This window comes from Protobothrops mucrosquamatus, unplaced genomic scaffold (genome assembly GCF_001527695.2).
Source record: "Protobothrops mucrosquamatus isolate PMUCROS unplaced genomic scaffold, P.Mucros_1.0 scaffold_50, whole genome shotgun sequence".
Lineage (NCBI taxonomy): Eukaryota > Metazoa > Chordata > Lepidosauria > Squamata > Viperidae > Protobothrops > Protobothrops mucrosquamatus.
The window spans coordinates 1,640,370-1,709,352 of NW_015386126.1; the positions used below are offsets into that span (position 1 = coordinate 1,640,370).

Below are 68,983 nucleotides of genomic sequence, written 5' to 3' on the forward strand. Positions count from 1 at the left end.
AGGAAACGGTAAAAGGGAGCAGATCCACGTGGGGGAGGGGGGAGGAAGGAAGGGGGGGGAGAAAGACCTACAAGAGGAGGTTCCAGGAAGAGAAAGGAACGTATTCCCAAGCAATTGTGTGCAGGTTGACTTTGGGGACGGGCTGGAAGAAACCCCCTTTGCCCCAGCCATCGTCCGGGAAAGCGTTACGGCGTGTAAGCCGGAGGTGGCTGGAACTGGTTGATCCCTTCGTACTCGGTGGGGTAAGGTTCGTTCTCCTCCATCTCGGAGAGGAGCTCCAAGGCCTGCTCCTCCTCTTCAGTGGGGTAGTGGCGCAGCAGGTTGGCGGCCGTGGCCAGGATGGAGGCCCCGCCGGCTCCAGCCACCAGGTAAAAGCTGACGGCAAACGTGACGTAGACTTGCGAGCCGTGGTACTTCTTGTGCTGCTGCTGCTGTGCGAGGATCAGCTCCGAAGCCCAGTAGCAAAACCCGATCACGGTGGCACACTGCAGCACTGCGGGCAGAAGGAAAAGACGGATGGAAACATGGGGAAGGAGGGCACGGGCAATGACGCTTTCTCAGGCTGACACAGAGACAGAAAGAGGGAGAGAGAGAGGGAGAGGGAGGGAGAGAGAGAGAGGAAGAGAGAGGGAGAGAGAGGGAGAGAGAGAGAGAGGGAGAGAAAGAGGGAGGGAGGGGGAGGAAGAGAGAGAGAGAGAGAGAGAGAGAGAGAGAGAGGGAGAGGGAGAGAGAGAGAGAGAGAGAGAGAGAGAGAGAGAGAGAGAGAGAGAGAGAGAGAGAGAGAGAGAGAGAGAGGGAGGGAGAGAGAGGGAGAGAGAGAGAGAGGGAGAGAGACCAACTAATTGTGCCTTCAATGCAGATGGGACTCGTAAAGCAATGTGGCGCATAAGCTCAATAATTTCACGAGGGGAAAAATTAACACTGTAGGAACACACCAAAGGGTCTGCTCAAGGCTCAAGATAAAGCATAGATGGGGAGAGATGTAAGTATTTGATGGACCAGTAAGAGAAACGGACGGTTGTGGAAGCCCCACGGGAGCTCCCCAAAGGAACACGAAGCGGAACCCAAAGCCAAGGCTGCCCAGCTACCTGTAAGGATGTGAGCAAAGGCGTAACGCCGAGTAATCTTCAGTGCAGGATGTTTGGGCCCAAAGACGTCGAGAAGGAAAGCTGAAAGGCTGCAGATGATTCCCAAGAAGCAGAAAGCAGCAATCACCCGAAGTAACAACACCGTCTGGGGGTTCATGCAGTAGTCTGGAAGGAGGGAGAGAGAATCAAAGAGTAGTTTGCGTTAGTGGCATTACTTCTGATCAGAAACGCTTCGTCGTTTCACAAATTCAGAAATGTCTGTAGCCCAATGCAATATTATTCGCTGAATATTCTGATTCCGACAAAGCCTTCTGTTACTGGGATATTCTTCAGATATGGATAATTTGTCTCTCGGAATTGCCCAGCGAAGCTGTTAGTCAGGATTCTAAAAAATTCACAAATCTCGAGGAGTCAAAGTTACAGAAGGCTGAGTTTGGGTGGAAGGAAAATATCTCAAACTGCGTGGTTTATATATAAAAAAAGTGTTTAATGGATGAAAATGAACTCCCAGAATTCCTGAGCCAGCCATGCTGAGGGGAAAGGGAGAGGTTTCCAAGGTGAACCATGCTGGCTCAGGAATTCTGGGAGCTGAAGTCCACCTGTCATAAAAGAGCCAAGGTTGCCTACCCCTGGCTTAGAACCTCAGACATCTGCTTGCTGAACTTCAAGACAAAGTACAGATTTAACATTAGGGAGAAGACAGTGAAACTCTATTTAAGATGAGGCAGAAATTTCCTTTCCACCCACAGATCTTCACAAGAAATGGTTTTCCCCTTTGCAAGCAGTTAGTTTAAACCTGCAGCACGTCTACCACCCAGGTCAGTCTTTCTCAGCTTTAGCAACTTGTAAGATGCATGGACTTCAATTCCCCAGAATTCCCCAGCCGGGATGCATAATTCCACCATCTTTAAGTTGCTGAGGTTGAAAAACACTGACCTACTGTAGGTGACCGTGACTCTGGCCAAATAAACAGCAGAGGATCAGACACACAGGCCAATCTACAGTTATCTTTAAGAGCACCAATCCAATCCCTTTTTTCATTTCCTTCTCACCTTTAAGTAGATCCGGGTCAATGTATCCCAGCACATCGGCAACACCCAGCTCCTGGCGAGAACAGGTGCCCCCATGAATCCTTAGCCAGGCAGGCTCTGCCAAGGCAGTGCACAGGGCCGTTATTGAGAGGGCCCCGGGCAAGGCAGATGCCAGGCTCCTTTCAGGCTGCTTTGGCAAGGCACTCCCATCTTGCCCTCTTCGCCTTCGGCCGCTGGGCAACACTGAACCACTTGGGGTATACATGGATCTCCTTTCGGATGTCCGGCCAAATAAATCCAATGCGACAACGAAGACTGAAACACTTGGGATTTTCAGAGGTCAGTACTGCCAGTGCTACTGGATACTAGCCAGGAGACGGCAGATCAACACAAGGCCTGCAGACAGGACATAACATCAGGAGAGGGGTGGTCTCTGGACTCTGTTGAGGAAGCAAAAAGAGACAATTGATGATGACATGCAGATATAAGATGGGACCAGAAAGTCTTGCTTCTAAGTGGCCATGATATGGATCGATGCGTCTAAGTTCGCTTCTAGCTACCAGAGTTTAATCGTTGGGCTGGAAAATGTTAGGGACATTTGCCAAGGTCAAGCAGAGGAAAAAACAACAAGATTGGTTCCCAACCTTAAAGGCACGTGAAGAGGCTTGGAATCTGGGTTAGCAAAAATGTGAAGGACGACAATAATTCTCAGACCGAAGAAAGGGATTAAGCCCAATAGTCACAAGGATATTTCCTTTAAAGCAATGGGGGTCTGGCGCAGTATTTTCACAAAACATTCCTTCGTCTTTCGTTTCAAGACCACTAACATCTAAAAACAGTTTGACAAAGGCCACACACGTCTCCACCATACTGACAGCAACATGCGTAATACTTGAAGATACTAACCGCCATTTGAGAAATATTAAACATGATGGGAGCTCTTACTCTCAAGGCCACGGTACATCTACACACTCTTTTGTTCTCAGCAAAGCAATCTGATAAGAAGCAACTCTTTCCTTAACCACTCTTAAATAGCATTACCATTTATTTTATCTAATTCCTGAACCAGATTACCTTTAAAGAGTGCCTATTTAAAAGGCCAAAGAAAATGAAACATTCATCTATGGATTGAATATGCAGGTGCAATTTAGCCATATATCTGAACAAGAAAGACACATTTTGTCCATTTACCCTGACAATTTCTTTCTCTTGGGCTCAAGCCAGAAATAAGCCACTCTGCAGGATGCTGTTAGCTCTCTCTAGGATCTTCCTAAGAAAAAGATGCTGCGGGCACAGAAACCACAATTCACTGCCAGACTCTTTTTAACCTTGCAACCTAGTGTGCACAAGGCTGGAGGTTATTAGATTTTTAATTAGGACACAATTCAGGCCAGAAATAATTCAGTCAAAGTTCGATGCTTGCAGACTTAATAGAAGGAGCAAGGTTTCTTCCAGTGTCCTCTTCCAGAATTGATTTTTATAAATAGCTCAATAATTAAAAGAATGAAAAGAAACCATATACGTTATTGAATTCAATCCATGCTCGGGGCAGGAATCCACAGTGTAGTACAGGTAGTCCTCCACTTATGACCACAATTGAGCCCAAAGTTTCCGTTGCTAAGCAAGGCAGTTGTTAAGTGAACCACTACAATTGTTTAGTTAGTAACACTGTTGTGAATCTGGCTTCCCCATTGACTTTGCCTGTCAGAAGGTCTCAACAGGCAATCACGTGACCTTGGGACACAGCAATGCCCTTGACGTGATGACCCGTTGCCTGGAGGCCGTACGGGTCTGGATGGGGAGGAACAGACTCAGACTCAACCCTTCCAAGACCGAGTGGCTGTGGTTGCCGGCGCCCCGGCATAGCCAGCTGACTCCATCGCTGTCTATAGGGGGTGAAACTTTGGCCCCCTCAGAGAGGGCACGCAACTTGGGTGTCCTCCTGGANGATGGGACCAGAAAGTCTTGCTTCTAAGTGGCCATGATATGGATCGATGCGTCTAAGTTCGCTTCTAGCTACCAGAGTTTAATCGTTGGGCTGGAAAATGTTAGGGACATTTGCCAAGGTCAAGCAGAGGAAAAAACAACAAGATTGGTTCCCAACCTTAAAGGCACGTGAAGAGGCTTGGAATCTGGGTTAGCAAAAACGTGAAGGACGACAATAATTCTCAGACCGAAGAAAGGGATTAAGCCCAATAGTCACAAGGATATTTCCTTTAAAGCAATGGGGGGTCTGGCGCAGTATTTTCACAAAACATTCCTTCGTCTTTCGTTTCAAGACCACTAACATCTAAAAACAGTTTGACAAAGGCCACACACACGTCTCCACCATACTGACAGCAACATGCGTAATACTCAAAGAGAATTATTGAAGATACTAACTGCCATTTGAGAAATATTAAGCATGATGGGAGCTCTTACTCTCAAGGCCACGGTACATCCACACACTCTTTTGTTCTCAGCAAAGCAATCTGATAAGAAGCAACTCTTTCCTTAACCACTCTTAAATAGCATTACCATTTATTTTATCTAATTCCTGAACCAGATTACCTTTAAAGAGTGCCTATTTAAGGCCAAAGAAAATGAAACATTCATCTATGGAATGAACATGCAGGTGCAATTTAGCCATATATCTGAACAAGAAAGACACATTTTGTCCATTTACCCTGACAATTTCTTTCTCTACGTGCTGCTTCTCTTGGGCTCAAGCCAGGAAGAAGCCACTCTGCAGGATGCTGTTAGCTCTCTCTAGGATCTTCCTAAGAAAAAGATGCTGCGGGCACAGAAACCACAATTCACTGCCAGACTCTTTTTAACCTTGCAACTTAGTGTGCACAAGGCTGGAGGTTATTAGATTTTTAATTAGGACACAATTCAGGCCAGAAATAATTCAGTCAAAGTTCGATGCTTGCAGACTTAATAGAAGGAGCAAGGTTTCTTCCAGTGTCCTCTTCCAGAATTGATTTTTATAAACAGCTCAATAATTAAAAGAATGAAAAGAAACCATATACGTTATTGAATTCAATCCATGCTCGGGGCAGGAATCCACAGTGTAGTACAGGTAGTCCTCCACTTATGACCACAATTGAGCCCAAAGTTTCCGTTGCTAAGCAAGGCAGTTGCTAAGTGAATTTTGCCCCATTTATGATCTTTTTTCCTGCAGTTGTTAAGTGAACCACTACAATTGTTTAGTTAGTAACACTGTTGTGAATCTGGCTTCCCCATTGACTTTGCCTGTCAGAAGGTCTCAACAGGCAATCACGTGACCTTGGGACACAGCAACCGTCGTAATTATGATGAACTAGTTGCCAAGCATCCAACGTATATCATATGAACATGGGGATGCTGCAGCCGTCATAAATGTGAAAAAGGATCATAAGTCACTTTTTTCAGTGTTGTTATTAACTTTGAACAGTCACTAAATAAACAGGTGTATGTTGAGGACTGGTTGTATTGCCAATTGCTGGTTACTGGTCTTTCACTGAGCACACCCAGCTTCAAAGTTTCTTGATAATGGGTTCTATTCTCAAACTGCTCTTACAATAATCCTGGACTTACAACTCTTCATTTAGCAACAGTTTTGAATTTACACCTTTTAGACTTTAGACTAACTTTATTGTCATTTTAAATATACACAATTGGTATACGTTAAAATGAAATTTCATTGCATACTGTTCTCAAAGGGTCACCACCTCCAATATACACTACATAAATGACACAAAAAAGAATTGCATATACCCCCATACCCACAACATTGCAGTATCCCCGTGGTCATGTAATCAAAATTCGGACCCTTGGCAACCAGCATACATTTAACCAGTTGCAGCATCTCGAGATCGTGTGACTGTCATTTAGAAGCTTTCGAGCTGGCTTCTGAAAAGCAAAGTCAATGGGGGTAGCTGGATTCGCTTAACGGCCATGTATTCACTTAACAACTGCCGCGATTTGCTTAACAACTGTGGCAAAAAACGGTTATGAAATCTGGCACAACTTGCTTAAGAAATGGAAATTCTGATCCCAGTTTTGAATATAAGTCAAGGACTGCCTGTATTGCTGTAAGGCTGTTCCCAACATTCAACCAGAATCTGTCTTCCTGTGACTTTTATTCCAACGGAATGACAGAGAACAGATTGTGGCTTTCTTCTTCCTGCATTACATCTCGCCTTAAGGAATTTTTCTCAAGGCAACACACACACACACACACACACACACACTCTCTCTCTTCATAAGGCTTAGCTTCCAGTCCTGTGATTATTCTCACTGCCATTCTCTATACGCTATACTCACAGAATAACAGAGTTGGAAGAGACCTTGGAGATCTTCTAGTCCACCCCCCAGCTCAAGCAGGAACTCTATGCCAGGGGTCCCCTTGAACCGCTTGGAACTGGGCCACGGAAATGCAGGCGAGTTTGCATCCATTTGCATGAGCAGTGGGGGCGCATACCCACCGCTTGGGCAAATAGAGCTGTGTGCATGTGCATTTGCCCTCCATTTACACGGAACCGTCCCCTCTCCCCCCACCCACTAGTCCGCAAAGACAGAAAGGTTGGGGAACTCTGCTCTATACCATTTCAGAAAATGGTTGTCCAATCTCTTCCAGTGCTCAGAATTGGACATAATACTCAGTGTAGAATCTGACCAATGCAGAATAGAACTATTTCTTTCCTGTGATTTGGAAAATACACATTGATCTGTATCACAGCACAAAAGTGCATTTACATTTTAGAAGATAATCATACTGACTTTTAGCATCCCATCATATGGACTCACACTCAGCTACAATTCCAAGACTCTTTTCACATCCAGAATTCCTCATTCTAAATTTCCACCTTTTATTAGTGTTTTTTTTTTGCCCAGTTTAGCAATTGTGATTATTAAAATTTGTTCTGTTAATCTTAACTTCCTTCTATTTTGAATTTTGTTTCGGTCTTTAAAGGATCTGCTATCTCTTTCAGTTTTGTACCATCTACACTTTTTATTCCATTTAACCAAGTATTCTTGCAAATTTAAAAACAATTAAATCCAATCATTTGATCAGTAGACCCCACTTTTCCAAGTGGCAACTAGTACTAATTATATTTTTACACAGTCATCTTATAATAAAGCTTTTAGATCAGGCCTTCCTGGCTGTGAACAGTGACTGTTGCAGCAGAACACATTTGGAAGATTCCACTTTGAACTTGGCCAGATGAAAAGCTAACCACCACAAAAAAAAATTGTGCCTGGGAAAACAGGAGGAGAGGAAGAGGATAAAAGGTTCTGAATAAGCAGCTGTTCAAATCCAAACTGCACAACTCTATAGTGGAGCCTTTGAGAGGCCAGAAAAGAATCTTTCTTTGTCCTTCCCAAACTCCGATTTCCTTTTTCCAGCATTCTCCGACCATGTGATTTTCTCTCTCTCCATTTTCTCTGGCTGCAATTTAGGTGTTGGCCAAACCAGAGGAGTGACTCTCAAGTTACAGGTTACTTTTACTGCCTTCAACAACATAAAAGATGGGCGATTTACGACCCTGCAGTGATAGCAAAGGTTTTTTTATTTGCTTCCTGCTACTTCCTGCCCCATGTTGCTAGATTTTATTTTAAGTAGTACTATTCACGATTATCTTTTTTTACTTGTTTTAAGAACTCATATGTCAGAGTCATATGGTGACCAAGGACCATCTCAACTTAGGCAACAAGGAAGTTTGTGATAAATATTTATATGTGTATATACGAGTGTGCTAAGGGATTGGTTGGGACAAAACTCAGCAGCACTTTTTCGTGCGGCTGCTGATAAAAACAGGATCGCCAACGTCTGATAATGGATATGGCACAAGAAGAAGAATAGGAGTGTGCATGTGTATCTGTATGTGTGTACCTGTATATGTGGGTAGATATATATATATATTCCTTTGAGAGCGGGCATCAGAATTTCATTTTTTAATGTGTGCCAGTGTGCTCACAGGAAAAAGTGACTATTCTCTTATCTCACCTGAACCAATAAATTCTATAAATAAAAATAGGGTTGCCAGGTGTCCACTATTTGAGTGGACAGTCCACTTTTTTCACATCATGTTCGCTATTTTTTTCCACAAAATTGTGGACATTTTTTTTTATTCCAAAGCTTTAGGATGAAACGGTACGTAATCTAAAGCTGTACAGTCTACTTTTTTTTTACTACTTAACCCCCCCCCCCCGCTTGTCCGCTATTTTTTGGGAAGCAGACCTGGCAACCCTAAATAAAAATAACACTCTGGAGCCTCAGCTGGCTGCACATCGAGTACTCTCAACCACACACACGCTCCCCATTCACCCATCTTCCTCATCCTCATCGAGGGTCTACCCCCATTAGCATCCCAACTCCGTTGGCCGGGTTCACACAACGCGCGGACCCCGAAATCCGGGTCGACGACTCCCAGAACCCCAGAACCGACACGAGGAGCCCCGTTCCAGGCCGGCCACGTGAAGAGAGACCGTCCGGGTTCACACGACACGCAGCCCAGTCGGGGCTGGAGAGGAGCGGGACGTCCCCTCAGACCCCCGACTCGCCCCGGGCCGGAGCCAGCAGCGCCGCCCTCCCGCGCGCCCTCCTCACCGCTGCCGCTCCCGAGGCCTCAGCCGCGGCAGGCCTCAGTGGGGCTGCCCTCGCGACCGCGCCGAGGGGCCGCCGAGCCTGACAAAGCCGCCTCTCCCTCCGCTTCCCGGCCGCCGCCGCCGCCGCGCTTCCGCTTCCGCCCCCTCGAGGCGACGTCACGGCGTTGGGTCGCGTCCGCGTGACGTCACGGCGTCGTGTTGCTTCCTCCCCCGCCCTCCGCGATCGCCTCAGAAAACCGAACTGCCATTACTGTAGTGTTCCCCACCACAACACACACAAACGCACAGTCACACGCCCACAGAAATGGGTTGCGAGGATGGCCTTGGCGAAACACCCGCCTTGGTCTTGGGAGCTGGAGATCTCTCTCTTAGCCAGGGCTCTTCAAACTTGGCCCTTTCATGACTTGTGGACTTCAACTCCCAGAATTCCTCAGCCAGGCACGCCTTAGGCGTGCCTGGCTGAGGAATTCTGGGAGTTGAAGTCCACAAGTCATGAAAGGGCCAAGTTTGAAGAGCCAGGCTCTTAGCGGTGCTCAAAGGAAACAAGTGGTGTGGGGGGGGGAAAGACTACGAATCCCAACAGCCTTAGCGGTGAGGAGACTTCCGGTGCTGCCCGTCCAAGGGGCGTCCGCGCGGTTCGCTCCAAGCCTGATAACAAGGAACGGCGGGCAGCCCCTGCAGCGCCTGACCACATAGCCCATACTTCCCAGCCAGGGGCCGCCTTGGGCTGAATCTCAGGTGAGGGCTGAGGCCGAAACTCCCGCGGGAGCTGTAAATCGCAGCCTGTATATTATTTCCCTGATGAGGATGAGGATGGTGATGACAGTACAAGGTAGTCCTCGACTTACGACCACGATTGAGCCAAAATACTAAGCAAGACCGTTGTTAAGCGAGTTTTGCCCCCCTTGTACGATCTTTCCTGCCACCGCTTTCACGTGAAGCGTTGCAGTTGTTAGGATAACCACACGGTTGTTAAGTGAATCTGGCTTCCCCGTTGCCTTTGTCAGTAGGACGCAAAAGGGGATCACGTGATCCCCGGGACAATGCAGCCGTCATAAAGACGAGTCAGTTGCCAAGGCTCTGAGTTTTGATCCCATGACCCTGGGGACGCTGTAAGGGTGAAAAGTGTGAAAAATGGTGATAACTCACTTTTTCCAGTGCTGTCGTAACTTCAAGCAATGACTAAATAATGATTGTAAGTCAAAGACTACCTGTGGTTTATTCAATGGGCATGCTGCCCCAGTCTCAAGAACTTGGGACAACTCGCCTTCCTTTTTGTCTCTTTCCTTCCACCTTTCCCAGCCTTAGCGCCTTCTCCGGAGAGCTGGGTCTTCCATAGTCCAAAGTAGGATCGCTTGAACTCGATCGTGTGTGCCTGTCGTGAAAACTATGGGACGATTTGTTTGATAGTCCATTGGTTGGTTTTCCTGCTTGTCCACAGCATTCTCAGGAATCTACTCCAAGACCACAGTTCAGAGGCATCCGTAACCTTCCTATCGCTCCAATTTTTGCTCGAGGGACTCTTGAATTGCAGCATGGAAGTCCTTGTTAAAATTGGGAATAAGAAACGCTCTTGACCTGCGAATTAAATGAAGCCCTCTTGTTGAAATAAAACCTTTTTTGTTGGCAGGTTTTTAGGTTCTGTTGTGTTGGGACCGCCTGGCCTTCCAATGAAGGACTCCTTGACCCTCCTGTCCCGCATCCAGGCACACCCGGATTCCCGTTGTTGGTTCCTAGCCTGGAATCCTACAGGGACGCTCCTGGCTTCCTGTGGCGGTGACCGTAACATCCGCATCTGGGGAAAGGAAGGTAGGCTCAAGTGGTCAACTTGGTGTTTACCTTTCCAGGAAGGGAGAATGCAGAGAGCTTGTGGTGCTCAGATTTGGGGGAAGAAAAAAGGAATTTGGAACATGAAGGCACTCGTTGGTGTTGTCAGCAACTCCTTAAAAGAAGCTTTCTTTTCCTTACCTGGTGCAGCAGCGTGTTTGATTTAAGGAGTAAGGATAAGAGCAGGAGCAACGTATGTGCCTACACATGTTTTGAATTTTCTTTTCCTATTTGAATCCAGATCTCAGCAGTCCCCTAATGAACAAACAACCAATTTCTGGACTTTACGTTTGGAACTAAAAGCTCTGCTCCTAGGAGTCCACGGTGCATCTCTTAAAAGAACAAGCAGGAACTTTTGATATCTATAAAGGAGAATATTTCTAGCTCAGGGTTGAAATGAGGGGCCCTGGGTGCTCTCTGAGCTGGTTTGTTTTCTCGCAGACGTCCCACTACCCAAACTAGGTAACCTCCTCAGTGCTAAGTGGTGATGATCAGCGTGGCTGATATTACCTAGTTTGGGTAATGAAATATCTGCAAGAAAACAGCCAACCTCGGAGAGCATCAAGGACCCCTCACTTTTGCTATCTGACTCAAGCATAGATTCTTGGAGCTGGGTAAGATATGAGATAGGAGAGCCAGTTGAGCCACCGGACTAGAAAACAAGAAACCATGAGTTCAAGTCCCACCCTAGCCGTGAAAGCCGTCTGGGTGACTTTGGGCCCGTCACTCTCTCTCTCTCAGCCCAACCCACCTCATGGGATAGTTATTGTGGGGAAAACGGGAGGAGGATTGAATGGTGGATATATTATTTGTAAAAATAATAAAGGCAGGAAATACATGAATATAATAAAATAAAAAAGATACGCAGATATTGGATGTTAAAGTTTCTGGGTGCATTCAAAAAAAGATACAATGCCAAAAAAAAACGTGCTTTAATGTATGTACAAACCATCGTTTCCCTCCCATTTCCTTGTGACTTACCATACTGTCTGCCTCCCAAAGTGAGGACCGTATTGGTTGGTTTAATGGGTATTTCCCAGTCTTATCTCAACCGCCATTAATGTCTCGCTCCTCCAAAATGCACAATTTTGCAGTTAGTAGAGACATAAGACCCCTCCCTGTCCTCTTTTCCTCAGCCCCAAAAAAGGGAAGCCAGATACTCGATTAATGTGATTAGTCTTGGGGTGCCAAGATCAGGCAGGGATGTTGCAAACCGCATTGCCAGCTTTCTCTCTTGCCAGGTGATGCCTGGGTGTGCAAGTCCACTCTGGATGAAGGGCATCAAAGGACCATCCGCAAGGTGGCCTGGTCCCCCTGTGGGAACTACTTGGCTTCGGCCAGCTTTGATGCAACCACCTGCATTTGGAAAAAAAACCAGGACAACTTCGAGGTACAGCACCCTTTGCGGCTTCTAATTCAAATGTGCTCAATGCAGAGATAATTGTTTAAATTGCAAGATGTTATTATTAACTGGAAAAAATTAAGGTATCTTGAATCCTTTGTTAGGCCGTGCTCTTGGTTCCAATATTCTCAGTCGAGCTCCACAAGCAGCAAGAAAATAAGGGGGAATGTACCCAAGATATGACTGTATTTGAAAATGCTGCAACTCATAATAACAAATATTTACCGTGCGCAGTTTAGGGTTCACTAGAGAAATACAGTTCAGAACTGAGTGATTTAAATCTTATATGACTTCCATGGATGCAAAATTGGAATACGGTTAAAAAGATGGAACAGTGAGAATCTCAGTGGAGAAAAAAAAGTACGAAGTCACTTTAAACATACTTAGAGGCAACTTTTTTCAGCTTGTTTTATTGTGAATGTGTTACTTTTGTCTTGCTTGCTTAAATTAGTAGTTCTTTTCCCTCCAGATGCTGGAAATGAAGTGAATTGGAAATCAATTTATTGTAAAATGGAACAATTACTGAAAGTTGTCATTCCATTTCAGCTGAGATTTTTTATTACATTTCATCAAACCACAGATTTCTTCCAAAATACACTGAACTGGCATTGTGTAGGATAACAGCTGCAAGGATTTTCTCTTTCTGGTCTCGGATTGCCGGTTGCCCTTCCCGTAAGAAACACCCCCTCTCTTTCTCCCCCAGTGTGCAGCCACTCTGGAGGGCCATGAAAACGAGGTGAAGTCTGTAGCCTGGGCCCCATCGGGCAGTCTCCTGGCTACCTGCAGCCGAGACAAAAGCGTCTGGGTTTGGGAAGGTGAGTGAGAGCTTGGAGAATCACGGGAGGCAGACCATCCTTTGGGGGGCATTGGGATTTTCAGAACCTGTTATGCTGCTTTCACATAGTGGCTGCCTATCAAGTCCTTCCCAAGGATCTGGGATAAGCAGATGTGGTTGATAGTGTTAGAGATATTGTGGCAAGATGTAAGCTCTTTTGAGTAAAGCTGCCTTTTGCAATTGACCGATGGGGAGTTTGTCAGTGCCGGTGATATTATTATTATGGTTTGTCGTATAGCCTGATGTTCAGACTGGACTTAACCATTTTTGTCCACCTGTTGAGTCCTTCTCAAGGAGCTGGGATAGGCAGATGCAGATGTATAATAGTGTTAAAGGTATCATCATTAGATGTAAACTGTTCTAAGCTGCCTTTTGCAATTGACTGAGGGTGATTTTTATTTTTATTGTTCAATTTTGATCACATTCCCCCCTTCTCTGTTACAGTGGACGAAGAGGACGAGTACGAGTGCATGAGTGTCTTGAATTCCCACACACAGGATGTCAAGCATGTCGTCTGGCATCCTAACCAAGAGGTGAGTCTGGCTTCCTTCTCTGGGGTGGGGTAGAGAGATCTCCTTTCGCATTGCTGCAACAGCTAGAAGATTATTTTTTGTAAAACAAAGGCAGAGGTTCTCAGTAAAGGGGCATTTTCCATGTGGCCCTTCCATGTGGCTGCAAATCTTTCTGTTCTGCTGATGCGGATTTGGGTCTCCCTCTTGAGTTTTTTTTTTCTCCTGCCAGCTGCTGGCATCTGCCAGTTACGATGACACCGTCAAGCTGTATCAGGAGGAGGAAGACGACTGGGTGTGCTTCAGCACCTTGGAAGGCCACGAGTCCACGGTGTGGAGCTTGGCTTTTGATCAGAAGGGAGAAAGGCTGGCTTCCTGTAGCGACGACAAGACCGTGCGAATTTGGCAGCAGTTTAAGCCAGGCCATGAGCAAGGTGGGTGGTACAGCACAGTGCCCTGCCTTATATTGCAGGGGATACAGCTGTTTATTGGTTTGTATTTATTTATTCAATTTATTGGCCATCCCATCTTGCCACAAGGCGTCCCTGGGTGGCCTACAACATTACAACATAACAATAAAAATGTACAATTACGATTAAAAGATGGGAGGGAGGGAAGCAAGAGGCACAGGAGGGAGGGGGGAGAATCTAGTATTACTTCATCCACTACCAGGCTGCAGGTCTTCGGGCTCTTGCAGAAGGCCAGGCAGGTGGGAGCCAGTCTCACCTCAGGGGGCAAGATGTTCCATGTGTTATTCAGAGGCTCAGTTCCTCCCTCATGTCATTGTTGTACTTTGCTTTGGAGAACAGCAGTTCAAAGTCTTTGGGGCCAAAGTTGGCCCTTAGGCTCAAATTGCCCTTCTTGTGCCATATCCGTTATCGGACGTTGGCGATCATGTTGGGCGATCCTGTTTTTATCAGCAGCCGCACGAAAAAGTGCTGCTGAGTTTTGTCCAAACCAGTCCCTTAGATTTTGAAGCCACGATGTTCTTCTTCTTCTGCCTGGACCTCGTTGGCCTTCCGTCTTTCCCTGGAGGATGAAATGGAGTAGGCCGTATTTTTCTGGGTGTCGCATCGCATGTCCGAAATATTCTAATTTTCGTTTTTTAATTGTTTTGATGATTTCCCTCAGCTTTCCCAGGCGGCTTATCCCCTCCTCATTTCTGATCTTGTCAAATTGCCCACGGAACACTAAATGAACGGTTGTTAAGTACAGGTAGTTCTCGACTTACAACAGTTCATTTAGTGACCGTTTGAAGTTACAGCGGTACTGAAAAAAAAAAGAATTTATGATGGTTTTTCACACTTATTTTCGCAGCATCTCCTGGGTCATTGATCCAAATGCGGACACTTGGCAACTGGTTCATATTTATGACGGTCGCAGCGTCCCGGGGTCACATGATCCTCTTTTGCGACCTTGTGACAACAAAGTCAATGGGGAAAGCAGATTCACTTAAGAACCCTGTTAGTAACTTAATAACTGCAGTGATTCACTTAGCAACTGTGGCAAGGTCGTAAAATGGGGGAACATTCACTTAACTGTCTCGTTTAGCCATAGAAATTTTGGGCTCAATTATGGTTGTAAGTCGAGGGTTATTTGTACAAGACTGCCTGTATCTGAGTAAGATTCTGGGCCAAGTGCTGGATCACTTAAGGGACACCACATCCCCCTCCCCTCCATTCATATTTTCTGTCCCAGCAACTCTTCCTCCACTCCCAAACCCTGGATTGGACCTTCGCAATTTAAATCTCCCCTTTTCCCAAGAGGCCTGGAGCTCCTGCAGCAGATCCAAGAGAGACCAACTTAAAGAGCTCTCTTGTGTGTTTCAGGCGTGGCCTGTAGTGGCACTGATCCTGTGTGGAAGTGTGTTTGCACCCTCTCCGGTTTCCACACGCGGACTGTCTATGACGTGGCCTGGTAAGTAGAGACGCTTCCCACAACATCCCAGGACAATCTGGGATCGGTGTCCAAAACTGCTTCTTGTGAGGGTGTTTTGCAGGTTGCACCCTTGTGGACGAAGGAGTAACACAAGTGCTTCTCTACAGAAAAACGTGGGTACATGAAGGCGGTTTCCCACTGTAGAACATTGGGGTTTGTGACTGTTCTTGATTCCTACAATGAAAGCCACTTTGTAACGAGGGGAACCCCTTTGGATAAAGATACTTTAGCTACTATTTTATAGTTGTCTTTAAAAGACACTAATTTTACCCCTTAACCTTCCTCACCAATGCAAAGAAAAGAATAGCTGCATGTGTAAACTTGCCAGAAGCCACACTCTTAAGGATAGGTCCACAACAAAAACAAAGCTATGTTATTAAAAGCTTAGACTGGGGGATTCTGGGAGTTGAAGTCCACAGGTCTTAAAGTTGCCACAGTTGGGGACCCCTGTGATTAGCAGAATAGCTGCAGCAGTTTTTGAAGTCTCCAAAATAGTTATCACTCTGTATTAGCAGCTTCTGTTTGGGTGGCACGGTGGCCTCGTGGTGAAGACGCTCCCCTCCCACTTGGAAGGCTGAGAGTTCAATCCTAGGCAGTGGCAGATATTCCTCTCCTAGGGCGCAAAGAAAACCCGTCTGCTGCAAACTCCACATGGGCATCAGGAAGGGCATCCTGCCAGTAAACGCTCAGTCTTGACTCTACCCTGAATTAAGGGGATTGCAGGATCATAAAAAAGGGAGCTTTTTTTAATTAGCAGCTTCTCTTTAAAATGCCCCAGCGTGTTCTGAATCAGTCTTGCGCTAGAACTGTTTTATTTTCCAAATTCTTGGCAGGTGCCACCTGACAGGTGCCTTGGCCACCGCTTGTGGAGACGACGCCATCCGGGTGTTTGAGGAAGACCCTCTCTCGGACCCTCATCAGCCCACCTTCTCCTTGACCGCACACATGGCCCAAGCCCACTCTCAGGATGTGAACTGTGTTGCCTGGAACCCCAAGGAGCCGGGGTTCCTGGCTTCGTGCAGTGACGATGGAGAAATGGCCTTCTGGAAGTATCAGCGCCCAGAGACTTGCTAAAGACATTGTTGTTTCCAGGGGGGGGGGGTGTTTCACAACCACTAGATCCTCCAGAAAAGGCAGCCAAACATCCTACAAATTTATTCAACTGTTCTGTAGTTGTTTCCATCCTTTCAGAGGAACTGCACTTCCCCAAGTGAGAATTACTATCTAGAAGGAAAACACTGGATTTGACTGAGAGGGAATCTGGTTGTTCTTTGGCATGGATCTTCTAGGTGATTGCCAAGGCAGACTGCACTGAAGCTGGATTTCCAAGGTAGGCCCGAAATGAACCTTGGAAAGCTTTGTTATCCTTTCTATGCTGGCTTCAGGAAGTGAAATAATAGGCTTTAAATATTGGTTTCTACTTAATAAAACCAATCTCCTAAAGATGTCCGGTGGGGAAAAGAGCAGTTATTTTGACATCTATAAGATGAATAAAATACAACATCTGCTTTTGTTCATCTTGACTCCTTTATTAAACTACAGCTTCCCCAACCTGGGCTCAAATGGCTAGGAAAGATGGAAGATTTCTCCATACATCTGGGGAAAATGAAAGCGACCGAGGGTGGGGAAAGATGGAAAGGGAATTTCAAAGACTAGGACTGACGTAGGCTTTCAGATGTACATGTTTTTTGCCAAGGAATGTCTACTTCAGGAAAAAATCCAGTTACAATAGGCACCTGTTTTTTCTTTACAATCCTCTTCCCATTCCATTTTTAAGAGCAACCATCTCTAATCAAATCTTTCACTTCTATAGGCCAAGTTTCTCATCGTAATTGTGTTAGATTTAGAAGAAGGGGTGCCTGCAGCTTCTTTACTCAGACCTTCTTGTCGTGAGGAATACTTCACTCAGGAGGGCAAGACTATATTTAGTTTCCTGCAATTGAGATTCCAAAAAAAAAGGATTCTACCTTTACACCAGATAATGAATGGCAAAGATTGCACAGGTCCCACGTGCAAGACAAATGCAAATCCATGTGGTATAGAGGATTGGGAATATTGAAAAGGTATGCTGAAGAAATATAACCATCCTTCACTTGCTTACCCTCCCCAAAAGGAGATCTGAGTTAATTACTGGAAGTTTTTATTTTGGAAAATTAGCAGGATCTCGAAACTATCGATTCAACTCATTTACTCAAAACATTGTACATAAAGCTACTGCTTGTTTTGCTGAGTTTAAAAAAGAAAAAGCTTAAAATGCTGGAAGAAACACAGCCTGTTGGTTGAGGCTTAGATGATGCAGGAAACCAGAAGACGGAGAACATCTACAGCACACACACACGAACACACCTTCCCAACCACCTATGGTGGTCATCTGCTCCAAGGAAGTCCACAATGGCTTCATGGGTCCATCACAGAGGATGTTCAGTCGGAGTCGCTGTCACTCTCCGCCTCCTTTACATCCACACTGAACTTATATTCCTGGTCACAGCCCATGTAGGCGTCGCTCATGAAGTAGAGTGTGTAGTTGTGCGTCCCAGTGGGCGGGGCCACAAAATCCAGTTTCACCTAAATAGCATAAGAATCGGGTTTTTAGAACAAGTCACATCACAAGGGACCTGACGGGGTGAGAGTTTGCCTGCAAAAAGCTCACAGTGCAAAATCAGCTTAAAAGCGATGGGTGTCCCTTTTGGGAAAAGCACAAAAAGCCCACAGGTCGAATCAGCCGAGGGCTGAAACAAAATCAGGTGCAGTTCGTGCTTCGTTTAACTTCTTTAAGGTTTCATTTTGACATTTCAGCCCAGATGTTTTTAAAACCCACAAGCAGGACAATGGGCATTACAGAACGTGAGACAGGAAAAAGCGACACGGGGAACAGAATTCAGCTTCGAAGAATCCTGGTTTCAACAGAAGCGAATATTTGGAGCACAGGGTTGAACCTGACGGGCCCCGGATGCTCTCTGGATTTGGTGGTTTTTCTGGTGGATAAGCCTGTGAATTTTAGCTTATCACTGTCCAGCCAACCACTTCCAGGAGTAACAGGTCTGTAAATTTAAAAGTCTAGCCCATTTTCTTCCTTCTTGTTCCTCCACCAATTTCCTTCCCTGGTTTTCTACTCTTATTCCAAAGCATCCTCAGCATGACTGAAAAAAGCACTGAAAGAATCCAACGGCACTTGAGGAAGATTGCCTTTTCCCTGATCACGAGCCTACGTTGTTCAAAAAGCTTGCTTTTTATATTCAAGATTAGCCTTTCACATAAATACTGTACATCCTGCCTAACGTTGGTCTTAATTGCTCAGCCTCCTGACCACCACGCTCCCCAGAATGTCCTTGCTACCCCTAGTGCCCTGCGGACTTTAAGCTTACACGCGGTGCAAGAAGCGTGTATCAAAACAGTCATCGGAATGCTTCAAGGAATGGAGGACGCAGCGAAGAGGACGAAGAGAAAGATGCTCGTTCCCCACATCTGCCAAGCCCCCCCTGCCTTTTGCCCTCTCTGCAGCCACTGCTGGCTACCTGGGCGGGCCCCGGGTCTCACCTTGGCCTTCTGCTGCAGCGTCAGCCGCTTGATGGAGATGAGGCTGTTGGATTTGGAGTCACCAATCACCACCCACCAGCCTTCCTCGCGTTTCTGCGGGAAAGAAGCAGCAAAGAGGACAAAGTGGGGCATGCAAAGTGTACTGGTCACCTCCCGCCTGGACTACTGTAATGCTCTCTACATGGGGCTCCCCTTGAGGAGCACCCGGAGGCTCCAGCTAGTCCAAAATGCGGCCGCGCGGGCGGTGTTGGGAGGGACTCGTCGCTCCCACGTAACACCGCTGCTGCGCGAGCTGCATTGGCTGCCGGTGGCCTTCCGGGTGCGCTTCAAGGTGTTGATTATTATCTTTAAAGCGCTCCATGGCATCGGACCTGGTTACCTTCGAGACCGCCTTCTGCCACAGATTACCTCCCATCGGCCTGTACGCTCCCACAGGGTGGGTCTCCTCAGGGTGCCGTCGGCCAGACAGTGCCGGCTGGCGACCCCAAGGGGGAGGGCCTTCTCTGTGGGAGCTCCCACCCTCTGGAATGAGCTGCCCCCAGAGATCAGGGTGATCCCGGATCTCCCTTCCTTCCGCCGCGCCCTCAAGACATGGCTATTCCAACAAGCGGGACTGGCCTAGGGCAATTTTTAGAGGGGTTTTTAATCATATTTTAATTAGACAACATTTAAATATTTCTTTTTAACTAATTTTAATTTTGTAATTTGTCATGGGTGTAGTTTTAACTGATTGTCAGCCGCCCTGAGTCCGCAAGGAGAAGGGCGGGATATAAATTCAATAAATAAATAAATAAATAAATAAATAAATAAATAAATAAATAAATAAATAAATAAATAAAATAAAATAAAATAAAATAAAATAAAATAAAATAAAATAAAATAAAATAAAATAAAATAAAATAAAATAAAATAAAATAAAATAAAATAAATAAAATAAAATAAAATAAAATAAAATAAAATAAAAAAATAAAATAAAATAAAATAAATAAATAAATAAATAAATACTCTCAGCCCCTCCCAGAAGCTGAATCGGCCGTCGGCTTCCCCGAATCTTCCTCCAAGGACTCTTCGGCTTACCTGTGGGAACAACGGGGCGATCACCGGCCCGGTCACTTCCTCCTCTCGCTCCAACTGCACCAGCACAACCACAGGCCCTCCACTGGAGAAACAAAAGAGGGTAGACTCGCATCTTTCCCCCAGGAATGTTTGGCCTTCGCTCCCTTCCCAGCCCACTAGAAGCAAGAGGTTGAGGAACCCACAGAGCGCTAAAACCTTGGCAGTTTCCAGCAGGGAATTCTGTCCCACAGATTTTTTTTTGTTGGTGCCTTCGAGTCAGTCTTGACTCCTGGGGGCTGCCTGGACGTCCCTGCAGTTTTCCTGACAAGGTTTTCCAAAGTAGGTCTGCTATTATTACCTGCTTCTTAGGGCTAAGAGAGAGGGGCTGGCTCAAAGCTACCCAGCTGGCATTGTGTCTAAGACAGAACTAGAACTCACAGTCTCCCAGCCTTAACCACTACCCCAAACCAGCTCTCACAGAAAGTTTGTCAATTTGAAGGTAGGCAAAAGAGCCTCTGGATGCCCAACTTAATTTTAAAAAAAAATGGAGAACCTGAAAGCATGCAGGACTATTAGAGAGCATCTTAGAAAGTCCAAAGCACTTCACGTTCTTCTAAAACTAAGTTTAAAAGTTCTATAATAGTTCCTTAGTACGAACTGCTGCAAAGTTGGTTACCAAATTTGTCATTCTTCAGCTGGCACCACCCAGCCATCCAATGACAAACTAGCTCACTCTGTAACTGAAGAACCAATCGCTTCCTCTAGCCTCAGGCCCTGCTCTCGCCTGCCCGTCTCTCCTCACCAGCAACAAAGTCCATTCAACAAGACCTGCCTCTGTCCATACGCAATGAGAACAGAAAGAACGCCAACTGCTACTACCAGCTACGTCACCACAGTCCTCCTTCTCTTGCAACCCTCCCGGCTCTCTTACCTGCGGATGCCGTCCTTTTCCACCACCTCATAGGAGAGCTCGATGTTGGGGTAGCGGTTGCAGAAGCGAGCCACGTCTGCAATCTGGGCATCGGAGAGCTGGAGCAGGGCGTTGCGTTCCTCGTCTTCCATCTCCATAATGTCAAACACGCTCTCCACTCCCTGCGCAGGACGACAGGCGGAGGATAAGCAGAGACCGGCAGCCCGAAGGGAAAAGCTTCCGGGTTACAGTGTCATTCAAAGAGCCCCCACACACACCCACACAGACCGCATTCAGGATCAGCTGACCCATGGGATGAGGATCAGTTGGAGGCCCTGTTGAGGTCCCAGCAGTGGGATGACTCTTAAGCCCACCTCTTTTTGGCAACGGCAGACCAAAAGCCAGGGAGGGAAGAAAGCAGGGTGAACCACCCACCCACCCACCCCACGCCTGTCATTCTAGGAGCAGTCAGGCAGTGTCTGATGATAAATTCTCCAAACTGCAAGAGGCTCGTGGCATTTGGATCAAACAGACCTCCTTCGGGGTCAGGCCAAGCTAGAGCATCTTGAATCGCTTCTCTTTGGGAGGATCCACTCCCCAAAACAGCCCCCCAAAGAGCTAGCAACGTTCCACAAATTGGGCCCCTCCCCGATTCCCAATCCTTCCCCAGGAAAGACAAGAGGCGGCTGAAACCTGCCCGCTAACTTCAGCCCTGGGAAGTAGACAGCTGGAGCCAGTGCGGCCCAGTTCAAGCAGGCAGGATATAAATCTTGTAAATAAAGGGGGGCTGGTGAACAATTCCTTTTGTTGTTTTTTTTAATTCCCACTGCAACTGGGCCCTCCACTTTCCCCGTTTCCTGCTGCGCCCGGTTGGCAGGGCCCTCTGTGCCCTTTTTCTGGGCTGCTCCACTGCTCTGAAAGGGAGGCCCGGATCGGTCCCCACCTTCTCCGTGCAGCGCTTGATGTGTTCGGAGGTGAAGTGCGGCAGCTGCTTCAGGTAGGAGTCCTTCGACCACATGGCCTGCGTGACCATCTGGGCCAGCTCCATGGCCGCCAGGGCGGGGCTCAGCCAGCCGTTGCTGGAGAGGACGTCGACGCAGGCTTGGATCAGCCGGATGGCCTGGGCAGGGGCAGAATCGGCTTAGTGACCCAGGGGCAGTGGGAAGAAGCCCCCGCTGAGCTCCCCAGCTAGACAATACTCCTGCCCCGTGGAGTGTTTCCATTCCCCCCACCCCCCATTCCTCTTTCCCCCCCCCCACCGCTCTGCACCTTGCTCAGAATCTCCTCGGTGTCTGACTGGAGCTCTGCGCTCAGCTGCATCCGTGACAAATGTGCTTGCAAAAGGAGGTTGGTCTTGACGTGGGGGTCGTTGAACTTAGGGTTATTCAGCTTGTGGGGCACTTTCTGGGCCAGCTGGAAAAGGAAAGGAAGGAGGAGTCTCCTAAGCATCAAACACAACCGTACACCGGTACATCTGCACATGCTGCCCACCGACGCCCCGCTTGCAAGAATGGAAGCTATTGAAATTGGAGCTTTCTTTAGGCAAAAATACCACGGGGGGAAAAAAAAACACATGGGGTTCTGCAAGAAAGGCACACCCACCTCTCTGTTGGTGAGCTTGTTTTATGTCTTAAATTTATAGGTTGCCCACCTCACTATTGAGCAACAGACAATCCCTCCTGAGCCCCCCCTCCCCCCCAGGGCTGACTTTGTTAGTGAAAGCCACCCATGGGCTGGCCACGGAGGCGTTAACGACTAAGTCACTCACCAAGCAACCCCAGAAAAGCTGCAAGAAAGCCAGGAACGTCCCTTGGCATAGAGATAATTATTCCCTTACCTGCCGCAGGAGATTGTCCTCGTGGTGCCGAATGGGAATATTCTCATATTCTGCAGCATTGGAGATAATTTCGATCAGACCTCTCACTTTCGTCTTGGCATTCAGGGACATGCTGAAGAGTTCTAGAGCGCATAATTTGAGAGAGAGAGAGAGAGAGAACTCGCATCAGGTACCAAGCTATAGGCCAGTGGTGGCGAACCTATGGCACGCGTGCCAGAGGCGGCACTGAGCCCTCTCTGTTGGCACGCGCGCCATGCCCCGGAGATGGCAACCGTCCCTCTTCAACAGCTGCCCGCTAATTAGCCGAGGTCCATGTGGCTGGATGCATCCCAGTACCCATGCGCTCACTGGCCTCTGTGTGCGGGGGCCGATGGTGTCAGGCAGCAGCTGCCCCAGCCCCTGCCTCGCCTTGCCCTGTGACAATAGCTCCCCCACCCTGCCTTACCTTGCCTCACCCCGCAGGACGAGCCTCTTGCCCACTGCCCCACCTGCCAGAGACCCCCTGGATTTTCCCCAACCCTGCCCGGCCCCCACAGGTGTCCCTCCCCACGAGCAACATCGAGGTGATCACGCCCACCTTGGCCACACCCAAACAGTCTGCTATGAGCACCACAGCCACGCCCACCTGGCACCTGGCGATAAATAAGTGGGTTTTGGGTTGCAGTTTGGGCACTCGGTCTCTAAAAGGTTCGCCGTCACTGCTATAGGCTGAGGCTGAGGCAGCCAGGGACCTGGCACCCCTCTTCCCCAGACCCCTTACCAATGGTGGTGTAGTTGATGTAATAATAAGCTGCAATCATCCCAAGGTTCAGAGGCGCCACGTCCATCTCGTCTTCAACACTGATGCACTTGGACTGTTCCAGATCACTCAGAGTTTGTTCCACTAGCTCGGAAAGGTGATCGGAGAGATGCCGGTGGGACACACCTGAGCAGAGGACCAATCAAGTCAGAAGCTGCACGTTTGGAAAAAGGCTGGGAAACTGTACAGGAGCTAGGCCCGGAATGGGTCAGGAAAAGAAACCCCCACACAGATTGGGACACCGCCCCCTTTCACCTTGCAGGTTGTAGTAGTTGGGGTTCTGGGTCATCCTGCGGTACAAGAAGGTCCAGGTGAGGTAGTCCACCGCGTCCTGCTTGTTCTCGATGGTCTTGGTGACAATTTCAGCGTTGAAGTGATCGTGCATGCAGTGGTCAAGGTGAGACTCCACAGGAAGGGGCTCGTAGAGGAACTTTTTGAAGAAATCCTTGAACGGGAGAGCCAAAATGATATTTAGCGTGGGAAAAACTGCCCGCTTCTTATGGTCATGGTCCAGGGCAAAGGAATCCAGAATGGAAGAGAATCTGCTCCAAACAGATCAAGCCAACACAACATGCAAAACCAACGAAGGATCCCAGGGGTGCAGTGATGAGTGTTCAGGCTGAATGACCGTGATTTAGTTTTCTGATGTCCTAACATTTTCAGATATTTAAGGGCTATTTAATCTTGATGTGGCAAAAAAAGAAAATCTACAACAGCAGCATCAGAAAGAATATCTAGCACTCTACTATCTCAAAGACGAGCCAATCAGGAACCGGGTCTCTTGAAATTCTCAAAAACAGGTCAGTCAGAAATCTACCTACATAAAGAACCAATCAACCGTCAGGTTAAAAGATGGACCAATCAGAAACTGGTTCTCTTGGAATTTCCTCAACACAGATCGATCAGAAGACTATCTAGAGAAGGAACCAACCTCCTTGGACTCCGGGGACAAGGATCAATCAGAGATCAACATGCTCCGTTCGTATACAAGAGATCAGTCAGTCCTCTTCATTGCCTATGAGCTGCTGGCCAAACATGAGGACCTAAGAAAGCCTTTTAGATCCTCATGTTTTGCCAGTAGCTCGTAGGCAATGAAGAGGATCCACCCAGACTAAAAGCTCTTCCCAGCTAGAAGGATCCCACCTTCTAGGAGCCCTAGCTCCTAAGCAGCAGAGGAATCCACCTACTTCCCACCTTTGCTCACCTTCTTGGACCCTTGGCACATAATAACACAGCGTCCCTCATCGTCCTGCAACGGGCGGTTAGCACGGCCCACCATCTGCAGAACATCATAGATTGGATAGTCCACATACCTGGCACAAGGAGAACCAATTAAGTCAGTTAAGAATCTTGTTAATTGTTTGGGGGAGGGGCTGCCAACTTAATCTGGGACTGCAATCTAGCTGGATTGAAGGATGTTAATTAATGTCTTTGTACAAAGGTCAGCAGTAAACAGAGAAAGCGGCTGTCATTTCAACTCATTAATGCAAGCCCCACTTTCTTTCTATGACCTCACCCCAAACTGTAAACCGCTTAGTGGCAGTTTCAGACAACCCTCTTCCTGCACCCTTCACTCACGCGTGGATCTTCCCATTGTAGTACTGCGTGTCCATGATGATCACCAGGTGGGCTGCTAAATTCATTCCCCAACAGAGGCTCCGGGAAGCCACCACCACCTGGATGGCCCCTAAGAACAAAGAACAAAGAAGGAACAGTCCAGACCTGAAACAACCACCTAGCCCAGGGGTGGGCAACCTTGGCTCTTTTATGACTGGTGGACTTCAACTCCCAGAATTCCTGAGCCAGCATGGCTCAGCTCGGAAACCTCTCCCTTTCTCCTCAGCGTGGCTGGCTCAAGGAGTCCAGGAGTCATAAAAGAGACGAGGTTGCCTACCCCTGACCTAGGGACATATTCATTCAGCTGCCTGCAAAGAAAAGCTCATAATAGCCAAAGCAGAAATAAACTTCCATAGCTTGGAGGAAGAGTGTCGAGTCTGCTACTACCTAGTTCAGCACCTTCATTTCTGTTACAGCTGACCAGAAGCATCTGGGGTTCACCCACTGCATCTCACAGCTACCAAATCAGCAAGATACAGGTAATCCTCAACTTACACGTTGTTTCCCTATGAATCTGATGGGGTTTTTTTTCCCAAGGAAGGCCTATTTGGGCCCAATTAGCTTTGCTTCTCCTTGCCGGTTTACCTGAGCTAAACAGCTGCTCCACCACTCTTCGTTCCATTGAGGTGAGTCCCTCGTGCAGGTAGCCCACCCCGTTCACCACCGTCTCTTTCAAGGTATTGTCGTTCAGTTTGTCCAGGTATGGAGCCACGTCCTTCTCGGTGCAGTGCAGAAACCTGTCGAGACAGGAAGCCAGGCAGATCAGAACAGTTAGCAAGCCAGATCTCAGCCAGCTTTTCCTCCACAAAGGAGAACGTGGCTTTTTCGAGGGCCAGGCAGAAGCAACCAGGAACGGGAGCACGTTCAAGGTCTACCTGTGTCTCTGGACATCCGAAGCGCAGGTGGTGAGGATGTCAATGGCCGTCAGCCGAGTCTGCTTGCGTGAGGGAACGAACACAATGACCGGCTTCTTCGGAGAGTGTTTCATAATCGCATGGTAGACCGGCTTAGCCATGGAGAGCAGGCGGGTCTGTGTGTGGCTGATGTTGAAGCCCTGAGCAAAACAAGGGAAGGAAACCAAGGCATCAAATCTACTTGCTGGGCAAACTTTAAAAGGAAGAACTGCCATTAAAGCCCACTGACAGCATGGAAGAGGAAGCTGAGGTTTGAGTAGCTCCAGGAAGGGATGGAAAGGGAATTTGTGTCAGGTCCACCAGTGTGTCCTGCCGTTCTGTGGAAAGGGGGGGGGGGGGGGAGGAATGTTTGCTGGCATCTTTCACAGGCTTTCGCTTTTGCTATAACCGCTTGGGAATTAGGGAGGGAGATTGCCTTCAGAGATGAAACAGACTCTCTCCCAACTGGTTCCAGTCTGGCTTCAAGGCCGTCACACCCTGAGGATGCCCTGTTATCTGCCTAGCACCTCAGCGTTCTCAAAACAACCTTGTGGCATCATACTGGCCGCTGACAGGCTGGTCAGGGGATGGATTTGGGAAAATGGAAGAACTGCTTTGAGCTTTGTGTGGGATTTCGGATTTCGCCTGACTTTTCTGCATCCACTCTCTCTCAGTAAAAGTTCTTTTGATTCAATTCAATGGAGTCAAGAGTTTTGCTTTCCTGAGGGACCAGCTGGGTAGGTCCTTACAATTTGCTTTGCCTAATAAGACCCAAAGCATCTCTCAATCAATAAAGCTGATGCAGAGGTAAACTGAGTAATGGACCGATTTTCAGGCGCCCCGTGTGGGTGGAGCTGGCCAATGGAAAGAGCGGGAGACTTACTTGGATGTGCAGCTCCAGAGGCACAGGGCGCACGTTGGGGTGGAAGTTGAAGGTGGCTGTAGCACTGCAACCCAGCCAATGGGCCACATCCTTGGCATTGGACAAGGAGGAGCTGAGGGCCACAATGCGGATGGGCCGCTCGATCTGGGAGGAGATGTAGCGCATTCGGGAACAGATCACCTCCAGGACTGGCTGTGAAAAGAAACCAAAGGGAGATACGTTACGCCAGGAACACCCAATCTAGCAATTAGGGACAACTGAGCAAGAAAGGCACGCTATGAAGTGCTGAACGTCACCCAACGTTCGCTGAAGAAATGAAGAAATCAGAGCTCTATCAACGAGCAGGAACTGCATTAGGTCAGGGGGCGGAGGTCAACAATGGATCATCAGTCACAACCCCATACAGCAGTTTCTCAACCTTGACCCCTTGAAGAGGGGTGGCCTTCAACTCCCAGAATTCCCCAGCCAGGCAAAAGGAACCTGTGCCCGGCTCTCCCTCTCCAAATAGAGTGGTTTTCTCGGCTGGAAACTCACCCCGTTCTCGCCTCCAATGAGATGGACTTCGTCCACAATGAAGAGATTGACATTCTGCACGTTTTTGCGCTGCTTCCATCGCCGGGACAGGATGTCCCACTTTTCCGGGGTGCTGATGATGATGTTGCCCTTGCCCAGCAACTTCAAGTCAGTGCTGGTCTCCCCCGTCAACAAGACGACTTTGAGAAGCCGCTCTTGGAATTTCTCATACCAATCCAGGAAGATCTGCCTCAGAGAAGGAAGAAGAGGAAGATGAGAGCATCTGAAGAGGTCCTCCAGGTCAAACCTCTGCTAGCTTGGCCCCTCCTGGTCTCGCCAAACCCCACCCCCTTCCTCCTTTTCCCATCGGCTGCCTGCGAGACTCTCTGTAGAGCAGGGCCGGGGAACCGTGGCCCTTTTATGACTCGTGGACCTCAACTCCCAGAATTCCTGATTTTGGGAACTGAAGTTCACGAGTCATAAAAGGGCCACGGTTCCCCAGCCTTCCTGTAGAGGGAGCAACCTCCATGGAGCTCTGATCTATTCCCTTCCTTGGGAAGAGCAGATTCCCAAAAAATGGCTAGCCGGGAGCTCGGCACCTGTTCGGCAAGCGCCTCCATGGGAGTGATGTAGACGCAGCGGCCCTCCACGTTCTGCAGCAGCATCCTCAGGATGGCAAACTCCGCACAGATGGTCTTCCCACTGCCGGTTGGCGCGCCCACAAAGACGTTTTCATCGCTGTTGTAGACGGTGTTGAATACTAGACACGGAAAGAGCCAGACTGAACACCCTGCAGGCATCACTGGATGCTGCGGTGATCCCAAGAGGTGCAGCCAGGTGAGAGACAAGCACCACACAGGGAAGTAATGCTCCTGTGCCGTAAGGCAGGAATTCTGACCATCTGCAATTCTGCAATGATGCGGTGGAATCACCGGCTGAAGGGGAGGGGCTTCTCTAGGGGGAGTAAGGAGACATTCCAACTTGGAGTTGGTTCAGAGGAGGAAATATACGCTCAGGTCTACATCTGCTCTTTCCCAAGGGAAGGCAGCCAGTCTAGTCTGGCGAGATTCTTGCAATAGAAGCGATCAACAATGAAATAGCCACTTGAGCCTATTCACGAGCAATTCTGGCTGCTTATGCCTGACCCAGAGGCAGACTTTGTGCCGGCTGTCTTTGAGTCTTCACAACTCATGGAGGACGCAGGAGGCGATTTGCTCCTGAACGTTACAAACCACGACACTAATTTCCACGCCTTGTCAACGAATGCATTCGGTCTGGGCTTAAGCAACTCACTTCATCGCTATAACCTCTGGGCCCGATTTTCGTATTTCTCCAACCTTTCCTATCCCCCCGTCTTTTTTAAACATTTTGCCTGAGGAGACCCCCCAATCATCTGCACACACGACGACCCGCTTTGCTTTGTCTTAATAAAGATATTACCCAGCAGTAATATCTTTAACCAATGGGTTGGGGGGTTTTTTTTGGTTTCTAATGGCTCAAAATAGCTATTGTTTATTAGATATCCTGGTGCTCTACGTTCAGTCTCCATGACGCTCTCCACGGCCAAGAAAATACATTTTTTATTTTTTTTTTGCAACGCCTACCTTGGGTCTGGATTGGATTGAAGAAGGGGAACTTGTCTTGGTAGAGGCTCTCGAAGGCGCTGTTCCGCAATGCAGAGACTGGCAGGGGCTGCAAGTCCAGCAGTTCAGTCGGAGGAGGGTACTTCTCTGGAAGGATCAAGTGCCGGAAGGACACGGGCAGCTGCGTCTCACAGGCTGGCAAGAGCAAGCAGACAAACAGCAACTGAGGAACGGGGACACTTGAAGACCCCGGGCACCAAGAGGTGGAGGAGAAAACCTCAAACCAGCTCTCCACGTTTCTCTCTTGCTAGGCCGGTCCCCTTTGGAGGAGAGGCCCGGCAGCCAGTTTGAAAATCCTGAACCGTGTTTTAGTCTGGCTGCCAAGGCATCTGCAGGGGAGGCCAATGATGTCATGTGGGTCATGAAGTTATCACACAGATTGCACTCTTTGCATCAGTCACGCAACACTTGTTACTTGGGATGTCATTGAGGCTTGTGCCAGACACCCTACGGACTGCAATTAACCTTCAGGAGCGCAGCAGGATTAGCTACAAAAAGGCAGACTGGACTGATATTTCTGTCTCCTTTACATTCATTCCTCATGGGCTCTGACTTGTAACTGTATATTAACTGTAAAATATTCTTTTGCCATTTTTAACTATATGGTTCTTGAATTGGTGTTAAACTGGACTTTTTTTATCTGTCCACCTAGCATGCTGTACAAAGCCTCAGTGTGACAGAATCTCCAGCCTGCCTTTTAAAATTCTGGAATACTGTCCTGTATCTTGCTGTCGTACTTCCCAACCAGTCAACAGCAAACTGCAAATATCTTTGTGTCACGAACAGTCGTAAAGAATACTATGCCGGAAAATTGTTAAGAAGTTTTCATTTAAATTCGCTTCTTTAAAATATTGAGGCACGAGGTTACTCAAACAGAAATAGCACTTAAGACTTATATACTGCTTCACAGTGCTTTACAGCTAAGTGGTTTACAGAATCAGCATATTGCGCCCCCCACCCCCAAAAAACAAGCTGGGTCCTCATTTTACCAACCTCAGAAGGCTGGAAGGCTGAGTCAACCTTGAGCCGGTGAAAATCAAAATGCTGGCAATCGGCAGAGTCAGTCTGCAATACTGCATTCTAACCACTGCGCCTGGCTCTTATGAAATCCAGACTGACTTTTTGCAAGAAAATGCTTACGCGCAGGTGGAATGCCTTCGTAACATACCCCCCAGCACTGCTATTTCCACAGATAGAATAAACCTGTTTGGCAAAAGCCCCTCTCTCCAGGGACTTACAAAGCCAGCGATCTGAGACCACCCGGATAAAGTACTGTGGAGGAAGAGGCTCAAAAACCGGCACGAAGAAGGTGATGAGATGCTCATCCTGGGCGTATTTGGCCTTCAGGAGGAAATACTCGTGATGGAGGATCACTTCGCTGTCCACGTCTTCCACCAGAATCCAGAAGGCCTCGGAGGAACCGTGGACCTGCCCCCAAAAGAAGAGAGAGATGGGGTCGTATCAAGGAAGCAAGGAGAGTCACCAGCCCAAGACTGAAGGGGTTTCTCCACCGGGAACTGCCCCATCCACAGGTGACCCTCGGATCCCACCTCCTCAACATTACTGGAGATGGCTCCTGCAGATTCCAGGTTGTCCGTTTACCTTTTCATCCCACTGGAAGTCAGGAGTAATTGTTAGCTCCACTTTCAGAGTAGACCGAGTGATGGGCTGCAAGTGGACTGACAGCTCCAGTTTGGGGAAGAGGTGGACATACTTGTGGATCGTCTTTCCCATCTTGGGCATCCGAATAAGCTCTCCTGCAGAAGGACAGTATGGGTGAAGAGGAGGAGACATGGATCTTCTCAGAAGCATTAGCTTTGCTGGCTGAGGAATTCTGGGAGTTGAAGTCCACAAGTCTTAAAGTTGCCAAGGTTGGGGATCCCTGCTCTAAGAGAGACGGCCGTCTCCCTCACTGACCTATTTCGTTGTGATTCAGGTCATACAGCCGCTCAAATGGGAAGTTTTTCTTCTCAATTTTCTTCACCACCTCTTCAGGCAATTTCCTGAACTGTCGGAGGGGGCACATGGACTGCCACCTGCAGGAACAAGAAGGCTGCCACTCAGGATCCAGCAGATACTTTCCTCCAATTGTTGGCATCTCCAGAAACAATATCTAAAACGGCCAATCTATGCAGGGAACTGATCTAACTCCAGTACTGCACCTCTCAAGATCCAATCCTCAATCATGGCTAGAAAAGATGAAATACTAGAAGGCTACAGTTGAGTTCCTTTCATCTAGTCAAGGAGAGAAGCAACCTGGAATTAAGGAGAAACTTCCTAACAGTGAGGACAATTAACCAGTGGAACAGCTTGCCTCCAGACGTTGTGGGTGCTTCATTACTGGAGGTTTTAAGAAGAGACTGGACAGTCACTTGACTGAAATGGTATAGGATGCCCTGCTTGAGCAGGGGGCTGGACTAGAAGACCTCCAAGGTCCCTTCCAGCTCTATTCTATTCTATTCTATTCTATTCTATTCTATTCTATTCTATTCTATTCTATTCTATTCTATTCTATTCTATTCTATTCTATTCTATCTCTATTTTATTCTATTCTATTCTATTGTCATAAGTCAAGGACTAGCTATACATACGTTTATTTTTGAAGTTTAATATACATTCAACAGATTTGCCCTTCCCTATCTTAATCCTTAAGCCCTATTTCAAACAACCTAATTATAGCAATATTTACATGGAATATTGCCGAGACTGAGCGAGCAACTGAGACTTATTTCTCATGCCTGCATACAAACTATAATGATAGGCAGATCAAATTACCAGACAGAAGCTACAAAAAATTAAGAGAAGCCGCCTTACATTCGCTTGTCAATCATCTTGCAAAGGTTGAGGGTCTTGTCGGTGAGCTGCGCCCAACCGCGGTTAAGGACTATCTCAAAGATGGCACGCATGAGCCGCCCAGCAGACTGAGAACACAAAACAGAGCAACACTTTCAGTTCGTTAACGAGTACCTAGAGGGAAATAATGTGCATCCCATCTCAGAGGGCCTTTAATTTCCTGACCAGTGAAAGAACCACCACCATCTGGATCCTAAACTGTCTGGATCTGAGGATCCCATCCCATCATATGGAGGAGCATTCCTCCTTCTCTAACACCCTTGGACAATCAAGAGATGGTTCAGACAAACTGGAATCTAGTCCACCAAAGGCTTTATGATTTTTAATTTCGTGAAGTAGAAAAAAAAACCAAATCTTCAGATTCCACAAGGATCCTGAAAACGTGGGATAGTCTTCTCCAGCACTAGGACAGCCACCCCCAACCACGGAGGCATCAAATTATCTTGGAACTGTGGCTCACCTGGGTGACGTAGACCATGTCCGCCATGAGGGCGAAGCCTTCCAGTTTCAGCTGAGAGATAAACGCTTGGAGGAGCACGTTGATCTAGGAGAGAAAAGGAACTTAGCACTCTCCCAAGAACATGTCCTTCCTTCTGTCCCTAGCAGGGGAGATACTGTTTGGGTTTTTTAAAGGGAATTTTCTTAATTTTGGACTCCAGCCTCACACTTGGGAAAGGCTGCAGCAATCAAAACCAACTAGAATATATTGCTTATTCATCTGAAATCTCCCATTCGGTCTTCTAGGTACTTGGCAATGTGTGTGAATAGACTAAAAATAGACATGCACTATGTAATAAAAGCAAAATCCAGACTTTCCCACAGGACTTGGAAAGACTTACCTTAGCGCTTGGCTCCTCAATGCTCTCTTTCACTGGAATCGGGACCCTCTCAAGCAGCTTCTGAAGTTCCAGTTTCTCTTCCTGCAAAGATAAGGGGGGGAAATGAGAAGTGAATCACCTCTGTCACGCTAGAGTGGACAGACCTTGAACAAGAAAAAAGAGCTTTATTTTTATTAGAGTCCCATCAACTGGAATCTGGTGGGTGAGACTCACTGTGTTAACAATAAAGAGTGTTGAGTCCAGAATTTAGTTCCAAGGATGGAGCTTTTCTGATCCACTTTTTCCTTTCAGCAGTATAATTTGGCTGTAATTTGGGAATCAACTGGCTAAGGTGACGGGTGAATTACTGCAAATCACCCATACATCTACCCAGGTTAAGACAATTAATTTCCAAAGGTAAAAAGTGAGCAACAAAGGGCTACGCTTGAAAGCAAAAATTGTGGCTAGATTCTATTTAAAAAAAAAATAATGAAAGAACTGAGGTTCTTGTGGAGGGACAGCTAGAATGCCAGACATTTAGAAATGGGCACATTTATTTTTACGAAGTGAGCTAAGCAACAATAGCTCTAATGTGAACATTCAAAACTATTTTAAACCCTGAAAAATGGAAAACAAGTGCCGAAACTAAGGTAGTAATAATCTCCTCCCCCCCTAATAAAAGCAAGAGTTTGAGAAAGCTCTTGAGCGATGCAAAAATACTGGAGGAGTTGCAAATGTGACTGTCCCAATATTAGCCAAAGGATGAAGATAGCAGATTGACAGGAAGGAAATGTCCCCTCTGACTTCATACCTCTCTCACGGTGATGTTCTTGAACTCGGAGGACAGAGAGAAGACGCGGAAGAGTTCAATCTCACTCAAGGTGGGCTTGAGCAGCTGATTGTAAGTTTGTATGGTCTCGTTGGTGATGTAGTAGTGGCTGGCAATGCGGCCCAGCTCGGTCACCTGGGAGGGAGGGAGGGAGAAGAATGATTGGGGAAGGGAAGAATCCATTGTACACAGAGCTATGCATTGCAATGTTGTTGTTCTAAAGCAGGGGTAGGCAACCTTGGCTCTTTTATGACTCGTGGACTTCAACTCCCAGAATTCCTGAGCCAGCTCTTCGCCAATCACCAACACAAGGGATTATTCATTAATAGAGGCTGTCAGAATTTGCTCAGGCAAAGGAATCTGAACATCTCTGTACTAACCTGGAAATTCCCAGTCTTCTTATCGTATTTGACCAAATTGTTTTTGTCCAGCATCAGGGCTGCTGTGTGCACCAAGTCCAACCGGCGCTGGTCCAGCAACGGGTCTCCTTTCATGTCGTCGTGGGAGATGCCGTAGAGATTTGGAGACCTCAGCATCCGTATGTAGAGGTAAGTGTAGCCAAGCCAGTTCACTGCATCCTGCAACAGCCCAAATAGGAAGCAGAGGGACTATTAATCTCTGAAATGCTACAAGGGCCGGAGAATGAAATGGCACCAACAGCTCCTGCTCTGAAAACCAGTACAATGTGGAGAATAGGCTCATAGATTACTACTAAAAGAAAAAAAAAGTGAGAGAGCAGAGAGGATATAAGGAATGGCCTTGAGGAATAGAAAGAAGAGCACAACCAAGGCAACGGTCAAGTAGAAGAAATCTTGAACTAAGGAGAAACTTCCTGACAGTGAGAACAATTAACCAGTGGAACAACCTGCCTCCAGAAGCGGTGAATGCTCCAACTCTGGAAGTTTTTAAGAAGAGACTGGACAGCCATTTGTCTGAAATGGTGTAGGGTTTCCTGCCTGAGCAGGGGGTTGGACTAGATGACCTTCAAGGTCCCTTCCAACTTTACTACTACTACTACTACTACTACTATTATTATTATTATTATTATTATTATTATTATTATTATTATTATTATTATTATTATTATTATCATTATTATTATTGAGTGTGGGGCAGTCCCCTGGCACAAATGCTTTTATTTCTGCTTTTGCTTTTGTTTACAACCCACTGAAAGCCACCCAGAGTGCCAACTTTTATTTTCTTATTTTCATGTATATAATGTGCCAAGGCTGCCAACCTAGGAATATTTCCAGAGTAGCCAGATATGGGCACCCCGTCCTCACCTTTGCGTTCTGGACGTTCCCCAGCACAACCTCTGCATTTAGCATATCTGGGAGCTTGGCCACCATCTGGCTCTCGATAGGAAGCTGCTGGTTGAGAAGGGAGAGGTAGTACTGCAGCTCGCCGTGGGACGTGATGAGGATCCCCTCGCCCTTCGTGTCGTACTGAGGTCTTCCAGCACGACCCAGCATCTAAACAAAACACACCACCACATCTTGAGATACAAGCAGAGGACCTGGTATGGGGTTTTAAGCACGCCAGACAAATCTCTTGTGATGGGACGAAAGGAGCTCTGAATATTTAAAGGCACTGCATTCTGGAGCGTTTAACTCCTGAGCAGGATTTACCTGCAAGATGTCCAGGGCACCCAGCTCAGTCCAGCGGCCTTTCTCAGGGCTGTACACCTGCGTCCCTTTGATGATGACCGTGTGAGCAGGGAGGTTAACACCCCAAGCTAAGGTTGCCGTGGAGACCAGAACCTGTAAAGAGAAGAATGCCCAAGAGATGAAAAAAGATTAGATCTAACACAGCTTCTAATATCTGTGTAAAATACATCAGCAAAAGCCCAGTTCGAGCTGTCTTTGCAATAATTAATTTTAATCACACACATAATTTAATTTTTACACGTGAAATTTACAACTAGGATAGGTAGTCGAGTTATAACTGTTTAGCAATGGCGCTCAAAAAAATCGACTGGCAATCAGGCCTCATGCTTATGAATGGTTGCACGGTCATGTGATCAAAATCCAGGCATTTATTTATGAGGGTGCCGGTGTCCTGGGGTCACACGGTCACTTGCAACCTTCCCAGTCGGTTTCCGACACGCAAAGTCAATGGAGGAAGCCAGACTCGATCACTGAACAACATGATTCCCTTAACAAATGCATTGATTTGCTTAACCACCATGGCAAAAAGGCCGTAAAATTGGGCATGACCCGCTTAAACACCAGCTTGCTTAGCAATGGGAATCCCGGCCCCCAACTGTAGTCGTAAGTCAAGGACCACCCGTAGTAAAATACTCATCCCCCAGAGGTAGGCAACCTTGGCTCTTTTATGACTCATGGACTTCAACTCCCAGAATTCTCGAGTCAGGAATTCTGGGAGTTGAAATCCATGAGTCATAAAAGAGCCGAGGTTGCCTACCTCTGCCCAGGGGGAATAGAACAGCCCTTAACCCAGTGTTTCTCAACCTTGACAATTTTAAGGCATGTGGACTTCAACTCCCAGAATTCCACAGCCAGCATTGCTGGCTGTGGAATTCTGGGAGTTGAAGTCCACATGCCTTAAAATTGTCAAGGTTGAGAAACACTGCCTTAACCTCTAATCTTCCCTGAGAACAAAAATCTACAGTAGCCCCCAGACAATGCAACTATATTCTGAGCCTTCTTTGCCTTTTAAGTATTTTAAGGCCTTCAACAACAGGGAATTCATTATTCCAGGAAGGGCTGCCGTGCCTGAATATGCTTATCTGCAAACAGATCTTCCACCAGTGTCCGATCCACCCTGGTCATGCCGGCGTGGTGAATGGCAAATCCATAGGGCAGCAAGTCTTTCAGCTCCAAATTCTGCAAGGGAGAAAAGAGCGACGTGGTTAGAAAACTAAGAAGAAAATTCTTCCCAATGATTGCAACATTTGGAAAAAGGCATAAAGTATTTTCTAGGTGCCCACCACCCCTCAGAGGGCTCGTGGAGGTTTGCTGAGTGTGCCAATCCAAGGCATAGGATGACTTTGGCTGATAAGAAGAAACAAGTACGATCCTCTGTTAAAAGTTTTAAAAAGGGCAAAAGCTGCATCTTTTAGAAATATGGCTCTATCTTCTATCTTGGGTATTGTGTTGGAAAATAAATACCTTGCATTGCTCTGCCTCGGTCCTCAGGACCTCCGTGGAAGCAGAGCCCTCTCGCAGGAAGAGGCCCAGCGTGTCTTTCTCCAGACACATATCTCTGATGGCTCGCGCCGTCTTGCCCGTCTCCTTTCTGGAGTGGACGAACACGAGCACCTGGTTTCAAACATCAGAGACAAAACCATTAATCAGAATCGCCCACAGCGGCACTGAGCTTGCAATGAAGAACACTAGAGCGAGCCGAAGTTTTGCTATCCCTTAATAGCAGAAAGATTAAATGTATGGGGAAACGGAAGGAAGTCCAATCCATCGTACCTGGTTCTTCCCAGCATGCTCCATGATTTTCTCATACACGATTTCGTTCATAATCTGAAAGCGCTTGATGGCTTTTTTCTCTGTAATTCCCACATAGGTCTGCTCCAGAGGGACTGGCCGAAAGCTGCGAGGAGACAGGCAGGATTAAGAGAGACGAAGACGACAGCAGCTAGCCTTGTAAATCTTAAATTAGAGATGTAAAAATGTGTTTATATCCAAGACATACTTGGTACAATTCCTTGTTCTGTTGTCAACGCAGAACATGGCAACCAATATTATATTTCTCAGGATTTAGTGAGGGAAAGAATTATTTGATCCCCTGCTGATTTTGTATGTTTGCCCACTGACAAAGAAATGATCAGTCTAATTTTATTGGTAGGTTTATTTTAACAGTGAGAGTCGGAATAACAACAAAAATCTAGAAAAACACATTTCAAAAAAGTTATAAATTGATTTGCATTTTAATGAGTGACCCTTTCGCAAAACATGATCCACTGGGTATTGTGGATTGCAAAGCTTCTGTGGGTCAAGCTACCCAGAATTGTCTGTAATTGGGCAGTTTAGAGATCTGCTAGACAGACAGGTGTCACCAATGACGCACTGCATAATACTCAGTAACCATTCAACATAACTCCCTGCCTTCTGCCAAATACCTGTTATCAAAGTAGAACAGTCCTTTGGTAGGCTCCACCCTCAGGAAGGTAGCCACATCCTCGTAGTTTGGCAGGGTGGCACTGAGCCCAACCAGCCGGACGTCCTCCTGAGTCATCTCGATGTTGCGGATGGTTCTGGCCACCAAGGCTTCCAGAACTGGGCCCCGGTCGTCATGGAGGAGGTGGATCTCATCCTGCCCAGAGGAGAAAGTGTGACTTTCATGCACAGCAAACCAAGAGAAGTATCATTGCCAAGAGCAATGGTGGCACAGTGGTTAGAAGGCAGTATTGCAGGCTGACTCTGCCCTACTGCCAGGAGTTTGATCCTGACCAGGTTGACTCAGCCTTCCATCCTTCCCAGGTGGGTGAAATGAGGCCCCAGATGGTTGGGGGCAAGAGGCTGACTCAGGAAAGCACTTAGAGAGGGCTGTAAAGCACTGTGAAGTGGTATATAAGTCTACATGCTACTGCTATTCCAATGGACCACACTGCCCTGGGTGCTGTCTGGTTCCAGCCAGAAGCTTGAGGACCAACTCACCAAGATAATGAGGCGCACCAACTGGGTGTAGGTGCGCTCCCCTCCTTTGCGCGTGATGATGTCCCATTTCTCCGGGGTGCAGACGATGATCTGGGTAGCATTGATTTCTTCCTTGCACAACTGGTGGTCACCAGTCAGCTCAGCCACGGTGATGCCGTAAGTGGCCAAGCGCTACGAGGAGGAAGGAAACCGACACTTAGTAACAAACAGCCCACACTTTTAAATAGACATTTCTGAAACAATTTCACATTCGTTTCAAAAACAGATCAAAGCAGCACTTCTCAAGACACCACAATAAAGTTCCTTGACTAAAGCAGAACTGCCCCAACAGCTATTTTGGCCCCAACTAAGTGATGTACCAGGAATTTTGAGTGTTGATTTCTGTGTTTTTATATTGGCTTTAGTGCGTTTTTTTGGACTTTTTAGGCCAACTAAAGTCCATTAAAATTTGGGCGAGCCACCAATGTCATAAAATAATGAAGTAAATATGAAATATAGTTGGTCTTAGCACAACTGGTGGCCTCCCCTAGTCCCAGCTGTGCTGACTTGTGTGCCTGTCTACTACAAACTCAGAATTAACTCTTCTGACCTTTCCAAAGCTGCCCACCATCTCCTGCACTAAGGACCTCATGGGTGCAATGTAGATAATTTTGAAGTCGTCGATGTTGATTGTCCCGTCGAGATTGATGTGCTTTCCGATCTCACGCAGCATGCACATCAAAGCCACGTTGGTCTTCCCTGCACCCTGGATTAGGAGAGAGAGAGTCAGAGCAGCAAATCCTCATTCTGGCTGGCCCTCCCAACCCCTTCCCCATGGAGCACGCAGACCACCCTCTAACCAAATATTCAGAAACAAAGCAGAGAGCAGCAGCCTTGGCCTTCCAGGTGTTCTGGACCACAACTCTCACAAGAGCTACTCTGGGTGGGGATGAGAGAGAGCGGGGTGTGCTTTTAACCCAGCCCATCAAGGGGGATCTCAGTGGGGAGAAACTCAGACAGGGAAAGAGAGAGGCGACACTTGCCGTGGGCGCACACAGGAGCAGATTCATGTCCGTCTCGAGCGCAGCCCGGTAGAGTTTGCTCTGAATCCTGTTGAGCGTTTTGAACCCTTCAAATCCAGCCTGTGCGTATTTGGGCAGCTTCTCCACGGGAACGAGTTGCTGAGGAAGAGGAGGGAGGAAGAAGAGAAAGGACCGTGATGAGGCGAAGTTGACAAACCAGAGGCCCAGAAGGGAAATGAGAGGGGGGACCCACCTCGTCCGACCCAAAGGGCTTGGGCTTAAGGGCAGGGACGTGAACTTCCTCGTAGCCTTTGCGCTGCTTGCGGAAAGAGCCATCCGGCAGTTGGCATCGCTTGTTGGCCATGAAGTGGCTTCCTTGGGCAAACACGAGGTCCTCCAGGTCCAACACTTGCCGAGGAGCCAGGGCCTGGGATGGAAGAAGACAACTGAGGCAAACCTCACTGGAAGAGGACTTTAGGCAGGGAGAGGAAATTGAGGCACCAGCCAGCCTGCAGTTCCCTCAAGCCGCTTTATCCACCAAGTTACCTCCCCTCCTTGGTCCAGATCCATGGTCTCCAGGTCAGTGTCCATGCGGGACTGACGGACACGCTCACGGCGACAGCGTTCTTCCTAAAAGAGGAAGACAAAGACAAGTTGGTTTAATCTTAATTCTAGCAAGGAATGGCAGAAAGATCTTTAAAAAACAAAACAAAAACTAAACACCATTCTCATCTGAAGGGGGATTTTTTTTGGTGGGGGGTGAGTGGGAGGGTCTCGGAAGCTTCTGTTTTGCCAACAGCAAATATTTGTGACTTTCAGTCAGTTAAGGCTATAATCTTAGATAACCTTCCCAAGGAATAAGCCCCAATGAACTATCAGGCTCATTTTATAATTACGGCAGACAATTGCATAGTTTAGTCACTCAATGTATAGGGACGCAGAAACTTACACAGATGAGAAAACAAAACGGTAGAGGTTAGAAGGCTGCAATATTAAATGAATAGTCATTTCTTTTGCAAGCATTTAAATCCTGCACCTTTCTTAACGTAGCAATGCTCTACACACAAACCATAAGCTACGCAGTGCAGCCTGTAAAGTCAATATTGGTTCTGGATTAGCCTGCCTTGGCGCAACCATCCTTTTCACAAGACTCCTCCACTCATCGTTACGATCCATTTCTTACCCGGATCAAATCTTCCTTCTCAGTTTCATGCAGCTGATACAGGAATTTGGACAACTCGGGGTCTGACTCCATCTTTCCCATAATCCTCTCCTTCTCGGCTTCGCTCTGAGCACTTGCCAGGAGACTACAGTAGAGGACTAGCAAGAAAGCAAAACACCAGTTGCACGTGGCACAGCCACAAAGGCAAGGACATAAATATAAATGCTCACACAGGGAAGGGTTGAGCAGGGGGTTCGACTAGAAGACCTCCCAGGTCCCTTCCAGCTCTATTCTGATTGATTGATTGTTTTCAGAAGAGCCAAATAGATTCTTGAAAACTTGAGCTGGGTGGAAATAGGAAAAACCCAACTCTCCTCTGCTATATATCTCAAATGACCTTTTGTGAGAAGCAGTCAACTCTTTCAAGTCCCAGAAAGTAGCATTCCCCATTCCGACGACAAATACTCACTCATCATTCTGTGTTGTCTCAGGACTTTAATAAAGTCAAATGTGTTAAAACCCAAGAGCAGGACCAGCTGATTCTCACACTCTCGGTCATCGCTGGCCGTCTGGGGGAAGGAAACGAGGAAAACGGATAGAGCTTGTGTCAACGCTGCTAATATTGAATATTGAATATTCTTGATATTCAATATATTCTGCTAATATTGAATATTCTTCAGACACATGACAGCTTGCTGTCTGTCTGTAACAATTTCATCTTATATGGAGAATTCAAATCGCGGTAGGCCAGACAGAGCCACTCATTTCACACACACCCCCAAGCAAAAGCAGGATCAGACCACCAGGGTCCAGCAAGCAGCACACCTTCAAAATCTCCAGCACTTCGTCTGCCTTTTTCTGGGACACGATGGCGTCGTCGTAGAAACGGCTCAGCTGGCGTTGGAGCCAGAAGGCGTCGATGTCTCTGGGATGCAGGTCTTTCTTCTTGGAGCTCATCAGCTCACCGGAAGCCACCAGCTGCGGAGAAAAAGCCTTACTTGCTGCGGGAGCGGGGCTAAAAACACCGCAGAGCCCGAAGGTGCCACAACCACTAATAGTGAGCCTCTCCAGTTCTTCCTGAACTAGAAAGCACTGCAGGGAGTCCTCAACTCACAAGCTCTGTTCAGTGACTGTCGTAGCATCCCTGTCATCGCAGGATCAAAATTCAGCCCCTTGGCAACTAGCATGCAGGGTCCCCGGGTCACGTGACCCCCTTTTGCAACTGTCTTGACGAGCAAAGTCAATGGGGGAAGCCAGATTCACTTCAGAACTGTGTTGCTAACAACTGTGATTCCCTTAAAACTGTGGCAAGAAAGGTCGTAAAAGCGGGCAAAACTCACTTAGCCACTGTCTTGTTTAGCAATGGAAGTCTAGCACTTCATTGGGGTCGTAAGTCAAGGACTACCTGCATCCAGACCTTTATTATTATTTGTTATTCAGACCTTTCCCCCGCTGTCAGGATTTTTCAGGTCAAAGCTGAAAAAGTCTCCCATTGGATCAAACTGAACCAAGCCTGCTTCCCCGGGGACTCACGTTGGCCGAGAGGGTGCAGCGAACGACCGCTTCATCGCCTTCCAGGTCTTCGTCAGAGGCTTCGTCCCGCACTTCGCCATAGACGTCCTCGTCGCCCTCCTGTCGGTGCACAATGGCTCTTACTTAACAGTCCCTTCGAGAACAAGTCCTCTTTCTCCCAGGGACGTGACGAGCACTGGAGAGGCCACTGACAAACAGGGGCGTCATTCAGGTAGCAGAGAAGAGCACAACCCCAACACGCAATCGAGGGTTTACGTAATGCCGAATCCTAGCTAGAATGGAGTAGGTTTCCCTAACCCAAAAGTTCAGGAATCACTCATCCTCGGTATCCCCATTGGTCTCTAATAAAGGGCAAGGTGGAAATTACACTGGCTTGTAGGTACCCCCCCCCCCCCAAAGTGTACACCACAGGCATTTCAAAAAGTGGACTAGAAAGGCTGCACATTGGAAAAGTAGAAGGCAAAGATGGTGTGATGGATGTGAGCTCTGCAAGCTGAAATTTATTCAGCCCTTAAGGCAGGGGTAGGCAACCTTGGCCCTTTTATGACGCATGGACTTCAACTCCCAGAATTCAACTCCCAGAATTCCTCAGCCAGTATAGCTGGCTCAGGAATTCTGGGAGTTGAAGTCCATGTGTCATAAAAGAGCCAAGGTTGCCTACCCCTGCCTTAAGGTCGCTGGATAATTTTGGATTAGCCAGTCTCATTCTTAGTCTGATCCAGCTGATAAGATTTGTGGGATGGGTAAACTGGAAATGGCATATGCTGCCTTGTGCTCCTTGGGGGAAAAAAGAGAGAACAACAATGCAGCCCATCCTTTAACAGGAAGAAACAATTGACTATGCAACCTCGAACAAGGCCACACGCATAAATGTTAGGGGTCTCCTGACATTGTACAGCAGCCTCTGTGCTCACCTCTTCGTCAGACTCAAACTGTACATTCACTCCGTAAGTCTCGTCAATGTTGTCATCTGCAAAAGAGAACAAAAGGTCCCAGTAAGGAGAAACAGGGGCAAGTAGCCCTTGACTTAGAACCGTTCATTGAGTGACCGTTCAAAGTTACAACAGCGTTGAAAAAAAAACTTCTTGTTTTTCACGTGGTCACGTGATCAAAATTCAGACGCTTGGCAACTGGCTGGTATTTATGACAGTTGCAGCGTCCCGGGGTCACGCAATCCCTTTCTGTGACCTTCTGCCAAGCATAGTTAATGGGGAAGTTAATAACAACCGTGTTACTAACTTAATAACTGCAGTGATTTGGTTACAGCTTTTTGGAAGCTTTGGGGCTTTTGTGACAAGAAATGCCCCTGGCCCACCCATCCCTAGCCCTCAGCAGCAAACAATAAGGTAAACAGAATGTGTACATGCAACCTCTCACGACCACATCCTGTTAAATAAAAAAAAAAAGACCCACAGAAATCAGACTACACTAAAAGGAAGTGAGGCTGCAGATTATACCCATATTCTGGATCTCCTTGTCTCCCCCATAATCTGTGATCTTCTTGCCCAGATTAACCAGTACATGGTAACGGGTGTCGTCTGTCTGCCCCAGCAAGAGGTCAATTTCTTTTCGCCGTTCCTTGTCTCGTAGTTTCTCATTTTTCAGGACAGCCAGCACTTCATCGGCAGCTCCACAGAGAATATCTCGAGGCTGCAAAAAAATAAATAGATACCATTCCCTCTGTGCCCAGTTTAAGTGATGAAATCTTGAGGAAATTGACCCTGCACCATGGGACTTATTTGTGGGACTGCATGAGTCCATGCAGTCCATGAGTCCAGCTGACAGGAAACAGCAAAAAAAATAAAATAAAACAGTTGATCATCTTAAAGTGTTGCTGTATCTCTTATTTATTTAAAATATTTTTTATTTTATATCTATTTAAAAATGTATTGGCCATTCAACTCCAGTGGACTCACAAAGGAGAAATGCAGCACCTGCTTTTCACTCACCTGGTCACCAAGAGCTGCTTGAATGAAGCTCAGTAAAACTTCATAGGTTTCCCGAGTCTCCTTCGTTTTGGGTTTATAGATGATTCCTACCATCTCATCAATACCCTCAGAAAGCAGCGTGTAGCCTTTCATCTTGTTTATGTCATGTCTGTCTTCGTCACGTTTGCGCCTCCTAGAAACCAGGAGGAAGGTTAGCTAGCAGGACAGACCCAAGAAAATCTAATGTACAGTCAAGAAAGCTCATTCTGAGGTTTCATGTGCATTTTCTCTCTGTCCCAATCAAAATTATTCTGATATGAACAGTATTTTAATTACTCTGAATTCAGTCCAGGATCCTCCTTTAGAACTGACCTGTAACTAGAAGTCCATCTCTTTAAACAACATCCTTCCTATTCCCGCCCCCCCTCCAATCCTTTCTTTTGATAACAATATTCTTATGACAAGTTATTGAGAAGTTGAAAATCTGTCTTCACTTTTGTATTAATTAGACGATCCTGATAAAAGTATCACCCAGCTACGTTTTATGACAAAAATGTATATAGTTTCCTCTTCCATTAACCAATCTGTGATTTTTTTAAAGACACATTCTTTATTGCTGATGGGATAGCTGGTATCCCTATTATTCTATTTGGTAGCTATATTGGGTCAGTGTATTTTAAAATTATGAAGTCCTATCTCCCTGAGATCAACAAACCTAACCTTAACCCTTATCATCTCAAAGCACAACAACAATCTTCTTTTCCTATGCACTGAGGAACATTCTCATTAGGTCTTTATCTCAGTTTGAAATTTCCTCTGCCCCAGTCCTCAACTTCTATTAATTCATATTGCCTAATCAGAATTGTTCCTTCAGCATCTTCAATGTCAGAAACCTCTAGCTGAATCTTGGTGAAGTTTTAGTGTGTGCCAAAGCAGTGTTTTGCAGACTCTCTCAGAAGATGATCTTGAAATGTTTATAATTCTGTTCAGCTGAAAATACTATGTTGGCACACCAGCTTGCAACAGAAATCTCAGTATCATAAGCAGAAGATGCGATGAACCTGTCAAATCCATCTCATTCTAGAATTCAGTCAACTAACTATGGCATTAATGAGTAAGAAATACACAATTCTTTGCTTACTTTGCTCGTCTCTCTTCCTGCATCTGGGGTTTGGTCCTTTGGGCCTTATCACCCATCCGGGTGCCCTCCAGCTTCCCAACCAACGACAAGACCTCTCCTGTAGGCTCATCACGTCTGGTCCGATCAATCAGGGACCGGTCAGCTTGAAGCACAAGATTAGAGTTCTGAAAGAATTGCAGCAGAGACAGACAAGAGAAAGAGGAAAGAGGGAGATCAGAAAGATGGTGAGCGATATACAACAATTTATTTCAAACATTTCCTTCTAACATTTGCAGTCAGGCAGTGCCTAAATTGATTACATTATAATTACATCAAAGGCATTTTCTACTGTTGCCCTGAAATTAGTTAATCACCACCGAATCAGAAAAGCCGGTAGTGGGTTAGGACAGGGTTTTTCAAACCTGGCAATTTTAAATCAGGGTTGAGGTTTCAAAAACATCGGCTTAGAAGACCAAATTGCACCTCGCGCTTGGCGGAAGAATCCACATCTAAGTTCCCCAATTGAGGGCTGAACACACCCATTTATTATTGTTTTTACTTATTGTGTTATTCACTTGTACTAGCTTTAATGTTTCCAAGCTGTCCAGCGTTGTCTCTGACAAGACGGGTGGCAGATAAAATTTAATAAATAAATACAGGCAGTCCTCGGCTTACAAACACAACCGAGTCCAAAATTTCTATAGCTAAGCGAGACAATCCTTGAATGACTTTTGCCCCCATTTCACCCTCTTTCTTGCCAGAGTTGTTGGGTCAATCCCTGAAGCTGCTAGGGTTAGTAATACGGTCGTTAAGTGAATTTGGCTACTCGGACTTTGTCAGAACCAAAGTTGCAGTTGCAAAAGGGGATCATGTGACCCCCGGGATGCTGTGGCCGTCGTAAATATGAACCAATGGCCATTGGTTTTAGTCGCATGACCCACTGGGATGCTGCGACGGTCGTTAAATGTGAAAAACAGTCACGAGCCCCTTTTTTCCTGCACCGTCGCAACTTTGGTCACTAAACGAGCGGTCGTTGAGCCGAGGACTACCTGCCAAGCCTAGGGAATCCGGGTCCCGACTTCCAGGCTGCCCTGAAATGAGCCTGAGCGTTACCCCCAGCCTTGCCCTCCCTTCTCCGCCTTCCCTGCCCCGCGCTGGGCTCGGCCGGCTCCCTCGTCACCCTGGCGGGGCCCAGGAGGAGACCCAGCCCGGGAGAGGCGGCCTCCTCCGCCCGTGGAAGCGGGACTGCCACCCCGGCGGGTTTCGCCGCCTGCCCGCCCGGCCCGAGGAGCCCCGCAGCCGGCCCCGCACTCACCGCCTTGTACTCGTACTGCAGGCTCCGGGCGGTCACGTCCGCCATGGCGGCTGCGCGGGGGCCTCCCCGGCTCGGCCGGCGCTTCTCCGCGGTCGCTCCTTCGCCTTCTCCGGGCGGCCCGGATCCCCCTTCCCGAGCAACGCTTCCCGCACGCACAGGGAGGAAGCAGGAACGTTTCGGATCTTCCGGTTCCGGGTCAGCTCCGGAAGTCCTTCCTCTCTTTCCGGGCGCCCGGAAGCGGGAGCGTGAGGGACAGATCCTAGAGGGGACGTGCTTTTGCGTGCGCCCCGGACGTGCGGGTTCTTTTCGACGGCTCCGCTTTTTCCCCCCTCTGAAAGGGAGGGACAGCAGCGGTAGCGGTGATCACAAAGCAACAGAGTTGGAAGGGACCTTGGAGGTCTTCTAGTCCAACCTCCTGCTCAGGCAGGAAAAAAACTATATCCTTTCAGACCAGTGGCTGTCCGGCCTCTTCTTAAAAGCCTCCAGTGATGGGGCACCCACAACTTCTGGAGGCAAGTCGTTCCACTGGTGAATTGTTCTCACTAAATGAATAATGATAATGAATCGGGTTGCCTCTGCGGCACAAAGTGTGACATGGGGGCTACCTGCAGCCAAGCACCTCACCCAGGCATCCTCCTCGGGGAGAGAAGGGGAATCGTTCAGCAAACCAATCAAAAGAATAACAGAAAATGTCTCCTTATTTCTAGGATGGATCTCTCCTTGATTGGTTCCCACCCGTTACTTCTTGTCTGCTTTTGGATGCTTTGGAGAAAAAGGTTCACCCCCTCTTCTACATAACCAAAGAAGAAAGGGGTCAACTTATTTTCCAAAGCACCAGAAGGCAGGACAAGAAACAATGGATGGAAACTCATCAAGGAGAGAAGCAACCTGGAATTAAGGAGAAACTTCCTTACAGTGAGGACAATTAACCAGTGGAACAGCTTCAGAAATCATGGGCACTCCATCACTGGAGGCTTTTAAGAAGAGACTAGACAGTCACTTGTCTGAGATGGTACAGGTTCTCCTGCTTGAGTGGGGGGCTGGACTAGAAGACCTCCAAGGTCCCTTCCACCTATATTCTGATTCTTTGTGACAGCCCCTCAAATATTGGAAGGAACACTGCTATCATGTCACCCCTAGTTCTTTTCATTACCCACCAATTCCTACAAACGCATTCATTGTATATAGCCTCCAGTTCCCCAATCATCTTTGTTGCTCTTCTCTGCATTCTTTCTAGATGAATTGATGATGTTGCCTAGTTTGGTAATGAAATGTTTGCAAAACAACAACAACCACCAAGCTTAGAGAGCAGCAAGGACTTCTCACTTAACATGTTTTTTTATATTGTGACCAAAACTGAATGCAATATTCCATCCGAGCTGAAATCTCCTTCTCCAGCTTGAAAATAGGAGCGTTCTCCTCTTGATTCTTCCCAGCCCTGCTTTGCTTTCGCTTAATGAATTAAGTGTCCATCGCTGTGATTTGCGCTCTTCATGTACATATTTCTTTCCTTGTAAGGATTGGGCAGAACCACCTAGCCACTCAATCAGCAGCTTTGATCCTGTTTACCAAGAGATCCTTCTATACCAGATCCCCATCAGTTCTCATGGGGATGCTTTCTGGAGAGTACCACACGATCAGCCAGGTGGTCACCCAAATTTGCTAAGTTGTGACCTGATAGAGCATATTCCTAATAATAATTCTCCACTTACAGAAGCATTTAAGTGTTCCACTAGGCTGTATCTGTTTATCTACACCTCTAGTTAACTAGTCCCGCTGTTGCTCTGTCTTTGCTTTTTGATGTTTAATTATCCATGTTCATGACAAGCTTTTCATTCATTTTTAGCTGAACTTCCAGTTACACTTGGCCAATAAAGCTATTCTGTTCTGTTCTGGAAAAAAAAATGAAAAAGCAGGTTGCAAATGTTGTAAATAGAAAATAACTGAATCTTCTGAGAAAACCCACTAATGAACTTAAAAGTGTGTCCATCCAGGGCTGTGGCCTGACTCTGCAAGCCACAGGTTACCTGATCCTCTGTGTACTTGCTCAGATGCTATGTTTGATTATCCCAGTTGGGCAACCAAGCATGGAGGAGACAGGAATCTTAATGAAGCAGAGTTCTTTGAGGACATGTCACACTGACCTCTTCCAAGTGGATGGAGGAGGGCAAGGTCTGTTTGTGTGTGTTCCACGGTACCATCACTTCCTTTGTAGTGGGACTGAAATACACTCCTAACATTCTGTCAGAGACTCTGTTCCAGGAGGCTGATGACTTGTTTACAGCAGATATATTTTTAGATGTAACCAAAAGGCCTCAATTCAACAGTAACCAGTATGCCAGAAGAACCAAGACCCTTTGCTGCACTGTAATATTACAACAAATGTCGTTGACCTAGAAAACTTAACAACCAAAACCATATCCAAAGTAGTCATAGTCTTATACTCAGAAAAGTCAAATTTGGAACTTCTTCTTCGTCTTCCTTCCCCATTAATTTGTTCAGCTATATAGGGGATCTCCAAACTTGGCAACTTTAAGACTTGTGGACTTCAACTCCTGCTGGCTGGGGAATTCTGGGAGTTGAAGTCCAAAAGTTTTAAAGTTTCCATGTCTGGAGACCCCTGAGGTACATGGATCTGGAGACCCCTGAGGTACATGGATCTTTCTGCAAGACTACGTTGTGTTGGCAACCATATATCTATATGGTGGGTCTATATTTGAGGGCATTTAAAAGTGAGATACAATGAGCAGGAATGTTCACTCCTCCTAACGCTCCTCCTCTGGACCAATTTCCCAGCCCAAATCTTGTAATTCTCAACTTTTTTCTCCCCAGAGACACACAATAAGAATGGCTGTTTGCTCTCCTCTCCTTAAAGGGACCGCTGGGGAGGAGATTCCAATCAAAAATAAAACATCCCTGTCTCCCCCTGTTGATTCACCGTGGAAAATTCCAAATGTCTGCAGGCACATTTTATTATTTTTTTAAAAAAAATCTCGTATCTGTGACCCTAAATGGCTCTGGTTACAGTAAAAATATTATATACCGTAGTTAAAATATTATAATAGATGATAGATGATACTGCAGATGATAGGTGATAGATAGATAGATAGATAGATAGATAGATAGATAGATAGATAGATAGATAGATAGATAGATAGATAGATAGATAGATAGATAGATAGATAGATAGATAGATAGATGTAGGTAGGTAGGTAGGTAGGTAGGTAGGTAGATGGCAGAGAGTGAAGTAATGCAAATCCTAAAACATAGTAGTAAACATTTAGGGAAAATAACTATGGGCTTATAGTTGGAGTAGAGCTTGTTTCAACTTCAGTGGAAGCAAAGGCTGTTTCCTGCTCTTGTGAATTCCACTCTCAGGCAACACGCTGAGTGAAGAAGTATCTCCTTTTATTAGTTCTAAATTTATCAACGGTACTTCGAGATGGATAAGGCAAAAAGGACATGATTAAAGGTCTCCAGATAGTTTTCAAGGACGTTCTTAATTTGGAAGGACAGCAGAATTAGTAGAGAGGCTAGTTAGACGTGATGGGGGGGGCGGGGTGTCAGACCAAGATATCTAGCATAGGGAGCACCTGGAGGGGAAGGATGGATTACGGGGATTAAAAAAAAAAAAGAGGGCTACCATCTGACACGTTCATCTGCGCGGAAGGAGAAGGTTCTGAAATTCATGCGCCTAACACAGGGGTAGGCAACCTTGGCTCTTTTATGACTTGTGGACTTCAACTCCCAGAATTCCTGAGCCAGCACAGAAGAGAAAGGAGAAAATGGGCTGCAATGCTCTGGCTGTTTTTTACGTTGTTTGCAATAGAGGGCAAAAGGCAACTCAATTTCAGAATGACTCTGGAGCTGGTAAATTACAGGCAGTCCTCGACTTACAACAGTTCATTTAGCGACCGTTCAAAGTTGAAACAGCACTAGAAAATGTGACTTAGGACTGGTTTCCAGCCCCCTAGAAAAAGGAGGGGGAAGCGAACCGCTCATTCGTAAAGCTGAATTAATTACAGGATCTGTCCAGTGATCTAGGGGAGTGGGCCAACCCAAGAAGAGAGCAGGGAATCTAGTTCATTTTCACGGCCCTGACCTGGAATTTTCTGGGCATCCAGGAGGGGAAACTGAAATTCATAGGGAAAGTGGGGTAGAGATTAAAGTTGACCTTGATGAAAAGGGCTCCAATTACCTGCCTCGTTACCTGCCTGTGTTCTCCAGCTCAGCCTTCCTGTGTGTGGTGCTTACTACCTGAATTGAACTTAGACTGTTATGGCCATGCTGGCTGAGGATGAAAGGAATTGTAATCCAACACCCCTGGGGGTGGCCAAGTTGAAGAAAACTGCCTTGGTAGAGAGGAGGTTTGGTGGGGGGGGGGTTCCTCCTCCTTTTTTTGAGAGCTTCTGCTTTGATGATTAAAAACAGTGAGGTTTTTTTCCCTCTCTATCTGCTCCAAACATCTGATAACAGCCCTGCCAATTCCTCTTTCCAGGATGATTATTTGTTAATTAATTCCAACCATCTCGGGTATCTGAGCCTGAATGATTCAGATGAAATTAGACTATGGTTGGCTGCTTACAGCCTTCAACCAAAGCAAGATCTGGGCTAAGAAAATACTTGAAGCTGACGTGGTCTTCAGAAAGGGGGGGAAAAAACAACCAAAACTATTTGGGAACCCTAATTTTCCCCCACACAGGACTTGAAGAGGCGCTTTTTATTATTATTTTTATGGAGGCCACTGGCAAGATTCTTAATGGGGTACAAATTCTGACCATCTTTTGACCTACAGCCGAGGGTCAGACTGGCCTGTCCAGATGATACTGGCTGGAGCCGGGGCCGATGCCCGTGTTTTGTGGAGCGCCATAATTGAGAGCAGATTGGGGCTGTTTTGCTCTGAGTCTCAGTCCAGCCAGGCTTGGGTTGCAGGGGTCCCTGTACATGTAGGGCGAAGGGGCGCCAGGCGCGTACATTGAACCCGAGTGCCCAGGAGGACTTGCCAGGCTGTTGAAGTTTTCCAGAGATGGGACTCCAGATAGAGAAGCTCCTGCAGCTGCCGGGAACACATTCTGGGGTGCAAAAGAATTGAGGTTAATGGAGTTGAAGAGCTGGAAGCCTTTGCCATGGATCGGGCTGCTGTGTAGCCCCTTGGGAGTCCAGGTGTTATAGGCGTAGGTGGGGTAAAGGTCGTCATAAGGGTTTCCGGTCAAACCATTAAGCTGGGATCCAAAGGCTCCTTTGCAAAGATCTGTCTGCTGCTGGTGACGTTCCTTTTTCCGCCACTTGGCTCTTCGGTTCTTGAACCACACCTGGAAAGAAAAGAAACAGGTCGGGAGACAAAAAAGTACTCACTTAGGCAAGGTTGAGGAACAATTCCAAAACTAGTTGGGTTAAACTGTTGCCACGCGACAGTGATGGTCCTCCATGTATTGTTCTGGACCTCTTTTAAAAGAGAACAAGAACTATTCACGGAAGACTTTCAAGAGCTACTGGTCTTGGTCGCTGGGAAACTGCTGTGGGAAGTCAGCCCCCAGAGAAGGAAATATTAAAAGGGCAGAAAAATGTATTTCCTCAAAGGATCTTAAAGAGGCAGAAAAGCATGCCCAGTTTTTTTCTTAATAGCCCCAAGTCTCCCTCTCCCAAGCAGAAACCAGCTCTATAGAAATACAGATAATCTTGTCAGAAAGATTGGAGTCAGGAAACTGGGATTAGGAAGAAAGATCCCTAGAACCAACACCAAAAATCTAAGAGTCATCAGCCACAGCTCCAGGGAAGCAGGATATGACCCTTGGGACACATAGGATTAACCCACCACCATTAGAATACCAGAAAGGCACACTCAGACTCAGGTCAAAGTTCATGCCACAGGAACAACTCCAAACAAAAGGCTCCAGAGGGTATAAAAACCCACTCCCTACATGTGCTCACTTTTTTTTTCTTCCAGAGCCATCTTTCTGTCTGGCTCTCCTCTTCAATAAACTGCAACTTTCTTTCTAAAGCAATCACCATGTTGTTTATTCCCAGCTTGGACTGAACCATGATAGAGACTTAAGAATTAATGACTTAATAGCTGGCCATCAACACCGTAATTAACAACTAAAAGCCCACACCACCAGGCACCGTAGAAATACAACATGTAGAACAGCCTAGTGCTCACATTCTAGAGAGAGAAGTACCCTGAGGATGGGCTCCAACAGGAATCTGAAGGGTTGGAAGAATAAATCTGACTCAGATTGGATCCTGCAACACTATCCTGGGACACATAAATTTACTTACATTTGCAAAATGCATCTATGAATGCTTTCAGTTTGTACCATTCTCCATGCTTTCATAGAGGAATGCGTGAACAATCATAGGATTCTGTGTTTTAACAGAAAAGAAACTCAGAGTGTTGCAGCAACATTACTTAAGCCAGCCTGCAAACCTCAACTCAGACATATCACCCCATCATTTTGCTATGATTTACACAAGTTTTCATTCCCATCTTTCCCTTTCTGCTGTCTTCCAGATGCACTGTCGCTAAATGCCCCCTCCCCTTAATTTCCAACCAGAGTGTAGACTTAACACAACTGTGTTTGGAATGTGTAACAGACCTTGGAAAAGCAGAGGAAGAAAAAATTGCACTGCGAAAGAGGTGTCTCAGAGCAGAAGTGTGAGAAAGTTTCAAACCTACTAGGTAGACCAGACCAAGAAATTAACTCCATAGAACATCCCAAAGGTGTTTTTTTCAAGAGGCAACTGGACTTTCTTGGTTTTCTTTGAAAACACTTCTCATCCAAGAAGCGTCTTCAGCTCTGACTGGATGGTGGGGAATGGAAGGGTTTATACTCCTTGCAGACAGCTGGATATTTGCATTCTTTTAGAGAGTTTTTGAGACCACCTGGAGGTTTACCTGTGTCCTCAGGGTCACCTGAGTGGTGCAAATGGCTGTGGAGCCTTCTTGGGACTGCTGAAAGGACTGTGTTATAGACTGGAGAGAGATGATGTTGGATCCCTCCCCCCTCTGTTGAGATTGGGCTATTCACTCTTGACCTAGATGGCCTCTTTGACCCCTCTTTCAAACCAGCAGTCCTCTCTGTCCAAAATGTGGACTTTGCTGTCTTTGTCTTTTAAATGCAGATGGACTGCTGAATCTAGTCCTGATGGGTTTGTTCTCCTATGTTGTGCCATGCGTTTATGAAGTGGTTGTTTTGTTTCCGCAATCTCCAGATCTGCACAGCCACTGCATGGCACATCATTATCACTAGTGTGGCTGAGCTAATTTGAGGAACCGTATCCCTTGTTCACCCCATCTCCTCTTCCTATGGGGGATCCTCACCCTTATCCTCGGCTCCGTCAGGTTGGTCCAGCCTGCTATCTCTTCCCTTGTGCTCATGTCCGGGTAGCGATTTCTCTGGAAAGTAGCCTCCAGCTCCTGCAGCTGCTGGCTGGTGAAATGGGTCCTCTGCCTACGAGGCTTCTTTTGGCCCGTGCTTGCTTCCTCTTCACCGCTGGAATCAGAAGATTTACACCGGGAGGTCTCGCCATTTTCTCCTGAAGAGAAAGGGGAAAGAAGAATACCTTGACGCAGGCCCTGGACATCAGAACTGCCTGATCTTTGACTCTCTGGAGTCAAAGTCAGACTATTTATTTTGGTCCTTAACCATTCTGAACGACAACGCAGAGTGAGAAAAATGAAATAAAAATAAAATAGGGTTTAGAAAAACACAAAGATGTAAATGTAAACATGTGTACAGCGGTGGGATTCAAATATCTGAACAACCGGTTCTCTTATTGGATGCAGGACTTCTGGAAGTGGCATCCACGCGCTTCCAGCAGGCCGTTCTAGGCTGGGGAGGCCTCCTCCAGGCCTCCGAGGCCTAGAATGGACTCCTTGAAGCAGTGTGCCTTCAGCCAGTTCTCCGAACAAAAATTAGCTACTGGTTCTACCGAACCGGTGCGAACCGGCTGAATCCCACCGCTCCATATGTAGCCAAATCAAACACAAATTTTGGACTCACTGGTGGTTTTCTGCTAGCAACATGGTCTTCTGTTGGAGAAATCGGGTGAGGGGAAGCCACAATCCCTATTAGAGTAGCTGGGGATCCAAAAGGTCAAGAGGGCGGCCTCAGTTGCACGCACCCAGCCACCCTCTTAACCTTGTTGTCCTCCACGTACACCCATGTCCACAGCACGTCCTTGCCAGCTTTATTCCGCTTGAGAAACCCATGTGTTATAAGCAGGCGAAGCACTAGCAAAGGGCTGTCCTGGTGAGGGATGATGAGAATTGACACCTCAAAGCCGGTGTTAGTTCATGTCTAACAAGACTTTTGAGCCTTGCTCCTGACACTTTTGATTGTGCTGCTCTGCCCGTAACAGCAATACACTAACTAAAATGAATAGCAATACAACTCTTTGCAAGAGTTATGATGAAAGCTGAACGTGCATAAAACGCCTGGGAAACCTGAAAATGCCCTGGAGGCATCCATTTCTGTTCTTCTGAGAAATATAACGATTTTGCTTCCAACTAGGAAAATGCAATATCCTTAAAAATAAAGGGCAGATTATTCTTCCAAATAAATAATGCTGTTCAGATCTCCCACCTCGCTTTTCACCCTGATGGCTGTTATAACTGGCCAACTAGAAGCCCCGAGCTGTTTGTGATTCTCCCACCTCTATTTTTTTTTTAAAAACCCCAACCTGTTTAAATCCTTAAGCTGCCACCTTGTGCAATGAAAGGAGCTCTTCAGTGTTGTCCTAATTCAACTACAGTCCCACAACACAAGAAGCAATGTCTGTCAAGCCCAATTTATTCCAGACTAATGTGTGTGTGGTGACTCCAAGTGTACGCTACTTGCTTTCCTCTTATGAGAACCCAGTGCTTAGGAGCATAATAGGGCATAAGAATAACTAGGAAATTAAATAAGGTAGGCTTCAACTTGCAACAGTTCGTTTAGTGACCGTTCAAAGTTACAACGGCACTAACTTATGACCGTTTTTCACACTTATGACCGTTGCAGCATCCTTGTGGTCACGTGATCAACATTCGGCTGCTTGGCAACTGGTTCATATTTATGACGGTCTAGCTTTTCATTCTTGCTATTGCCTCCCACATTGCTGGATGGACTTTTCCTTCCCAGAACCTGTTGATAGCCATGGAGCCCAGTTGGAAAACCGTTCCGAAAATTGTAAATAAAGGTCCATCTTGTTCAGCAGCTTGAGTAGAGCAGCTGTTTCTTGAGCAGAATGCAAAGGCAGATGTCCTTCCCAGTCCAACCCCGGAACAGGAATTCTCAGAGCATAACAGACTATTTGTTGTCCACCTTTTCTTGGAAACCTCCAGGGATGGAGCAGCCACAACTCCAGGAAGCATGCTGTTCTAATGTGGATTGTTCTTACGGTCGGGAAATTCCTCTTTTTGGATCTTGTTCTGTAAAGTTTCCACTTACCAGTTCTTGACCTATCCTGGGAAACTGGGGAGAACAAATCTACCCTCTTTGCCCTGAGGCAGTCCTTCAAGTACTGGAAGACTCCTACCAAGTCCCCCCACCCCAGCCTTCTCTTCTATAGGCTAAACATAACTAGTTTCTTTAACTATTCTTCATATAATTTAGCCTTCAAGTCTCTCTGTTCTGTATTCTTTTCAGTGCCTTGGTATCTTTTTTTTTGTATTGTGGAGTCCAGAATTGGACGTGGTAGTTAAGGTCTGGTCTAATCCAGGGCTCTCCAAACTTGGCAACTTTTAAGACTTGTGGACTTCAACTCCCAAATTTCCCCAGCCAGCACGAAACCCCTGGTCTAATCAATATAACAAACAGCAGAACTATAACTTCCCTTGATTTTCAGGTGCAAAGAAAGGTATACTTTATCCCCACAGTCGTCATATTTGGAAGCATTTGCATGAAGAATCATTTCTGTGTCCTGAAGCATGAGAATTTCATGGGTTGATCACACACTTCAGTTCAGCTTCCTCACACCTGGGCACCCTCCAGAGATTTCCTGGTTATGGATTCAGGGACTCACAGTTCCAACACACCTGGAAGATACCAGGTTGCAGAAGGCGGGACAATGATGGACCTGTTTCTTTTCTTTTTTTAATTTCCATTCAATTGTGTCTGATTCTTGGAGATTGCCTAGACCAGGGATAGGCAACCTTGGCTCTTTTATGACTCATGGACTGGCTCAGGAATTCTGGGAGTTGAAGTCCATGAGTCATAAACGAGCCAAGGTTGCCTACCCCTGGCCTAGACAAAGTCCAGCAAGAATTCAGAAGTGATTTGCCATTGCCTTCTTCCTAGGGCTAAGAGAAAACGACCGGCCATGATCACCCAGCTGCCATTGTCCCTCAGGTGGGAGTAGAACTCAGGGCGTCTCACTTCCTGGGCTGTTTGCATTATGCATTGCCTTTATAAAAGACCTCCATTGATTGAAATAAAGTTGTAATCAACAATTGTCCTCTGTCCAGGATAAATACATAGTCTCGTGTTCAGCTTTAAAGTTTGGTTATAACTCTCCAGGAGTAAGACTTGACTGCATCTCACTATTACTCTACAAAGCCAGCTGGGTGACCATGGCCAGCCACTTTCTCACAACCCTAGGAAGGAGCCAACAGCAAATAATTTCTGAACCTTGCCAAGAAACCTGCAGTAACCTGTCCGGGCAATCCCCAAGAATCATATAATTGAATCAGTAGTAATAATATACCGTGTTTTCCCGAAAATAAGCCCTAGCGTGATTTTTCAGGATACTCGTAATATAAGCCCATCCCCAAAATAAGCCCCAGTTAAGAGTGTCAGCCAGACGGATACATTTAGTACCATATTTCCTCCAAAAATAAGACTTAACCAGAAAATAAGCCCTAATGCATCTTGTGAAGCAAAAATTAATATAAGACTCGATCTTATTTTGGGAGACACACGGGTAGTAATAGTGTACTTGACTTAGGCCAAATTTTATGACATTTTTTGCAAACAAACAAACTCATTTTCCACAATGGGTGGGATTTTTTTGCCAGAAATCAGAAGTAAACACCAGTTTCTAGCAAAAAAAAACATCCTAAATCACAGTCACATGACCATAGGATGCTGCAAACAGCTGTAAATGCAGGCCAGTTGCCAAAATGCAACATGTGACCATGGAAGTTCCTTTTTGGAGTCCGTCGTAACTTTGAACAGTCACTAAGCAACCAATCGTAAGTCAAGGACTACATGTATAGCAGAACAATTAAATTCCACACCATCAGACTGTTGCTTGGGAATGAGACGCAACCCCATGACTATGCAGAGACCAACTCCTCTTGGTTCCAATTTTCCCTATCTCTTTTCATCCCAGCCAGACATTGCATTGATGATGTTACCTAGTTTGATAATGAAACGTCTTCAAGAAAATCACCAAGCTCACAGAACACCAAGGACCCCTCATTTGAACTCTGAGTTGCAAATATTCTCTTCAGTCAGATTTTAATTTTACTTTTCAACAATTTTCTCATTTTCTTCCTCCCTCCCTTTTGGAGTCAGCTTTCCCGGGTGTAAATTTGAGTTATCTTTCTTGGTTGTTGAAGTTGTTTTATAAGATGCTCAGTGAACTGTTTCAATTGAACTATCAGCAAAGCTTCTTTAAACACACGTATCAAGGAGATTCAATATGCTGGCAACTGGAATTGCATTTTTTAAAGTTCTTTTCATTAGCAGAGAGCGTGGCAGAAATAGAGGGACATCACCAAAGAGACCAAGGCAGAATTGTTGGTTGTTCTATATTTTTTAAACAAACAACAAAATAACAAAACATAGCAAAATGAACCTATTATGCACGGAAGGTAAATATAACGCAATTTTTCCCATTCCTCCAAATGGCATAACATGTATTACTTGTCTTCTGCTGAATCCTTAATATTATCAAAACGGGGCTCAAGAACAGCAGGCAGTTTTGGGCTGAGCTGAAATAAACAACATCCTAGAAATTTTGCAGACACTAAGGAAGTAGGAATTATGAGATCTGATAAAACGGCTCAAATCTTGCAATTAATATGTATGCTACCAATATTTGGGTTTTAATTGGTTTTTAGTAGGGGAAATTTTTTTGTATGATGTTTTAATACGCTGTGAGCCGCCCTGAGTCCCATGGGGAGAAGGGCGGCATATAAATCCTGTTAAATAAAATAAATAAATAAATATGCGTTCATCCCTTTGGTGTTGAAGAGGAACTCTACAATGCTCCCTCATATACTCTGAAACTGTTGTGAACTCGCCTTCCTTTTCCTCCATAAAAACACTGCCTGATTCTGATTCTCCAAAACTAAAAACATTTGAGCTTCTGCTGGGCGAAGGGAAGAATTTGTCCTTTGATCTGCATTTGACAACGTTAATTTTGTAGTTGCAGAAAGATGGGATCCAGGCATGAGGGGATCCAGGAACGGGCTAAACTTGTTTGACCCAAGGCAACACCGGGACAGCGTCATGCATTGGACTTACACCATGGAAGACGGGACCCTTTTCAAGCAAGTGATGGACTCTTTAATCAGATTTGACCTACCATGAATAAATGATAGTTTATCTATCTGAAGATCCTCAGAAATAGTCCCTCCCCGTGTCAATTATTTGCAAATCCTCAAACAAACCTGAGTTTTCCAAAATTCCAAGCCTTACCGCTCCTTTCCATGCTGGATGTTCCCGAGAGAGTTTTTGGTTGTATCCCCTTTGCGTTTCCATCCGAAGCTTCCAACAACGCGGACATAATTCCCGAAGATGCAGAAACGAAGCCCTCGTTCCAGTTTGGAGTAGAGGAGCAGGAGAAGGTTGCTGTGTGTGCCGCACGTTGCGAAGGACCGGTAGAAAGTCCTGTGTTGGACTGATGGAAAAGGCTCAAAGGGAGGAAAAAATAATATGGCGGTAATCTTGAGCAACTAGCTTGACAAAAGAAGAAAAGATCCAGCTAAAGAATACTTTCTCAGGACGTGTTTAGATAGGCTCTTTTTCAGTTCTGAGATCCCCAGCGAGGTGGTCCTCTTCACGCAACCATTTTTCAAGAGCTCAGCTTTCCTCCACCAGGTCCGCATCAAGATCTGGCTGCAGGGGATCCCTCCACCAAAGAGGCTGGCAACTTCCTAAGGGCCCCTTTGGCTCTTGCTGTAGGACTTCTCTTTCCCTTTTCCCTCTCCCATCTCCTTCTCTCACATGTTTATTTCCCTTTCCCAGGGCCGATGTGTGTGTTTTTTGGTTTGGCAGGAAGGAGGGGTGTAGATGTGTGTGTGCGCGCCAGTGTCTGTGTGTCGAATATCAGGGACAGCTGAGTGCAGCCTAACCAGGTGCCAATCAGCCATGGTTCTCCCCAAGCCGGCTGGGGAAGTTGGACTGAAGTGGGGATGGATGGAAGGATGGCAGCTGTGTGAGGCCACAGTTTTGTTCAGCCTGCTCCGGAGACGAGGCTAAAAATGCATATTTCAGCACCAGTTGCTTTTGGGGGTGGGGGTGGGTTACATTTTTCTTCTTATGAGGTCAGATCTGAAGCCTGCCTGATCCAGAACTGGGAGACTACTGGATCCCAATGAGAAGTCCTCCTTTTGGGATTCTCTCAGGGCAGCGGTGGAGGTAGCACCAGCACCTTACAACCAGCTTACAACCATTCCTTTAATAACCATTCAAAATGATTGAAAAAAACGCGACTTACGACCGTTTTTCGCACGATCCGGGGCAGCATCTGCGTGGCCACAGGATCAAAATTCAGATGCTTGGCAACTGGCACGTACCTAGGACAGTTGCAAGAACCTGGGATCACGTGATCACCTTTTCCAACCTAGATTGGATCCTGCAACATCATCCTGAGACACCTATATTTGCCTTCATTTGTGAGAGATATGGATGGCTAACGCTTGGAGCAGTTCAGCTTTGGGAATCCTTCACAGCAAGTGAGGCATCCACTTACAAACATCTAAGCCACACCCAACTAGGCACCACATTAAATACTACGCAAAGACTAGCCCAAAGCACACATTCTGGTAGAGAGAAGTCCCCTGGGGATGGGCTCCAGCACACGTCTGAAAGCTCGGAAGACTAGACCTCGGGTCCCTGATAGGATCCTGAAACCTTCAGCTTCACCTAGGAATGTTAAGGGTTCTGGAAGGAAGACCTTTGGAGGAATGTTTGGTGGTGATGGACATGTTTAGCCTGGAAAAAGAAGACCCCGGTGAAAGATGAGAGCTCTCTTAAGAATCTGAAGGATGGCCTTCTAGAAGTTCAGAGCTGTTCCTGAAGGCCAGGCAGGCAAAAGTGAAATTAAACTGGAAGGAGATAAATTTCAGAAATGGCTACATGGGTCTCCCGAGGGTGCTTTTCCAAAAGGCAACTGGGCTTTCTTTCTTTTTCTTTGAAGACGTTCCACGTCTCAAAATGTCTTCAAGGAACAACCAAGAAAGTCCCGTCGCCTTTTGAAGAAGCCCCTTGGGACCACCGTGACCTGGATGACGGGGAATCTCCACAGACATTTGGCTCGTGGGGGAGCCGTGGGATGCTCAGGAAGCTTCTCAGGCTGCTTTAGTCCAGGCGGAGCATTCCGGACTGCCGGCTGACGGATGGCTGGAGGGACAGGTGGGAGACGCCAGCACTCTGGCTGGCTAATTAGGCCTTGAAAGATGGGATGGAGTGGCTGCTCCGAAGCCATCCCGAGGAGAAGGTCAGGTTTCCGAGTTTCCTTTCGGCAGAGGGATCGAAGAAGCCAAGGCACGCTTCAGGTCTGCTTTTCCCATCTCCCAGACAGGCTGCCAGCCACTCGGGAAATCCTGTTCTTCACTCCGGGCAGCTGCAGTCTTCTGAGAACTTTCCACGTGTTTTATGTGGAGACCATTTCTGGAGGAGAAGAAGAAGAGGTGGTGAGGTGTGAATATGCCTGTGGTCATTACAGCTGTTCAGAGGACTTGTTGGGACTTTGTTTCAAGGAGACCAGGGAATGTGCACGCTAAACACAAACATCTCCAAAACCCGAGTAGCATCTGAACTAGTTAGCTGCAGAGGACCACAGGGATGACCTTGGAGAGGGTATGCAAGGGCAGTGAGCAAAACAAGACCGAAGCCTGAGAGAGGAAGAAGACGTTGGAAAGAAACCTAAGGTGTGACTTCCCCTGGACTGTGGAAGGTAGAATGGGGAGGAAAGGTGAAAACGCTGTTAGGCTTTCGAGATTCTGTTCCTATATTCTCTATCAATACAGTAGAGTTCCAGTATTTCCTGTGGAGTCTGTTTTTTCCACCTGGCCTACCTTGAAGGGCTGACAGCAACATTGCGAGGAAAGACCACCAGGAAACCTTACAATAGAGCTAGAAGGGACCTTGGAGGTCTTCTTCTAGGTCTTTTGTCTTGCTGCAAAGAAATCTACATGACTGTGTCTGGGAAGTCATCAGGAACTCATCTTGACTGGAAGGAAAGTTTACTTTTATAGCAGTGAGGCAAGAACCGCCAACTCCCAGGCAACGGATGGCCAATATGTAAACTCATGAGGGGTTCTACAAGCAAGCCCAGAGAGCACCAAGGACCCCCTCATGTCAACCCTGAGCTGCAAATATTCTCCTTTATGAAGGTAAACTTATCACAGGTGTTGGCAAGGTTGCCAAGCAATTCGCCAAGTCATCAGCCAAGTTAAGAAGGATATGGAGATGAAGCAAGGACACATAAAGTCTTTGCCAACTTTGGAACTCTGCTTTGACCAATCATTTGTAATTTTTTGTATTCTAAATGTGCATACTATGTGTGCATTTTTTAAAAAAAATTATGTAAGTTTTCTCCCCCCACCCCTTTTTTTTTTTGCTATCTCCCCTTCAACACATACACACACAGAGAGAGACAAATTGTTTAGTTTTAGCTTCTTCTTAAGAGCAGGAGAGAGGCCTACGTATTCTACGTTCTATGTTCCACGTGTCCTTCAGCTTTGATGGCCTAGTGCCATTTCCATGCATTGTTTTCTTTATTGCTCTGGCTTTTACCCTACGTGAAGGCTCCCCCCCCCCTCTGCCCTGGTCTGCACCCCCCCCATCTACCAACAGCTGTGCTGAGGCTGAGTTAGACAAGCTAGGATCCGGGGACAAATGGAAACAGCTGAGGAGCCATCCCGCTGGGAAACATTTTACTCTTTGGCCAAAATGGCTCCAGCTCTGAAATTCAAGGGGGTAGCCCCCCTCATCCTCTCTCCCCCCCCCATCCTTTACAAAGAAATGTTTTAAAGGAGGTTTCTGCGTGCAGAACCGATGACCTATAATTGAATGTTATAAACATTTTTCCATACATCTCAGATGGGTTCCTTCAGAGCTCCAAAACAGGTGGTAACTCTCCATTTTGTTCTATGCAATAGAAAAGAAAAACGATGAAATAATTAGTAAGTATTTAAAAAAGCAAGATGGGAAGAAAATTGACCCCTTTGAGCTGAGGTGCTGGAGAAGGCTCCTGCGTATTCCTTGGACAGCAAAGGTGACCAACGAGCAAGTGCGGGAGCGCATAACACCAGACACGTCACTGGAAGGCAAAATCACAAAACTGTGTCTCATTTATTTCAGTCACGTCACGCGGGGGAATTCACTGGAGAAAGCAATGATGTTCGGAAGAGAGAGCGGTCAAAGGAAACCAAAGGCTGCCAAAGATCACGGTGGCTGGACACCGTGAAAGCTGACACCAGTCAGAGCGTAGAAGAACTCAAAGATAGCAGTCTTCCAATATCTGAGGAGCTCCTACAAAGATGAGGGGGTTCAAAGTGTATTTTCCAAAGCACCACAAGGCAGGATGAGAAACAATGATGGAAGCCAAGAGAGAAGCAACCTATAACTAAGGAAAAACTTCCTGAGAGTGAGAACAATTAACTAGTGGAACAGAAGTTGCCCCCAGATGTTGAGGGTGCTCCATCACTGGAGGCTTTTATGAAGAGACGGGACGATCATTCATCTGAAATGGTATAGGGTCTCCTGCTTGAGCAGGGGGTTGGACTAGAAGACCTCCAAGGTCCCTTCCAACTCTATTATTCTATGTTCCATGTGTTCTGTGGAAAACCCAGGTAGATGCAGATCCAGGATTTTTTTTCCAACATCCCCATCCCTTAATTTCTGCCACATCATGAATTCTCTTGAAGCCCTCAAGAGCTTGCATACCCTTTTTATTTGCCATTCTGGCCGCTCTTAAGATGGGCTTAGTCCAGCTGTGGATTCAGCCCGAGGAGATGACAAGGTGTTAGAGATGGCTTTAGAAACAGATGGGACCAATTCACCCGCATGTGATAATCTTAGCCGGGAGAGTAGGAAACTGCGTTCAGGCTTTGTTGATATCCTCATCGCTCTTGATAAGAAGAAAAGGGTTTACTGATGCTGACAGTTGGGATTCAACCAACGGAGGGTGGCAAAGGCGTGGACGAAGGGCCAAACTTTTCATCTTTGATCTCTGCAACTGATGTAGGATTTAGGATGCTTAAGTAGGGCTATGGAGCATAAGGCTGCCAGTGGATATTAGTTGCCGGTCAAAATGGACTATCCATGAATAGACACAACAATGAATCCTGAGTGCTACAGAAGAGGAAAGAGCAGTTCCTCTCACACCTTGCTTAGAACAGAATAAAATGAAAGAGTTGGAAGGGACCTTGTAGGTCATCTAATCCAACCCCCTGCCAAGCAGGAGACCCTACACCAGAGGTCCCCAACCTTTTGGGCACCAGGACCAGTTATGTGGAGAGAGCTTTTTCCGCGGACCGGAGGGTGTGTGGTTTTGTGGGCTGCCTGCATCCTGCGGATGGGGCTTTGCTTGTTTGTGTGGCCCGGTTGCTGGCATGCCGTGGCCCGGTACTGGACCACGGACCGGGGGTTGGGGACCCCTGCCCTACACCATTTCTGACAGATGGCAGTCCAGACTCTTCCTGAAAGCTTCCAGTGATGAAGCTCCCACAACTTCTGAAGGCAACTTCTGTCAGAAAATTTCTCCTCATTTCGAGGTCAAATCTCTCCTTGATCAGTTTCCACCCGTTATTCCTTGTCTGGCCTTCAGGTGCTTTGGAAAATAGGTTGAACCCCTTCCTCTCTGTGACCACCCCTCAAATATTGGAACACTGCTGTCATGTCTCCCCTGGTCCTTCTCTTCACAGACATACCCAATTCCTGCAACTGTTCTTTGTATGTTTTAGTCACCAGGCCCCTAATCATCTTTATTGCTCTTCTCTAAACTCTTTTCAAAATGTCAACATCTTTTTTTTTTATAACTTAGTGACCAAAGGTGCATGCAGTATTCCAGATATGGTCTTACTAAGGTTTTATAAAGCAGTACTAATACTTCACATGATCTGGGTTCTATCCCTCTGTTAATGCAGCCTAGGATTACATTGGCTTTCTTTGGTTGCTGCCACACACGGCTGGCTCATATTTGAGCAATTGTCCACTAGGATTCCAAAATCCCTCTCGCAGTTACTGTTACTGAGTCAGGTTTCACCTAATCTGTACTTGTACTTTTAGTGAATCTTGCCTAAGTGTAAAACCTTGCTTTTCTCCACATTAAATTTCATTTTGCTGGATAGAGTCCAGTGTTCGAGTCTGCCGAGATCCAGCTGCATCTTGAGACTATCTTAGTGCTGGCTCTTCCTGCCATCTTGGTTCCATCAGAGAATATAGGTTCCTCCTTGGACAGGGTGAGAGGAGGAGAGAGACACTAGAGAGCCCTGTGGTCTCCTGCCTGCCCCCTCGCCACCTTCCATGTCCTCAGCCTTCTCCTCCTTTGGTTGTGAAACTCAGACACGAGAACCATTTTAATGGAAGACTATTTGGAGCTAGGCTGGGCTCCCAGCCACTTTGACCTTTTGGACAAGCTAAATTTGTTCTTCTGCAAACAAATCACATTATTTATAGCTGCGATGACAGGCCTTCAGGGCAGCAGGGGCCTGTGGTCCAGTGGAAATGCACACCCCATCCAGCCCAGGAAAATGAGGGGCATCGATTGGACCCAAAGGTAATGAACCATGATTGACAGTAATCCCAGCTAAAGAGGCCGGGATTAGCTGGCTGTCATTACAAGGGACCCTCTAACTCAAACCAGCTGCCATTCTGATTGATGGTGGGATTTGGAATTGCCCCCCCCCCCGCTTGGCACAGCAGGGCGCAGAGCATCAGCCGGGCATAAATAAACCTGCAAAGGTTATTCAACAGTTCCCGGCATCAGTGCCTTAGGAGGGTCCTGCTACTACGAGCTGCAAATGCACCAGCTATTGTCACGTCACACCTTCCTGTTACGCTTGCGTACCGTGTCCCTTATCCCCCTTCCCATCTTAAGGAAGCCAGTTGGAACAAAATGGCATCCAACTCAGATTCTTCTCGTTGATGGCACCAGGTCGCACAGATTGTGGGTTAGGGTATTATGGAACTGAGGGTGAAGGAAATGGGTGAATTAACCAAAATGGTTTTGGGACACTGAATGATCAGGATGAACTGGCTATGAGAATAACTTGATGCTTCACGGGGTGACCATGTTTGGACGCATCAAAGCACAACCAATTGAAACCATCAGTCTTTGCAGGTCATTTCCTCACAATGACTTTGTGTAGTAGCCATTCCTTCTATTAGCACAAACGCCACCATAAGATTGGATATCCATGTCGCCCGTCCCAGTCCTGCCTCTGTCTGGCCGGTATGGCTTGCTAAATGATGGCCTCTCGGGGCTTTGCTGCTGCCCCCCTTCAGCACATCACAAGTCAGCAGGAAAAGTTGGGGCTGCAGCATCAAGTGGGACTGGCATCACTGTGCAATTCCATCATTTGGAGATTCCACCACCACTTTTCTAGGATGGTTGATCTGCTCTTCGCCCAATTCCCCATCTGGACAACTCCCAGATTAAAAATAATTTGAAAATAAAGTTTCATATGGGAAGATGGTTCCCAAGGTTAATTATGCATCTACAGACATTTTTCAAGTAATTGAGAAGTAAGTAATTATAATAATAAATATGATTTGGGGACTGGAGGCTAAAATATGTGAAGAACGGTTGCAGGAATTGGGTATGTCTAGTCTAATGAAAAGCAGGATTAGGGGTGACATGATAGCAGTCTTCCAATATTTGAAGGGCTGCAACGAGGAAAAAGCACAGCAGCTGCATCTGAAGTTGAAGCCTCACCTCTGCTCAAGCAGGGGGCCGGCCTAGACGATTTCAGACAAATGGCTGTCCAGTCTCTTCTTAAAAGCCTCCAGTGATGGAGCACCCACAACTTCTGAAGGCAAGCCCTTTCACTGGTTAATTGTTCTCACTGTCAGAAAGTTTCTCCTTAGTTCTAGACGGGTTCTCTCCTTAGAGGGATCTTCAGTCAGCAGAAGATCCAGTAATGATCTGATGCTTATTAGGCTGGCAAATGGACCAACAGTGTCACTGTAAACGGAACAGATCCCTCATTGCCTCCTCCTCCTCCTCCTCTTCCCTTGAGCTGCTGCACCAATAAGATCTCAGTTAACATGGCCAGCTTGGATCTTGTTGTCCACCCCCTGCTGCATAATCCTCCCGTGACATCCCCATAATTGCCATTTTATTCCACTGCAATGTGACACCTCATAAGAAGACTTAGAGAAGGACTCTGGGGTCGGAGAAAGACTGTGGGTGGAGAATTCAGGGGCACTGCCATGTGTTAAGTTAAATTTGGAGTCCTTCTACAGACTTTAATGGAGTTGCTGTGGATTTACACCACTGTCCGAGCAGGTGTCAACAGCCGTCCTGACTCCCAAGCTTTTAGGAAGCAGCGCTGGCATTTGAGTCTAACTGCCCATGGCCAAATGCATTTCGTGTGGCTTGCCAGGCTATCACTATGTTTGCTTTCCTTCCTTCCTTCCTTCCTTCCTTCCTTCCTTCCTTCCTTCCTTCCTTCCTTCCTTCCTTCCTTCCTTCCTTCCTTCCTTCCTTCCTTCCTTCCTTCCCCCGTTCCCTCCCCTCCCACAAATCTAGTGTATGCTACAAATGCACCCATCAAACATCTGCTCTACTCTAGTAATGGGCAGGGGCAAAAGTTTAGGTCCTCTTTTGACCGTACAGTTAAAATTGCACAATATGCTAAGCCGGGGTTTCTACATCTGTGCTTCAAAAAGTTCAGAAAAACCACCAGATGGCAGCAAAGTGATACAGAAAGCTCACTCTTTGGTACCATCCTGTGGCCAAAGGACGTTTTGCAGCTTATTGCTGGTAGCCTTATGCTTAGCCCACTTAATTCGCCCTCCTGCCTTCTAATGATTAAGATGTGGTAGCCAGGCTCTTCCTGCTACAATGTCTTCCATTTCCATAAAAGTTTCCTTCCCCTCTTGATACTATCAGAAAAGCTCTTGGTTTCCCCGTGTATTTTTTTCAGGGAATTTAAATGGGTTGCTGCAGTTTTATGGTTTGATTTGTCATTATGATTTGACTATATACTATGGCAGAAGTACTGAAAAAATTCCATGGAAGGCTTTTCCCTGTTTGGAATGTAGGACCCCTCTGGAAAATGAGGAGGGGGCAGTTCTCGTTCCCCAAATTAATGGCTGCCAAAGGTTTAAACCACAGGGGAAATTGGCGTAACCTTGATATTTCCTTTCCTTGCTGGGACGCGGTGGAACATTCTGGGCACCAACTGTCCAAAAGCAGGATAAGAATGCCGGGTGTCCTGAATCTGCAAATGGGAGGCTGAATTTGATGTCCTTTTAAGGCCAGCCGTGACTTCACAGTCGGTCAAGTAACAATGGGAAGGGGTTACTAGTGTAGCAACTAGCAGCCAATGGGGCTCCCCGAAGGCTGGAGAAAACCTGGGATTGTGACTTAGGATGTGATGTTCTGTGGTGCCAGGAAGGAGCAGGCAAGGTATGGAGCATCCCTGGTTGAAGATGCACTGCCCCTTAAAAAACCGCGTGCCGCCCGAGGTAGGTTGGGGTGGGGGAAGGAGGTGGCCCTGCAGGGCTGCTACTGAGGCTGCTGCCTATTTGAGCCCTGGTGGCCCAGTGGATAGAAGGCAGTACTGCAGGCTACTTCTGCTGACTGCCAGCAGTTTGGCAGTTCGATCCTGACCGGCTCAAGGTTGACTCAGCCTTCCATCCTTCCGAGATCGGTAAAACGGGGACCCAGATTGTTGGGGGCAACAGGCTGACTCTGTAAACCGCTTAGAGAGGGCTGTAGAGCACTGTGAAGCGGTATATAAGTCTAAGTGTGATTGCTACATCACAGCTGCCCATTCTAGAGCCAGTTTCTGAGTTTTTAACAGCAATCCAAGACACATAATTTGTTTGTTCATTGATTTATAAAATTTATAGGTCAGCTATCTTACCTTAGCAGCAACCAAAGATGCAGTTTATTTATTTAGAAATTTATAGGCCTCTCATCTCATCTCAAGGTCACTCTGGGCAGCTTATTAAATCTCATGCCTCACTTTTTACAGCAGTGACAATAATATCACGGGAGAAATACTATGGATTGATTGCACTAGATTTTCTTGTTTGGCTTGACTCAGAGGACTCCTAAAAGAGCTTGTTAGAAAATCTGAATTTCTGCTTCTGTACAAAACAATGAGTGTCAACGCCCAGCCATCGAGAGACACAAGTGCCTCAAAAGTACTGATATTAAAACTGAGGACAGCTGAAAGACGCAGAGAACAGTCGTGGACATGACTTGTATTAAAGACTGAACCTTTTTGGTGTTATAGATTGTCAGTTCTTGTTTTGAAGGACTGCAGTTGGGACGGCACATATTATTCTGTGGAATGCACCAGCAATTTCTATAAAAATATAGCTGCAATTTTATTTTCCTCATAGTTCCTAACATGCACATTGTTCCCCGGACTAGTTCATAACAGACCCATTTTCCCCTTCTTCAGCTAATTCGTTGATAAGGTACAACTGTAATATAGGCATGCACCACACACACCCTCAAGTTGGGCAAGCATATTTTTTTTCAGCCACTGGAAAAAATGCAGACCTA

At 46.6% G+C, this 68,983-nt stretch overlaps 4 protein-coding genes across 4 annotated transcripts; 1 reads left to right on the forward strand and 3 right to left on the reverse strand.

Annotated features, from left to right (window-relative positions):
- Positions 1–185: 185 nt before the first annotated feature.
- Positions 186–2,384, reverse strand: TMEM127 (transmembrane protein 127). The gene is made up of 3 exons (XM_015811626.1): positions 2,141–2,384; positions 1,089–1,253; positions 186–493 (listed from the first exon to the last, which is right to left on the reverse strand). Exons 1-3 carry the CDS (start codon positions 2,382–2,384, stop codon positions 186–188), a joined length of 717 nt encoding a protein of 238 aa, XP_015667112.1.
- A 7,955-nt stretch (positions 2,385–10,339) lies between these two features.
- On the forward strand, positions 10,340–16,277 carry CIAO1 (cytosolic iron-sulfur assembly component 1). The gene is made up of 7 exons (XM_015811402.1): positions 10,340–10,501; positions 11,761–11,909; positions 12,625–12,736; positions 13,201–13,289; positions 13,498–13,699; positions 15,095–15,182; positions 16,037–16,277. The coding sequence occupies exons 1-7, from the start codon at positions 10,363–10,365 to the stop codon at positions 16,275–16,277; spliced, it is 1,020 nt and encodes a 339-aa protein (XP_015666888.1). The 5' UTR covers positions 10,340–10,362.
- A 447-nt stretch (positions 16,278–16,724) lies between these two features.
- Positions 16,725–46,126, reverse strand: SNRNP200 (small nuclear ribonucleoprotein U5 subunit 200). Its single transcript, XM_015811529.1, has 45 exons — positions 46,082–46,126; positions 44,788–44,951; positions 43,668–43,839; positions 43,176–43,368; positions 42,633–42,688; positions 41,719–41,817; positions 41,011–41,163; positions 40,655–40,754; positions 40,207–40,343; positions 39,570–39,653; positions 39,277–39,450; positions 39,045–39,182; positions 38,612–38,767; positions 38,023–38,193; positions 37,485–37,678; positions 36,832–36,955; positions 36,523–36,672; positions 36,127–36,237; positions 35,020–35,151; positions 34,675–34,863; positions 33,772–33,969; positions 33,374–33,526; positions 32,584–32,664; positions 32,205–32,288; positions 31,706–31,812; positions 30,809–30,927; positions 30,494–30,648; positions 30,130–30,319; positions 28,853–29,026; positions 27,848–28,008; positions 27,270–27,494; positions 26,736–26,927; positions 25,835–26,013; positions 25,545–25,696; positions 24,921–25,029; positions 24,547–24,655; positions 23,598–23,787; positions 23,304–23,468; positions 22,544–22,665; positions 21,976–22,119; positions 21,650–21,826; positions 20,728–20,888; positions 19,818–19,899; positions 18,741–18,833; positions 16,725–17,768 (listed from the first exon to the last, which is right to left on the reverse strand). The coding sequence occupies exons 1-45, from the start codon at positions 46,124–46,126 to the stop codon at positions 17,625–17,627; spliced, it is 6,408 nt and encodes a 2,135-aa protein (XP_015667015.1). The 3' UTR covers positions 16,725–17,624.
- A 4,681-nt stretch (positions 46,127–50,807) lies between these two features.
- On the reverse strand, positions 50,808–58,935 carry LOC107283702 (pituitary homeobox 2). The gene is made up of 3 exons (XM_015811637.1): positions 58,708–58,935; positions 53,403–53,617; positions 50,808–51,393 (listed from the first exon to the last, which is right to left on the reverse strand). The coding sequence occupies exons 1-3, from the start codon at positions 58,793–58,795 to the stop codon at positions 50,884–50,886; spliced, it is 813 nt and encodes a 270-aa protein (XP_015667123.1). The 5' UTR covers positions 58,796–58,935; the 3' UTR covers positions 50,808–50,883.
- Between the last annotated feature and the right edge of the window lie 10,048 nt (positions 58,936–68,983).

Bases quoted from the DNA above. Each gene is read 5' to 3' on its own strand.
- SNRNP200 (XM_015811529.1), bottom strand. From the start codon at position 46,126: ATGGCGGACGTGACCGCCCGGAGCCTGCAGTACGAGTACAAGGCG. The intron at 38,768-39,044 runs GCAAGTGTCGCC...CTCCTAATCCAG, and splicing joins TGCTCCTGTGTGCGCCCACG to GGTGCAGGGAAGACCAACGT. The intron at 22,120-22,543 runs GTAAGGGAATAA...TTCCTTTTCCAG, and splicing joins AGGACAATCTCCTGCGGCAG to CTGGCCCAGAAAGTGCCCCA.
- TMEM127 (XM_015811626.1), bottom strand. From the start codon at position 2,384: ATGTATACCCCAAGTGGTTCAGTGTTGCCCAGCGGCCGAAGGCGAAGA. The intron at 1,254-2,140 runs GTGAGAAGGAAA...CCCTCCTTCCAG, and splicing joins TGACCCGGATCTACTTAAAG to ACTACTGCATGAACCCCCAG. The intron at 494-1,088 runs GTAGCTGGGCAG...TTCTGCCCGCAG, and splicing joins CTTTGCTCACATCCTTACAG to TGCTGCAGTGTGCCACCGTG.
- LOC107283702 (XM_015811637.1), bottom strand. From the start codon at position 58,795: ATGTCCGCGTTGTTGGAAGCTTCGGATGGAAACGCAAAGGGGATACAA. The intron at 53,618-58,707 runs GTAAGGCTTGGA...CTTTCTCTTCAG, and splicing joins ATCCAGCATGGAAAGGAGCG to GAGAAAATGGCGAGACCTCC. The intron at 51,394-53,402 runs GTGAGGATCCCC...TTTTCTTTCCAG, and splicing joins TGACGGAGCCGAGGATAAGG to GTGTGGTTCAAGAACCGAAG.
- CIAO1 (XM_015811402.1), top strand. From the start codon at position 10,363: ATGAAGGACTCCTTGACCCTCCTGTCCCGCATCCAGGCACACCCGGAT. The intron at 10,502-11,760 runs GTAGGCTCAAGT...CTCTCTTGCCAG, and splicing joins CCGCATCTGGGGAAAGGAAG to GTGATGCCTGGGTGTGCAAG. The intron at 13,290-13,497 runs GTGAGTCTGGCT...TTCTCCTGCCAG, and splicing joins TCTGGCATCCTAACCAAGAG to CTGCTGGCATCTGCCAGTTA.